This window comes from Camellia sinensis, chromosome 7 (genome assembly GCF_055761805.1).
Source record: "Camellia sinensis isolate YWXY chromosome 7, ASM5576180v1, whole genome shotgun sequence".
Classification (NCBI taxonomy): domain Eukaryota; kingdom Viridiplantae; phylum Streptophyta; class Magnoliopsida; order Ericales; family Theaceae; genus Camellia; species Camellia sinensis.
In genome coordinates this window covers 50350923-50423011 of record NC_138967.1, presented here as the reverse complement: position 1 = coordinate 50423011, position 72089 = coordinate 50350923, and the positions used below count along the sequence as shown (strand labels likewise).

Here is a 72089-nt window from a genome sequence, read left to right as displayed (position 1 = left end):
AAGAGTACTAACTCTACACAAATAAGCCCTTGGCTTGATATACATGTAATACAACAAAAACAACAAAAAAGAGTCTACAGCCTCAAGCCTCCCAAGCTACGTCCTTGGAGGTGGCACAACACCTGTACCTGAAAATGATGTCCCATATAAGGTGAGCCAACGCCCAGTAGAGATATGCTAAACATAATATGAGCAATAACTAAAACATTAGCACTTGATAAATGTTTAACTTAACAAAACTCAACTTATAAACATGGCTCAGAACCTGGCCAAATAACTGAAGTGCGACTACATCTCATGCCAACAATACTACAAACTGCCATTTTACGGAAATTGCGTCCGCGGGATTCGGCACCCATGTATTTTCATTCTCTTATGGCCATTTTACAGACATTTCATCCGCGGGACTCGGTACCCATGTATAGATATATTCAGATTGCCATTTTACGGAAATTGTGTCCGCGGGATTCGACACCCATGTATAATTATATTCAAATGGCCATTTTACGAAAATTTCATCCGCGGGATTCGGCACCCATGTATTCAAATACACAACTTTATTAGTTTCAATTCACCTAATCATTATGCAATGTCTACAACAATCAAGACTATCCTCCACCGATAGCCCAAAGCAGTTATTTCTAAACAGATAATAAATGCCTCAACAGATATATAATTGACATTTTCAAAAGTGAGCGATTTATAAATCCAACTCCACCATTCTATCTCATAATGAGCAAATTTCATTATCCCCAACTCAATTTCATAACAAATGTCATTAATTACACTAATGACCCAAATATACCCAAATATGACATTTTTTCCTTTAAGCTCAATATTGACCCAAAGGTCCAAATATTATCAACAACACCAATATTCTCATTTCTAGGCTCAAATACACATGTATAGGCTCAAAATACAAAACCCCTCTTTTATACATTTTGAAACCCTAACACCCAAAATCACCCAACTCAACATTATATCAAAAAGACCAATAGTTTATGTCAAAGACCATAGGAATGAGTAGTTATCCCTACCTCGAGATGAAGAGCTCAAATGGAGAAGATGACCAAAATCCAAAGTGCTCCAAATCCAAGATTTTTCAAATTAAAAGGAAGCCCTCAATACCCTCTATCTTTCTTACAAAGAGCCTAGGTTAGAAACTCACTAGAAGTAGATCAATCCCTAGAGAGAAGTTGTTTAGAGAGAGAGAGAGAGCTCAGATCTAGGGTTTTTGAAAAAGAAAGAGATGAAAAAGTGAAGTGTAATCCCGCTGCTGTCTACTGATATACGTATGACCCGCTCGAGCGGAGAATAGGATGCTCGAGCGTCAAACACAAAAACTGGACCCGCTCGAGTGTAAAGATTCCCACTCGAGCGCCAAGACACAACTGCGAAACACACCTGCTCGAGCGCAAAGGGAAAGCCGCTCGAGCGTAGGTTTTTCCCTTCCAGAACTTTTACAGACAATGAACTACCCGCTCGAGCGCCAAGACACCCGCTCGAGCGCTACCCACTCAAGCGTAAGGAAATCCGCTTGAGCGTAAAAAACACACCTGCAGAAGTTTTGTAGAGGCACGAAATGCTGAGAGTGTGTAGACCCCGCTGGAGCGCAAGAAGACCCGTTCGAGCGGACAACCAAAAATCAAACTCCGCTCGAGCGCAAAGGGACCCGCTCGAGCGTACCACCAAAAATATAGGCAATAAGGAATGGGACAAAAACTCAACCAACCTGCTCGAAACACGCCCAATACATCCTAAAACTCAAACACACGGAATTAAAGGATAACACAAGATATACAACCACCAACTCCACGGAACCTAAGTCCGGAATACAACAATCAAAGGAAGACAAACCGGGATCGCTATAACCTCCCCCCCTTAAAGAATTTCGTCCCTGAAATTAAGTACAAGTTTTTCAAAAACATGTTTTCTCAATCACCAACATTATTACAATATAAAATTCAACAACTTGACCCATTACCGGTCATTCCATCTCTATTCAAGAGGCAAACTTCCAACATAATCTCCAACATGCATTATCAACATGCGTCACAGAACAAATTCAATGCCAAAATTATATTTGCATTTCTAAAACAAAGTTAACATATGCAATGTTAAAATAAACTTCCATTACAAGGCAAGTTCCACAATATTCCCATAAACCAAAACATTCACAATGTTTTACAACTTAAGACATATTTAATGCTCTTAAAGTTCATCAATATTACAAAATCCCAATACATGGTTAAACATTTACAAACAAGTCCAGATATTTTTCGCGGACATCCGCCTCACGTTCCCAAGTGGCTTCCTCCACTCCGTGATGTTTCCACAAAACCTTTACCAAGGGAATGGTCTTGCCTCGCAAGACTTGATCCCGCCTATCCAAGACCCATACCGGTCTCTTCTCATACGAGGCATCCTCATCTACCTCTAAGTCGGTCCAATCCAACACGTGCGATGGATCCGGCTCATACTTCCGAAGCATACTAACATGAAAATACGTCATGCACTCCGGACAACTGCGGCGGCAAAGCTAAACGGTAAGCAACCTCTCCAATCCTCTCAAGGATCTCAAAAAGACCGATAAATCGAGGGGACAACTTCCCACTCTTCCCAAACCTCATCAAACCCCGCCTAGGTGATATTTTCAAGAAAATATGATCACCCGTCTCAAATGCCAAAGGCCTCCTCCTACGGTCAGCATAACTCTTTTGGCGACTCTGGGCTGTAACAAGCCTCTTACGGATAAGCTCAACTTTCTCCGTCGTTTCCCTCACCAACTCCGGGCCCAACAAAGGTGCATCACCCACCTCGGTCCAACAAACTGGAGACCTACACGGTCGGCCATACAAGGCCTCAAACGGCGCCATACCGATACTAGACTGAAAGCTGTTGTTGTAGGCAAACTCCACCAAGGGCAAGTGCCTCTTCCACGTCCCACTAAAGTCAAGGACACAACCTCGAAGTATATCCTCAAGGATCTGAATAGTACGCTCGGACTGCCCGTCAGTCTGAGGATGGTAAGCTACAAAGGTCAGTTTAGTGCCCAAGGCACTCTGCAAACTCTGCCACAACCTAGCAGTAAAATGAGGATCTCTATCAGAGACGATCGACACTAGGACCCCGTGCAACCTCACTATGTCCCGAATATACAAGTCGGCAAGGTGATCTACCGAATCTCTCACGCGCATAGGAATAAAGTGCGCTGACTTAGTCAACCGGTCTATGACCACCCAAATAGCATCACTACCCCGCTGAGTCCTCGGAAGACCTACAACGAAGTCCATAGTAACATGCTCCCACTTCCACTCAGCAATAGGCAAGGGTTGCAACAAACCCGCTGGTCTCTGATGCTCGGCCTTCACTTGCTGACAAGTAAGGCACTTAGACACGAAAATTGCCACATCCTTCTTCATACCCCGCCACCAAAACTGGCGACCTAGATCACGATACATCTTAGTGCCTCCCGGATGTACCGCAAGGCGTGAATGGTGAAACTCTCGGAGTACTTCTTCTCGGCAAGACTCCGGCACAAACAGACGATCTCGGTATCTCACACTCAAGTCGGGATGCACAGTCAAACCCTTCTCAGCCTTCTCACTGGAGATCTTCTCTCGGAGGGATTCTACCTCAAGGTCACGTCTCTGTGCCTCTAACACTCAAGTCACAAGTGTGGGCTGTGCAACAACAGAAAACAAGGCCGCAGCCTCAATGGATTCGCCCAGAAGCAAATCGAACTTGCCAAGTGCACCTAACATCTCCCACTCCTGGATGGCTATACAAGCAACATCACTAATGGATTTCTTACTAAGGGCATCGGCCACAACATTGGCCTTTCCCGGGTGATAGTGCAACTCGAAGTCATAGTCCTCAATGAACTCCATCCACCTCCTCTGCCTCAAATTCAAGTCCCTCTGTGTAAACAGGTATTTCAAGCTCTTATGATCCGAGAACACCTCGAATTTCTCACCATACAGGTACTGCCTCCAAATCTTCAGGGCAAAGATCACTACTGCTAACTCTGGGTCATGAGTAGGGTAATTCCTCTCGTGAATCTTCAACTGACGTGAGCCATAGGCTACCACTTTCCCTTCTTGCATCAAGACACAACCCAATCCCTCTCGTGAGGCATCACAATAAACCGCATAACCCAAACCTCTCTCCGGAATAATCAACACTGGAGCGGTGGTCAATCTAACTTTCAACTCTTGGAACGACTTTTCACAAGTCTCACGCCATACAAATTTGACTCATTTCCGCGTCAATCTAGTCAATGGTGAAGCTAGTCTAGAGAAATCTTTCACAAACCAGTGATAATACCCAACTAATCCCAGAAAACTGTGGATCTCAAAAACTTTCTTAGGCTATGCCCAATCTTGCACTGCCTCAATCTTGGATGTATCAACAGACACCCCTTCCCTGGAAACCACATGGCCTAAGAACTTGACCTCTCCTAGCCAGAACTACACTTTCCAAATTTGGCATACAGCCTATGGGCTCTAAGCAACTCGAGCACCACTCTCAAGTGTTCCTCGTGCTCCTCCTCTGAAGGCGAATAAATCAGAATGTCGTCCACAAAAACGATTACAAAACGATCTAGGAATTCCCAGAATATCCGGTTCATCAAATTCATAAACACTGCCGGTGCATTGGTGAGCCCGAAAGGCATCACCAGAAACTCATAGTGGCCATACTGCATACGGAATGCCGTTTTCGAAATATCCTCCTCCCTGACCCTCAACTGATGGTAACCCGATCTTAAATCTATCTTGGAGAAACAACGGGACCCTTTTAACAGGTCAAACAAGTTATCTATACGGGCATAGGGTACTTATTCTTAACCGTAGCCCGATTCAACTTCTGATAGTCGATACAAAGTCTCAAGGCACCATCTTTCTTTTTAGCAAAGAAGGTCGGTGCTCCCCACGGTGAAACACTAGGGCAAACAAAACCCTTATTTAGCAACTCCTGGAGTTGAACCTTCAACTCACTCAACTCGGCTGGGGCAAAACGGTAAGGTGCCATAGAAATCAGCGTTGTGCCTGGCACTAAATCAATAGAGAACTCTATCTCTCGATATGGTGGCAAACTAACAAGATCCTCGGGAAAAACATCTGAATACTCGCAAACCACTCTCGGTAACTCAACCCCGGTCTCATCACACTCACTACTCATAAGGCTAGCGAGAAGACCACTAAGCTCACTCCGTCCTCGCGGATCATACACCGGTGGAAATACACTACCAACCCGATCCCCCAAGAAATGGAAACACTCCCCACTCACAGTACAAACTGTGACCCTCTGGCGGTACCAATCAATAACTGCCTGGCATGACGATAACCAGTCCATGCCCAAAATAATATCAAAACCCAACATGGGCATAACTATAAAAGGAAATGGAAGTCGGCGGTCGACGACCTCTATGTGACAACCTCTACATCCGTGTTTGAAAATCAATTCGCCCCCAACAGGCGATATAACACAAATAGGAGATGCTAACTGTGCCAACTCCAATCCCAAAATAGATGCGAATGCAGCAGATATAAAGGAATGAGATGCACTCGTATCAATCAACACATTGGCAACCGAGTTGCAAAACAAAATGATACCTCTCACAACAGATGGAGCCGGCACAAGATCCTGCGTGGTAACAGCATACACGCGCCATGTAGGCCCCTGATCTACCTACTCACCTCTTAGAGCAAAGGACTGATGCACAAACTGAGACGATGAAGCCCCCTGATTGGCCCTCGAGGCCTGAACAGACTGTGCTGGCTGCGAACTTTACGTCTGTCTCAAACCAGACGCACCGGGTGTACCACCCAACTGTGGGTAGAACCTCTTCAGGTGTCCTGCCTGACCACACTGATAACAAGAGGACGACCGGCCTCTGCCCTGACTCTGACTCTGACTCTAAGGTCGAGCTGAAGATGAAACTGCTCCCTGACCTCCTCCCCTCTGTGGGCAAGCTGGAGACTTGTGGCCCAGCTAACCACATTTGAAACAGGTAAAGTCCCCCTGGCTGTCTCTCCCAGAACCTGAACTCGGCACTGGAAAGGTAAATCTCGCTAAAGCACTCTGGGACTGTTGAGGGTTAGAACCCCCCTACCTCCTACCATCCCCCTGGCCTTCCTGACTCCTCTCGGAGCCCCTCATCCTCTTCTTCTCCTCCATCATAGGCTCCATATGGGTCGCAGCATCCACAAGACGCCCATACTCCCGAATCATGGATCCCCCAACCCTCATCTTGAGGCCATGTCTCAACTTCCTATCGAACTCAATACAACGGCGTTCCTCCGACGCCACGAGCTCAGGTGCGAACCTGGACAAACTGGTAAAGGCGGCCTCAAACTCGGCCACTGACAGCTGACAAAACTGGTCCCTCAGCTTTTCCCTGATCGCTGGGGCTAAGTACTTCTCCTGGAAAGCATCCACAAAAGCCTCCCAAGTGCCACCAATACGGCCCTCGTGAACTTCCACCATTGACCCGCATCCCCCTTAAGCTGGAAAGATGCCAAGGTCACCTTTAATACCCCGTCCTCGATGCCAACCATCTCAAATGTCTAGGTCATTTGCTCTAACCACTCATCAGCCTTAAGTGGCTCCTTTGGATCCCCAACAAACTCATCCGGATTAGACCAGAAGAACTCCCTCTTTTGAAAGGAAGGCCCTACATCAACAACCTGGGCCTGAACCTGGGCCTGAACTGGATTCTCAGCTCTTAGAATGCCCATGGATTCCCTCAAAGCATCTGCTATCCCACGGGCTAAAGCACCCATAGCCTGCTGGCCTGCTGGCTCGGCCACATTGGCCTGACCAACACCCTCCTGCTACGCCGGAATATCATCCAGTATAGGCATTTCCTGCCTCCTAAGCCTGCCTCGCCTACCACCATGTCCTTGCCCTGACATCCTAATAAAGGTAATGAAGAACATTAGCACATTCACAAATGTGCCGAAGCTATAACACTCGCGTCCTAATGCAATGGACAACTGTAATTCACTCCACGTAAGCACATAATCACATCAACACCTACAAATTTCATTTCCAGACAATGATAGTCCCGAGGCGTTACTAGAGTTCCGGTTAGAAACAGCATTGATCAAGTGCTTTTCCAACAAGACTCATAGAAACCCAATGATCCAATCAACATCCTAGAAACTAAATCTCATACCCAAATAGTCACATAAACATGTTATCACATAAGCATATAACACTACATCTAAGTCTCTATCAAGCAAGACGAACCCATTGCGGTACTAACCACTTCCCACGTACCCAAAGTATTCAAACCTGGTACGCTCTGATACCAAGTTGTAACGCCCTCAAAAATAAACGCATCATAGCATACATTCACGATAAGTAAAAGAGTTCTCATATTATAACCATCAGAGTATTCTTACAAAAGGTATTACATGTTGACAATAAAAGTAAATGTCATATAGGCTTACAACTTTCCAAGTCAACACATGGTTACAAAAAAAAGAGTACTAACTCTACACAAATAAGCCCTTGGCTTGATATACATGTAGTACAACAAAAACAACAAAAAAGAGTCTACAGCCTCAAGCCTCCCAAGCTACGTCCTTGGAGGTGGCACAACACCTGTACCTGAAAATGATGTCCCATATAGGGTGAGCCAACGCCCAGTAGAGATATGCTAAACATAATATGAGCAATAACTAAAACATTAGCACTTGATAAATGTTTAACTTAACAAAACTTAACATATAAACATAGCTCAAAACCTGGCCAAATAACTGAAGTGGGACTACATCTCATGCCAACAATACTACAAACTGCCATTTTACGGAAATTACATCCGCGGGATTCGGCACCCATGTATTTTCATTCTCTTATGGCCATTTTACAGACATTTCATCTGCGGGACTCGGCACCCATGTATAGATATATTCGGATTGCCATTTTACGGAAATTGCGTCCGCGGGATTCGACACCCATGTATAATTATATTCAAATGACCATTTTACGAAAATTTCATCCGCGGGATTCGGCACCCATGTATTCAAATACACAACTTGATTAGTTTCAATTCACCTAATCATCATGCAATGTCTACAACAATCAAGACTATCCTCCACTGATAGCCTAAAGCAGTTATTTCTAAACAGATAATAAATGCCTCAACAGATATATAATTGACATTTTCAAAAGTGAGCGATTTATAAATCCAACTCCACCATTCTATCTCATAATGAGCAAATTTCATTATCCCCAACTCAATTTCAAAACAAATGTCATTAATTACACTAATGACCCAAATATACCCAAATATGACATTTTTCCCTTTAAGCTCAATACTGACCCAAAGGTTCAAATATTATCAACAACACCAATATTCTCATTTCTAGGCTCAAATACACATGTATAGGCTCAAAATAGAAAACCCCTCTTTTATACATTTTGAAACCATAACACCCAAAATCACCCAACTCAACATTATATCAAAAATACCAATAGTTTATGTCAAAGACCATAGGAATGATTAGTTATCCCTACCTCGAGATGAAGAGCTCAAATGGAGGAGATGACCAAAATCCAAAGTGCTCCAAATCCAAGATTTTTCAGATTAAAAGGACGCCTTCAACACCCTCTATCTTTTTTACAAAGAGCCTAGGTTAGAAACTCACTAGAAGTTGATCAATCCCTAGAGAGAAGTTGTTTAGAGAGCGAGGGAGAGCTCAGATCTAGGGTTTTTGCAAAAGAAGGAGATGAAAAAGTGAAGTGTAATCCCGCTGCTGTCTACTGATATAGGTATGACCTGCTCGAGCGGAGAATAGGACGCTCGAGCGTCGGACACAAAAACTTTACCTGCTCGAGCGTAAAGATTCTCGCTCGAGCGCCAAGACACAACTGCAAAACACACCCGCTCGAGCGCAAAGGGAAAGCCACTCGAGCGTAGATTTTTCCCTTCCATAACTTTTACAGACGATGAACTACTTGCTCGAGCGCCAAGACACCCGTTCGAGCGCTACCTGCTCGAGCGTAAGGAAATCGCTCGAGCGTGAAAAACACACCTGTAGAAGTTTTGCGGAGGCACGAAATACTGAGAGTGTGTAAACCCCGCTCGAGCGCAAGAAGACCCGGTCGAGCGGACAACCAAAAATCAAACTCCGCTCGAGCGCAAAGGGACCCGCTCAAGTGTACCACCAAAAATCTAGGCAACAAGGAATGGGACTAAAGCTCAACCAACCTGCTTGAAACACGCCCAATACATCCTAAAACTCAAACACACGGAATTAAAGGATAACACAAGATATACAACCACCAACTCCACGGAACCTAAGTCCGGAATACAACAATTACAGGAAGAGAAACTGGGATCGCTATAATAATTTGAAAATCTGTATAATAATAGTAAATTATCAAATTATAACAATAATATTCCAATGGTTACATACTATTTTGACAAATTTTAACTAATTTTTCCTTCAATTTTATAGGTGATGTTTAGATATTGGTTTTTGAGTTTTTATTTATTTTTATTTATTTATTTTTATTTTTATTTGATTGTTTATATTTTTGTCTTTTATGACCTTTTTTAATTTTTTTTTTAAAAATAAAATTTACATTCTATCCGACTAGACAAATATAAAAAAATTAAAAAAATATAAATATAATTTACCCCACCAATCGATACCACTGCACACAAAAAAAATTAAAAAAATTTATTAACTACATTAAAAATTGAAAATAAAAATTACATTAAAAAAGAAATACTAAAAATTAAAATTACTAGAAATACTATATATATATATATATTAAAGTTTGAAAAATTAAAATTAGATTAAAAATTGTTTCTCTCTTTCTAGAAATTCCAAAGACTTCCAAGTTATCTTCAGAGCTCTCTCTTGCTCTCTGTCTCCATAAACTTCTTCCATTTCTCTCTCTCTCTCTCTATATATATATATATATATATATCAAGCTTGTCCATCTCTCTTCTTCCACGATTGTGTGTGTTTGGGTTAGAGTTCATTCGACTTGGCTTCGTTTGAATCCATCAAGGGCCAAAAGGGGGCCGAAGTTAGTTCGATCCATCAAGATTTGTTTAAATCTTCATTTAGGTTCATCTCTTTCATCTTAGAAGTTTAACAAAATCACAATCTGAAGAAGATGAAGAGTATGAAATTGAGTGAAGAAGATTAAAAAACTTCAAACCCCAATTGGATAAATTTGTGGTAGTGTTTATTGATGACATCCTAATTTATTTGAGGAGTAAGGAGGAGCATGAGCAGCATATGAGGATAGTACTGTAGATCCTTAGGGAGAAGAGACTGTATGCAAAATTTAAGAAGTTTGAATTCTGGTTGAGCAGTGTATCCTTTTTGGGTCATGTGGTGAGTAAAGATGGGGTATCTGTGGATAGCACAAAGGTGCCAGCAATTGTTGATTGGCCACAACTTACTTCTGTGACAGAGGTACATAGCTTTCTAAGACTTGCTGGTTATTATAGACGGTTTGTGGGAGGATTCTCCCGTATTACTTTTCCACTTACTAACCTCACCAAGAAAGGGGTAAAGTTTGAGTGGAATGATGATTGTGAGCGTAGCTTCCAAGAGTTTAAACAGAGACTGACATCAGCTCCAATGCTTGCCTTATCGGCAGATGGTGGTGGTCTTGTGATTTATAGTGATGCGTCACGACAGGGTTTAGGATGTGTGCTCATGCAACATGGGAAGGTGATTGCTTATGCATCACGACAATTGAAAGTACATGAGAGAAATTATCCTACGCACGACTTGGAGTTAGCAGCAGTGATTTTCGCTATTAAGATTTGGTATCATTATTTGTATGGAGAGTCATGTGAGATTTACACTAATCATAGGAGTTTGAATTATATTTTCACACAGAAGGAACTAAATTTGAGGCAAAGAAGATGACTTGAGTTACTAAAAGATTATGATGTGAATATTTTATATCATCTGGGGAAGGCAAATGTGGTTGCAGATGCCTTGAGTAGGAAGGTCGTAGTTGGAGATGTAGCTGCTTTGTCTATTAAGAGTTGTTTGATGGAAGACATGAGACGTTTGAGGCTTAAGGTTGTTACGCCTGGTGATAAGGCTTATTATAGTCAATTGACAGTTCAGCCGACCTTGAGAGAACGGATTCGTTTAGCTCAGGAGATTGACCCCCAATGTAAGCGTATTAAAGGAGAGATGGCAGAGGGAAAGCATGTAGACTTTGTGGTTAGTGATGATGGGTTGCTTAGATTGCGTAGCCGAATTTGTATTCCTGATGGTGGTGATTTGAGGAAGGAGATTATGGTAGAGGCACATAGTTCTAGTTACAGCATTCATCCTGGAAGCACTAAGATTTATCGGGATCTTTATGAACATTTTTGGTGGAATTGTATGAAGGGAGATATTGCAAAATTTGTGGCCCAATATTTGGTGTGTCAACAGGTTAAAGTAGAACATCAGAAACCAGCGGGGAAACTACAACCCTTACCTATACCAGAGTGGAAGTGGGATCATGTTACCATGGACTTCGTGTGCGGATTACCTTGTACTAGTAGTAATCACGATGCAGTTTGGGTAGTTGTTGATAGATTAACCAAGTCAACACATTTTATTGCAGTTCGAATGAACTATTCTCTAGCTCGATTTGCACAGTTGTATGTGAAGGAGATTGTTAGATTGCATGGTGCACCTATGTCAATAATGTCAGATCGGGACCCTCGTTTTGTGTCTAAGTTTTGGGGTGCATTACAGTCAACTATGGGCACTCGGTTAAATTTTAGTACAGCTTATCACCCTCAGACAAATGGGCAATCAGAGAGGACTATTCAAACCCTAGAGGATATCTTGAGGGCTTGTGCTTTGGAGTGGAGAGATAATTACGATGATTATTTGCCGCTCATGGAGTTTGCGTATAATAATAGTTATCGTTCTAGTTTGGGTGTAGCTCCTTATGAGGCTTTGTATGGGAGGAAGTGTAGGTCTCCTTTGTATTGGTATGAGGTTGGTGAGAGGCAAATGTTGGGACCTGATTTGGTGGAGGATGCTACACAGAAAATTATCACCATCAGAGAGAGATTATTGACTGCTCAGAGTAGACAAAAAAGTTATGCTGATCATCGTGGGAGAGACTTAGAGTTTCATGTAGGGGATATGGTATTTTTGAAAGTATCACCATGGAAAGGAGCCATTAGGTTCGGAAAGAAAGGAAAGTTGAGCCCTAGATACATTGGCCCATTTGAGGTATCGGAGAAGGTTGGTGAGGTTGCGTACTGTGTTGCTCTACCCCCTACGTTGGCCGGAGTACCTAATGTGTTTCATGTGTCTATGCTGAGGATATATGTGCACAGTCCGTCGCATGTGTTAGATTATGAGCCGCTTCAGATTAGAGAGAATTTTTCATATGAGGAGATGCTTGTTCAGATTTTGGATTCTAAAGAGAAAATGTTGCGTACAAAGGTCATTAAATTGGTTAAGGTGCTATGGCGTAATCATCTAGTTGAAAAGGCAACTTGGGAACGCGAGGATGAGATGCGTGAGAAGTACCCACATATATTCTCATGATTTACTCAGGTTAGTTTTGAGGACAAAACTTTTCTTTTAGGGGGGAAGAGAGGGGGAGGGGGGGGAGAATGTGAGAACCCAAATATACAAATCAAGTAAATAATTAAATAATAATAATTTCACAATCTCAAATATTGATGGTGAATCCTAAAGTGCAAATTAATTATTATTGAATGATCTTTTAATTAATTTTAAACCTAAAATAAATTTATGGTGAAAGTCTTTAATTTAAAGACAAGTTTTATTATAAAAAATATATATAGAGAGAGAGAGGAGGGTGTGACTTGAACTCTAGACCGCAAGGTTAATATATAAGACTCTTACCATTTGAGTTGCATATAACTTATATATATACATATATATATATATATATATATATGTTTTGTATATTTATCTATTTATTTGACCTATGTGTGTTCACCACTAGTATAAAATAAAATAAAAACCAACCCTACTCTATTATTTGTTCACCACATAGGGCAACAACACAGCAGCCGCGGGAGAGAGTTTGAGAGAAGGAAAAAAAAGGAAAAGAAGTTGCAATCAAAGAACTTTTGGGTGTGTGGTAAGGTTCTAACTTTCTTCTTTATTTTATATTTGTTATTTATCCTTATTCTATTTTACGATTTAATTTATTGATGGGGAGGTTGTAGGTGTATGTAATTTGTGTATATATATATATTGTTGAGAAATCTGAGGAGTTAAATTCATGTATAAAGAATGGTGTAATTCTTAGTTCAAAAATTCTGTACAGAATCACAAACTTTAAAAATCGAGTAATCATATCAAATGGATGAATTTTGAATTGAAATTTTTACAGTAGATTAATTACATATTAAATTGCATATCTGAATTTTCTCATAATTTTTGAGAGTCGAAATCTATATTAACTGATGCGTTCAAATCTGTCCAGAAAACTGGTTTAAAACAGTAACTTCAGAAGTGTTGTTCTCTTTGGGTATAGATCCGAAAATTTTCAAATTAGTGTCATTAAAACCGGTTACGAGTCTAGTTTTGTAAATTTTTGGCCTTGCTTGATTTCTCATGTATACTAAGAGAACCATTAATTTCTTTAAAGTGCTGCAGAAAACAACCTGTTTAGATATAATTAATTGTAGATAATTATTTTGATAAGAAAATCAAGTAAAACCAATTGGATTTAAAAATTAGGATATATTAGTTGATATCTGGAGGGTTTTGGAATTTTTCGAACAGTGTGGAGTGGGTTTTGTAATTTTCAAAGTTAGCGAATAGATTGGAAAAACTTGTTTCAAACTCTGTTTTATCTTAAACTTACTTTTAGTTAAGTTTTGATCGGAACTCATGTCTTGTGTAATTTTAGACCTTGAACAACATTAACTTAGGTATTATTTAAGAGTAACGGTGAATGGGGTTGAGCTGTGTTAGTGCGTTTTAGTATGGGGTACTTAGTTTATTATTCTCTTTAGTATTTTTAAATTAGTAGTGACGTGTAATCTTCATACATGGTTTAGGGTACTAGTTGGACTTTCATACTCTATTCGAGGATTATATTATTTCGTTTTCAGGTAAGTAGTTTCATGCTACATATTTTTATAAATGTTCCCCTACCCTAAACTATTGGAAAATTTAATTGTTATTTCAGGACTAAACTATTTTGATAAATTATTGTATTATCAATGGAATCAAATTATTTCTGAAACATGTGTGAACTTGGCATACTGTAAACTATTTGTTTTGGTCTCATGTTTATAATGGTGAGCTACCATGTTTTACGAAACTGATGTGTATTGATTATTGGGACCATCTGTGTATTTTAGTCCAAGGAAATTATTCCACCGTGTGTGGTGACTCTGGCCACTAGGGAACAGATCCGAGTTGGGCCGTGATGACTCTAGTGCTCAACAATTGTAAGAAAAAGACCTAGGTTAAGCTAGGTGACCTTGAATCAGATCGTCTTAGAGAAAAGGCCCGGGTTGCCACCCTGAGGATGACTCTTAGTTCGGTATTGGATCCAACAGGGCTTATAGCCTTGAGAACTGTATCGCATGTCACTTGTTATTTCTTGGTACCCAGAAAATTACTAGTGTTCATGTTGTAATCTATTTTAAGTGGAATATGTCATTTATCATGTCCTTGAGAGACATGAGTATTTTAACTGTTGAGTTGTGGAACCTTTTTTTTGAAACAGATTATCTTTACCAAACTGTATGCCAATCTAGTTTCTGTTATATATATCTTATTTTGGAATTGATCCCTGTTTTCAAAACTGTATATACTATCCATGTTGCTACTCACTGAGCTATCAGCTGACTTAGTTGTTTATCATTTCCAGGTGTTAGAGGGACTTAGAGTGGACTTGTGGTGTAGTGGGGACTCAATTGCATGGACCTCTAGGACATTCATTTATTTTGTTTTAGATTGTTATGTCAAGTTTGTGCATATTTCTTTTTATTCTTATTGAGATTCATTTAGGATTATTTTGATATGTGGGCTATTTATATCCGATAAGTTTAAATGGTATTGATTACGGTTGGTTTTGTCGTTTATAATTGTGGCATGTCTCTGGATTGAGTTTTGGTTATTTATTATTAGACTATTGTATAGTTGTTCAATGTGATTATGGATTCGTGTTTAAGGCTTACGTGTGCCTTGGGCTTAGTCCTTGTGGGCCACGGCCGGTCATGCCTGGATTTGGGGTGTGACAACAAGTTTCTACTTTCTTCTTGGAAATTCTCTTATCTCTTGGCGGAGTAAGAAACAAACACTCACTGCTCACTCTAGCATTGAATCTGAGTACCATGCCCTTGCTCACATCACGCAAGAATTACTTTGGCTTCGTTGGTTACATACAGATCTGGGTGTTCATCATTCTGAGGCTACTACTCTCTACTGTGACAATCATAGTGCTATTCAAATAGCCCATAATGATTTCTTTCATAATCACACTAAACACATTGAAATTGATTGTCATTTCATTCGTCAGCATGTTGTTCATGGTACTATTCGAATGCATTTTGTATACTCTTCTGATCAACTTGTTGATATCTTCACAAAGGCACATTCATCAAGATGTTTTCAGAACTTGGTTTCCAAACTCAAGACTCTCTCTACTTTACCACCTAGAGTTTGAGGGGGGATATTTGTATAATATTGTATAACCATTATATTGCTAAAGATTCCATACTTAGTATATAGGATCTCCCCGTTTATTTATAGTATATCATTCCTTTAGGTATAGTATAGCATTTCCTTACTTAGTATCTTCTATATATACAGTCTATGTATCATCATATCATTATTTCAATATATACATATAATTTCTTCTTCTTTCTCTTTTAATCTTTTCTTCAGTTCTGAACCGTTTCCAATCCAAAAGTTTGTCCCGAGAATTTCGTGGTTTGAACTCTTCGTACCACTATCAGCCTTCAAAGTTTGGGCAGGTGATTTGAATTTCATACTTTTAAGTTTCCACTTCTTATAGTCTTCATTATAAGGTTTATGAGATAAACGATTCCAATCATCTTATAGGCCTAGTGTGAGACCCACAAAATGAAATATAAAGAAATATAAAGAATATTAGAGAAAAGTTAGGGATCATGAAAATTTTTTCATGAACATGTTCATGAAAGATTTATGATCTTTGGATTACTTTGATTAGTGTGTGGTGCTTTATTCTAAGTATAATCCAATGGTCACAAAGCTTTCATGATTATTTTCATGAAAGGTTTTTCATGACACCTAGCATTGCTGAGAATATTAATGCCTTTTCTTTTTGTTTTTAAATGCTAAATCTGTAATTATACCACATCATTTTGTGTAATTTTGGAAAATTCTATCAAGCACCTTGTAACGCCCTACTTTTTATTACTCGAAATCATTACCAAATTCATTACTTAATTTAAGTTCAGAGATAACATGCGGAAATTAAACTCATTAGCCCCATGAGTAGAAATAAATAACAATTCTCTCATTCGAATGCAAATTAAATATAACATGAGCATACTGAATAAAATGCCCGAAGGCTTACATCATTAAAGAATCAAGAAGAAGGGTGTAACCCTTTTACATAATGGCATTCCGCCAACACAAAAGAGGCCCCGTGGCCAACAAATAAGAAGATCCAAATCTTGTAGCACATCCTGCTTAACACCTGAAAAAGATTCAACAACGTAGGATGAACATATAGTCCAGTAGGGATCTCAACATGGCCCTCAACAATAACAACTTACAGATAGCTATGATCACGAATGTTCAATCTCATACTAGAATAGTAATGTGGCAGTTTATACAAAAATATACATAAGTATGAACTTTTCTCAAAAACAGCCATTTCATTCAACGCTATAAGCTATTCATCTTTCTTTTCTTTTCATTACCCCTTCTTCCCAAACTTTCATAACAATAACAACTTCTTAGAAAAATAATTTCTCTAAGCCCATTACTTTTCTCCCATTTTCCATACTTACAACAGATTTTCCCTTTTTCAAAACACATTTTCTGTAACGCCCTAAAAATTAACCCATTATATATATCATTGACATTCATTATTTAAAGAAGATAATCTATTAATTCATTCATCAGAGTATTACAAAAATAAAGCATAACATATATCATCGAATAAAATGCCCTACAGGCTTACATCTTTCCAAGCCAACACTTGGATACCAAAAATATGAGTTCTAACTCAATACAATAAAAGCCCTAGGCTTGAATGTTTACATGTACTTATAATTTAAGACAGTTATCTAAAAGTAGTCTTCTTCAATCCAGAAGCCAAACCCTCCCAAGCTAATTCCTTGGAGGTTGTTTATCACCTGAACCTGAAAATGATGTTCCCATAAAGGGTGAGCCACAGCCCAGTAGAAATATACTAAACCACATATAAGCAATGAATAAAGCAGTAGCATTTAACAGATGGTTAACCAAAATAATCAATTACAACATTTTACAGACTCATGACATTATTGCCAAAGATACGTTTTACTTTCCAGTTTTATCAACATGGCTCAGAACCTGGCCAAACTTATAACAGTGAAATCACCTATATCATATTTACAATCTTCCAATATTAACAACAAATGAGACTCAAGCTCAAATCAAACACTTCATACTTCCAGGTTGATACACATTTTAGTGTTGTATCAATAAAACACTTCTATAAATAAGCACACATAAAAGTGATGCTAATGGAGTCCATCCCCTATCTCCTCCCAAACAAAAATCCGGTTTAGAGGTCCATCCCCTATCTTCCCCTAAACCGTGGAGTACATCCCCTATCTCCTCCCACACACAAAACAATGTATGCAAATGCAATGCTCAATCATTACACGTATTTTCTGTATCAATGCCATAGTCAAAACTAATGACTTAACCAATGTGATTAGTTTCAGTTATTCCTAATCCACATGCAATATCTACAACAATCACGACTATCCTCCACCGATAGCCCAAAACAGTTATTTCTAAACTGAAAATAACTATGTCAACAATTCCATAGACAAATGATACCAATTTTCCAATTACGCCATTTAATCAATGAATTCCATGAATTTAACCCTCTTTTCCCAATTCCATGAATTACTTATACAAATAAATTCAATAATACAACTAGGGTTTTTCCCAAAATTCACCAAAGTATCCCCAACATGTTAAAATACCAAAACTTAGGACAAAACCTATAAAATGGAGTAGGAAATCCCTACCTCGAAGAGAGTAACCCGAATGGAGAAGATGGAGATGAATGCCCAAATACAAAAGTGCTCCAAATTGCCAAAAGTTCAGATTAAATGGAAGCCCTCGACTCCCTCTATCTTTTTAATAAAGCAACTAGGGTTGAAACACTCTCTAAACAGATCAAACCTAAGAGAGAAGGTGAGTAGGGAGAGAGAGAGGTCGAACCTGGGGTTTTGAATCAAATGAATATGAAAAAGACTGATCAAATCCCGCTGCTGTGTATTTAAACTGGACAGGCTCGCTCGAGCGAAGACTTGGTCGCTCGAGCGACCAGACACAGAGAAACTACGCTCGAGCCAAGGAAGCCTTGCTCGAGCCAACAACTCAAAAGCTCGCTCGAGCGAAAGAAAGCTCGGTCGAGCGAAGAACTCAAACCCTCAGGTCTGAACCCAGACACACGCTCGAGCGAAGGAACTATAGCTCGAGCGAAGGATGAACTAACTCGCTCGAGCGAAGAAAAACTCGATCGAGCCAAGAATGCACAGCTACAGGTCCAAATCAAACACTACCTCTCGCTCGAGCGAACAACTCCTCGCTCGAGCGAAGAACCAAAAACCTGGACAGCAACTCTTGGTTTCTAAACCCAACCAACCTGAAACAAACCTGCCCAACACATCCTATAATTCCAAATGAGAAAATAAGGAATAACAACAACAACCATTATACAATGACAGAATCTACGGAACCTAAGTCCGGATACAATAATCAAATGGAAAAAGACCGGGGTCGCTATAACCTCCCCCCCTTCAAAGAATTTCGTCCCCGAAATTAAGCATAAGTTTTTTTTATAACAGATTTTTTTTAAACAATTCATTAGTAAACATTTTGACCCAAAATTGGTCATTTCATCTCTTTATCAAGAGGCATTTCATACCAAATATATAACACAAAATATATTTCAATCTGTATCATTATTATGCATTATTCCTTTCAATGCTAACAATCCCATATCATATTTAATTACATGATATACATAACACACTAAGCAATGTAATCAATATATGCAATACTATACTAAACTTCTATAATGAAGCAAGTTTCAAGATACACCCCTTTTCCAAAACATACTCAACGTTTTACAACCTAAGACATATGCAAAGCTCTTAGGTTCAACAATATTACAAAATCTAAATATAAGATTACAACTGAATAAATATGTCCGGGTATTTTTCGCGGACTTCCAATTCACGCTCCCAAGTGGCTTCCTCCACTCCATGATGTTTCCACAAAACTTTTACCAAAGGGATGGTCTTGCCTCGCAAAACTTGATCCCGCCTATCCAATACCCGAACCGGTCTCTCCTCATATGAGACATCCACATCAACCACTAAATCGGTCCAATCCAACACATGTGATGGATCCGGCTCATACTTCCGAAGCATACTCACATGAAACACGTCATGTATTCCAGACAACTGCGGCGGCAAAGCTAAACGATAAGCAACCTCGCCAATCCTCTCAAGGATCTCAAACGGACCAATGAATCGAGGGGACAACTTCCCACTCTTCCCAAACCTCATCAAACCCCGTCTAGGTGATATCTTCAGAAAGACATGATCACCCACCTCAAACACCAAAGGTCTCCTCCTACGGTCGACATACGATTTCTGACGACTCTGTGCTGTAACAAGCCTCTTACGGATAAGCTCAACTTTCTCCGTAGTTTCCCTCACCAACTCTGGACCCAACAGAGGTGCATCACCCACCTCGGCCCAACACACAGGAGATCTACACGGTCGGCCATACAAGGCCTCAAATGGTGCCATACCGATACTAGACTGGAAACTGTTGTTGTAGGCAAACTCCACCAACGGCAAGTGCCTCTCCCACGACCCACTAAAGTCTAGAACACAACCCCGAAGCATATCCTCAAGTATCTGAATAGTACGCTCGGACTGTCCGTCAGTCTGAGGATGATAAGCCGTGCTAAAGGTCAACTTAGTGCCTAAGGCACTCTGCAAACTCTGCCACAACCTGGCAGTAAAACGAGGATCTCTATCTGAGACGATCGTCACTGGGACCCCGTGCAATCTCACTATGTCCCGAATATACAAGTCGGCAAGATGATCTACCGAATCTCTCACGCGCATAGAAATAAAGTGCGCCGACTTAGTCAACCGGTCTACAACCACCCAAATAGCATCACTACCCCGCTGAGTCCTCGGAAGACCTACAACGAAGTCCATAGTGACATGCTCCCACTTCCACTCGGCAATAGGCAAGGGTTGCAACAAACCCGCTGGCCTCTGATGTTCGGCCTTCACTTGCTGACAAGTAAGACACTTAGATACGAAAGCTGCCACATCTCTCTTCATACCCCGCCACCAGAACTGACGACCCAAATCCCGATACATCTTAGTGCCTCCCGGATGCACCGCAAGGCGTGAATGATGAAACTCTCGGAGTACCTCCTCTCGGCAAGACTCCGGCACAAACAGACGGTCTCGGTATCTCACACTCAGGTCGGAATACACCGTCAAACCTTTCTCAACCTTTCCACTGGAAATCTTCTCACGGACAGATTCTACCTCAAGGTCACCTCTCTGAGCCTCTAACACTCGAGTCACAAATGTAGGCTGTGCAACAACAGAAAACAAGGCCGCAGCCTCAACGGATTCGCCCATAAGTAAATCAAACTCTCCAAGTGCACCCAACATCTCCCACTCTCGGATGGCTATGCTAGCTATGTCACCAACAGGTTTCCTGCTAAGGGCATCGGCCACCACATTGGCCTTTCCCGGATGATAATGAAACTCAAAGTCATAATCCTCTATGAACTCCATCCACCTCCTCTGCCTCAAGTTTAAGTCTTTCTGTGTAAATAAATACTTCAAACTCTTATGATCCGAGAACACCTCGAATTTCTCACCATAAAGATAATGCCTCCAAATCTTCAAGGCAAAAATCACAGCTGCTAACTCTAGATCATGTGTAGGGTAATTCTGCTCGTGAATTTTCAACTGACGAGAGCCATAGGCAACTACTTTCCCTTCTTGCATTAATACACAACCCAGACCCTCTCGTGAGGCGTCACAATAGACCGTATAACCCAACCCTCTCTCTGGAATAATCAATACTGGAGCGGTAGTCAATCTAACTTTCAACTCCTGAAACGACTTTTCACAAGTCTCACTCCATACAAATTTGACTCCCTTCCGAGTCAGTTTAGTCAACGGTGATGCTAACCTGGAGAAATCTTTCACAAACCGACGGTAATACCCAGCTAACCCCAGAAAACTGCGGATCTCAAATACACTCTTAGGCTGTGCCCAATCCTGCACTGCCTCTACCTTGGATGTATCAACAGACACTCCTTCACCGGATACCACATGGCCTAAGAATTTGACTTCTTTCAGCCAGAACTCACACTTCCCAAACTTGGCATACAGCCTATGGGCTCTAAGTAACTCAAGCACCACCCTCAAATGTGCCTCGTGCTCCTCCTCGGAAGGCGAATAGATAAGGATGTCGTCCACAAAAACGACTACAAACCGATCCAAGAATTCCCGGAAGATCCGGTTCATCAAATCCATAAAAACTGCCGGTGCATTGGTGAGCCCGAATGGCATCACCAAAAACTCATAATGGCCATACCGCGTACGGAATGTCGTCTTCGGAATATCCTCTTCCCTGACCCTCAACTGGTGGTAACCCGATCTCAAGTCTATCTTAGAGAAACAACGGGAACCCTTCAACTGGTCAAACAAATCATCGATACGAGGCATAGGGTACTTATTCTTAACTGTAGCCCGATTCCATTTCCGATAATCTATACAAAGTCTCAAAGCACCACCTTTCTTTTTAACAAAGAGGGCCGGTGCTCCCCACGGTGAAACACTAGGACGTATGAAGCCCTTATCTAGCAACTCCTGGAGTTGGATCTTCAACTCAACTAACTCGGCTGGGGCAAAACGATAAGGTGCCATGGAAATCGACGCCGTGCCGGGCACTAGGTCAATAGAGAACTCAATCTCCCGATGCGGTGGCAAACCAACAAGATCCTCGGGAAAGACATCCGAGTACTCACAAACCACCCTAGGCAACACAATCTGAGTCTCAACATCCTCATTAATCAAAAGGTTAGCTAGTAGCCCACTAAGCTCACTCCTTCCTCGCCGAACATACCCCGGTGGCAACACATCACCAACCCGGTCCCCCAGAAAATGAAAATACTCTCCGCTCACGGTACAACAAGTGACCCTCTGGCGGTAGCAATCAATAACTGCCCGGTATGACGATAACCAGTCCATACCCAAAATAACATCGAAACCCCTCATAGGCATAACTACAAAGGAAAATGGGATTCTATGATAATCAACCTCTATATCACAACCCCTAACGCCTTGTTTCAAAATCAATTCACCCCCAAGAGGTGACACTACACAAATAGGAGATGCTAGCTGTGCTAACTCCAACTCCAAAACAGATGCAAATGCAGCAGACACAAAGGAATGAGATGCACCCGTATCAATCAAAACATTAGCAACCGAGTTGCAAAACAAGAAGGTACCTCTCACAACTGATGGTGCTGGCACAAGATCCTGCGCGGTAACAGCATACACGCGCCCAGACGACCTTTGATCAACCTGCTCAACCCTAGGAGCATAAGATTGCTGCACCGACTGAGACGATGAAGCCCCTTGATTGGCCTTTGAGGCCTGACCCGACTGAGCTGGCTGCTGACCCTGAATCGGCCTCAAACCAGATGCACCAGATGTGCCACCCAACTGCGGGCAATACCTCTTCATATGCCCTGGCTGACCACACTGATAACACGAGAGTGGCTGACCTCTACCCTGACTCTGGCTCTGAGATCGAGCCGAAGAAGATGCTGCTCTCTGAACTCCTCCCCTCTGAGGACAAACTGGAGACTTGTGGCCCAGCTGGCCACACTTGAAACAGGTAATGTCTCCCTGGCTGCCTTTCCCCGAACTAACACTCGGTACAGGAAAAGTCGATCAAGAAAAGCTACCCTGAGACTGCTGGGGATTAAAACCCTTCTGTCTCCTACCATCATTCTGACCATCCTGACTCCTCTTGGAGCCCTTCTGCCCTTCCTCTTCCTCCTGCATCATGATTTCCATGTGGGCTGCAGCATCAACCATACGCCCATACTCCCGAATCATAGTTCCCCCAACTCTCAGCTTGAGGCCACGCCTCAACTTCTTCTCAAACTCAATACAACGGCGTTCCTCAGACGCCACCAACTCAGGTGCAAACCTGGACAGACTAGTAAATGCAGCCTCAAATTCGGCCACTGAAGAACTCGCCTGCTTAAGCTGACAAAACTGGTCTCGCAGCTTCTCCCTGACTGCTGGAGATAAGAACTTCTCCTGGAAAGCATTCACAAAAGCCTCCCATGTACCTCCTATACGCCCCTTAGTAAACTTCCACCACTGACCTGCATCCCCCTTCAACTGGAAAGATGCCAAGGTCACTTTCAATCCCTCGTCTTCGATGCCAAGCATCTCAAACGTCTTCGTTATCTGTTCGAGCCATTCATCTGCCTTAAGTGGCTCTTTAGGATCACCCACAAATTCATCCGGATTGGACCGGAAGAACTCCCTCTTCAGAAAGGAAGGTCCTGCATCCGCAATACCAACCTGAGCTTGATTCTCAGCTCTAAGAATGCCTACTGACTCCCTGAATGCCCCTGCTATCTCTCGGGCTAGAGCGCCCATAGCCTGCTGGCCTACTGGCTCGGCCACATTGGCCTGGCCAATTCCCTCCTGAACTGCCGGAATCTCTTCTGGCACAGGCACCTCCTGCCTACCCGGCCTACCACGCCTACCGCGTCCTCGTCCTGACATCCTAATAAAGGAAACAAAGACATTAGCACATTAATAAATGTGCCGAAGCTAAACACTCACGTCCTAATGCAATGGACAACAATAATTCATTCCACGTAAGCACATAATCACATAAGCACCTACGAATTTCATTCCCGGATAATGATAGTCCCAAAGGGTTACTATAGTTCCGGTTGGAAGCAGCAGTGATCAAGTGCCTTTCCAACAAGACTACTAGAAACTCAAGGGTCCAATCAACATCCTAGAAACTACATTCCATACCCACATAATCACATAAACATGTTATCACATAAGCATATAACATTACACTAAGTCTCTATCAAACGAGACGAACCCAATGTGATACTAATCACTTCCCACGTACCCAAAGTATTCAAACCCGGTACGCTCTGATACCAAGTTGTAACGCCCTAAAAATTAACCCATTATATATATCATTGACATTCATTATTTAAAGAAGATAATCTATTAATTCATTCATCAGAGTATTACAAAAATAAAGCATAACATATATCATCGAATAAAATGCCCTACAGGCTTACATCTTTCCAAGCCAACACTTGGATACCAAAAATATGAGTTCTAACTCAATACAATAAAAGCCCTAGGCTTGAATGTTTACATGTACTTATAATTTAAGACAGTTATCTAAAAGTAGTCTTCTTCAATCCAGAAGCCAAACCCTCCCAAGCTAATTCCTTGGAGGTTGTTTATCACCTGAACCTGAAAATGATGTTCCCATAAAGGGTGAGCCACAGCCCAGTAGAAATATACTAAACCACATATAAGCAATGAATAAAGCAGTAGCATTTAACAGATGGTTAACCAAAATAATCAATTACAACATTTTACAGACTCATGACATTATTGCCAAAGATACGTTTTACTTTCCAGTTTTATCAACATGGCTCAGAACCTGGCCAAACTTATAACAGTGAAATCACCTATATCATATTTACAATCTTCCAATATTAACAACAAATGAGACTCAAGCTCAAATCAAACACTTCATACTTCCAGGTTGATACACATTTTAGTGTTGTATCAATAAAACACTTCTATAAATAAGCACACATAAAAGTGATGCTAATGGAGTCCATCCCCTATCTCCTCCCAAACAAAAATCCGGTTTAGAGGTCCATCCCCTATCTTCCCCTAAACCGTGGAGTACATCCCCTATCTCCTCCCACACACAAAACAATGTATGCAAATGCAATGCTCAATCATTACACGTATTTTCTGTATCAATGCCATAGTCAAAACTAATGACTTAACCAATGTGATTAGTTTCAGTTATTCCTAATCCACATGCAATATCTACAACAATCACGACTATCCTCCACCGATAGCCCAAAACAGTTATTTCTAAACTGAAAATAACTATGTCAACAATTCCATAGACAAATGATACCAATTTTCCAATTACGCCATTTAATCAATGAATTCCATGAATTTAACCCTCTTTTCCCAATTCCATGAATTACTTATACAAATAAATTCAATAATACAACTAGGGTTTTTCCCAAAATTCACCAAAGTATCCCCAACATGTTAAAATACCAAAACTTAGGACAAAACCTATAAAATGGAGTAGGAAATCCCTACCTCGAAGAGAGTAACCCGAATGGAGAAGATGGAGATGAATGCCCAAATACAAAAGTGCTCCAAATTGCCAAAAGTTCAGATTAAATGGAAGCCCTCGACTCCCTCTATCTTTTTAATAAAGCAACTAGGGTTGAAACACTCTCTAAACAGATCAAACCTAAGAGAGAAGGTGAGTAGGGAGAGAGAGAGGTCGAACCTGGGGTTTTGAATCAAATGAATATGAAAAAGACTGATCAAATCCCGCTGCTGTGTATTTAAACTGGACAGGCTCGCTCGAGCGAAGACTTGGTCGCTCGAGCGACCAGACACAGAGAAACTACGCTCGAGCCAAGGAAGCCTTGCTCGAGCCAACAACTCAAAAGCTCGCTCGAGCGAAAGAAAGCTCGGTCGAGCGAAGAACTCAAACCCTCAGGTCTGAACCCAGACACACGCTCGAGCGAAGGAACTATAGCTCGAGCGAAGGATGAACTAACTCGCTCGAGCGAAGAAAAGCTCGCTCGAGCCAAGAATGCACAGCTACAGGTCCAAATCAAACACTACCTCTCGCTCGAGCGAACAACTCCTCGCTCGAGCGAAGAACCAAAAACCTGGACAGCAACTCTTGGTTTCTAAACCCAACCAACCTGAAACAAACCTGCCCAACACATCCTATAATTCCAAATGATAAAATAAGGAATAACAACAACAACCATTATACAATGATAGAATCTACGGAACCTAAGTCCGGATACAATAATCAAATGGAAAAAGACCGGGGTCGCTATACTTTCAAACACCCAATTTTCCTTCACACTTTCCCAAAATCTCATAATGGCATTTTAGTTTATTCCCAATACATTCATATCTATACATGCATGCCTTTAATAAAAGGGAGATAACAAATCATAAACATGTATATAATCAACAAATGAGGCAACTCGGCCCTCCAAAACAGTAACCATCGCAATCCATGATATACTCAGATACACTGAAGTACATTCCCTAACTTCTCCCAAACAAAGATACTTAGATAATCTGTTAAAGTATATGAACACATATGGAGTACATCCCCTATCTCCTCTCAAACAAAGATACATAAATAATGTGTTAAAGTATATGAACACATATGAAGTACATCCCTTATCTCCTCCCAAACGAAGATACATAAATAATGTGTTAAAGTATATGAACACATATGTGTGGAGTACATCCCTTATCTCCTCACACACACTGGAGTACATCCCCTATCTCCTCCCAAACAAAGATACATAAACAATGAGTTAAGCACTTCATCACATACAATGTTCAATCAACACCGGTGTAATGCAAACACAACAATTCAATACAACATTGTCATCCTCCACCGATGACCAAGGACAAAACCTCTAGATGCATGTATTCAGTACACCTATTAGAAGACTCAACTATCATGAGATCTTAAACCCAACAACAACGCTATTACGATAGGTAAAGGTAAAACCCCAAATGTGGGTATTCAACACTCAATGACAAAACAGTTCAATTTCCATATTCATTTTCCCGAGACTCACATAAAGTTAACATTTCATTTTCCATTTTCAAGATCAACTTTCATAAACTTTTCAAGTCAACATGTTACACCACTTATTCCCAAAAACACTTTTCCCATTCACAAAACCAATTCCATTCTTTTTATTTTACAAAACCAATTCCATGGATAATAAAGCCATAATCCAACTCGGTTCAATACATTCATTTCAAAATAACCCCAAAGCTATAGTTAATCCCTTAAGCATTAACACCTTCACCCAACTCATATTAACAATAGAGGCTTATAAATATTAATCAACTACCCTCCATTTTAATTTACCAAATCAAAACATAATTTAGGGCTTTTTGTTCTTTCCACAATAACATGCTAATTTACACTCCAATTAGCCCAAAGAACTATCAATGATAAAGTAATCTTTCTCAAACAACCAACCCTAGGTTCCTTCACATGGTTTTCAAAGAAATTCAACATGATATGGTTTTCATGTAATACAAAACTACCACATGTCTATCTATAGACAGAGTATTGAAAAAGAATAAGGAGAATCCCTACCTCAAATGGAGAACCCAAGAGGAAGAAGAGCCAAACTCGGAAGTGCTCCAATCCCAAAGTTTTTCGGATCAAAACGAAGCCCTCAACAAGCTTCACACTTTTTACAAAGGCCCAAGGATAGAAGATCACTCCTACTAGATCAAACCCTAGAGAGAAGTTGGAGCTTTAGAGTGAGGTGCTCTCCAATGGAGGTTTTGAAAAGTAAGAGAGAGAAAGAAAGTGTGAAAAGTGATTTAAAATCACCCAGCTGCCATCTGATATATGACTAGTCCGCTCGAGCGCAAAAAGGCCCACTCGAGCGTGACCCGCTCAAGCGTGAAAAACAAACCTGCAATACTTTTGCAGACGCACAAAATGCTGAAAGGGTGCAAACTCCGCTCGAGCGCTAAGGGATCCGCTTGAGCGGAGAACTAAAAATCTGGGCAACAAGAATTGGGACAAAAGCTCAACCAACCTATTCGAAACACGCCCAACACAACCTAAATCTCAAATACCAAGAGTAAAGGATGGAAATGAGAAGAAGACAACAACACATCCGCGGAACCGAGTCCGGAATACAATAAACAATGAAGGGAAAACCGGGATCGCTATAACCTTCTTCCAACTTTCTTAAGAATATAGTTCAAGGTTTCAAATAATCTTACTTAAAAGTTTTTCCATGGGCTCAACAACCTTTATTACAGAAGTAAGCAAGAATGGAAAACATTGTTTATGTCAAAGTGAGTAGAAGCAACACAATAGCTCCGAGAAACAAGATGATTGTCCATGGGCTTTTGAAATAATTACGCCTTAACATCGCAGTCCATATGTTCCGACGTTGTTTACCATACCCGCTTACATTGTTAAATACTTGAGAGTAATAAAAATTGTCACGAGGTGCAACGGCACAAGTAGAAATCTTGTTAAGAATCGACACAACCGCTTCATCACTACCTAGCATGTTTTTGAGAATTCCATAGCGACAAAGCAAGGAGACATCCTGTGATGAGTTAATGAGGCAACACAGGAAAGTTACATAATCACTGATATATTTGAGGCCAATGTCCTCCTCGAGATAATGTTGCTCGTATGCAATTAGATTTCTAAAAACACTTTTTGTCTTCTCATGTATGACGAATCTCGGGACTTCTAATACCCCATTTTTAAATTTTACATTATAAAAGAATGTATCATGCTTAGATTTCTTGAACTTGATCCCAACTTCATGTAGCTCTGTGGCACAATATATGTGTTCCCATATCTTATTCTTGTCTCCAATGACACTTGTTAAAGGTATTGATTTTGAGAGCCAAAAAGATGTAATTTGGTGTGCCAGACCAATAAAATGTTTCACACCACAAGCTAAAATTCCATTATAAGCATATAAAGTCTTTTCAAAACCTGGCGATGCATTATATGAAAAATATTTACCGACAAAACAATAGTATCGAATGGCTAAATCAGTGATATTGTCATGAGGGTCGAGAACTTTGGTCATATCGAACAACTGCACAAGAACGAAGAATGGAAGTTGATTTTCAAATAACAATAAGTCGCGCAATATACTTGGAAGTATCCAATCAATTTTGAAGAGCGGGTCATTTCTATCTCTCATACTTGTTATGGTAAATTTGCGAAACAACTCAACAAGAAAGCAGCTGTCAAGAAGCATCATTTTCACACTACTACAAATATAGATAAAGATCACACTTTTTTGGTGTGATGTATGTTTTTTAATCACACCTTTTAAGTTTTATTAAAGTGTGGTCTTTAGGAGTGTGATTAAAAATGGTCATTTTTAATCACACTTTTTAAGTGTCATTAAAAAATATTTTCATCACATCTTTTAAGTGTGATTAATAATATTTAGATCACACATTTTAAGTGTGATTAAAAACATTTAGATCACACCTTTTAAGTGTGGTTAAAAACATTTAGATCACACCTTTTAAGTGTGATTAAAAACATTTAGATCACACCTTTTAAGTGTGATTAAAAACATTTAGATCACACCTTTTAAATGTGATTAAAAACTTTAGTTCACACCTTTTAAGTGTGATTAAAAACTTTAGATCACACCTTTTAAGTGTGATTAAAAACTTTAGATCACACCTTTTAAGTGTGATTAAAAACATTTAGATCACACTTTTTAAGTGTGATTAAAAACTTTAGTTCATACCTTTTAAGTGTGATTAAAAATATTTAGATCACACCTTTTAAGTGTGATTAAAAACTTTAGATCACACTTTTTAAGTGTGATTAATAACTAATAAAACCTGTGATAAAAAAAAAATTGACATATTTAAAGAATAATCAATATTAGTTTTGCACGCGCATTTGAATAATGTAATACACATACTATATTTTGAGTCACAACCATATATTGAATGAAATAATATCATATATTTCATAAATGAAAGTTAAATGTTTAAAAGTATATACAAAGAAATTAATTAAAAAAAAATTAACTGTGATTACATACATTAAAAAATAAAAAATAAAAAACTTGAAAAAAGTAAGTTCTTGAATTCTTTGACCATATTTTGCATCTCTCCAAGAAATTTCTGACCTGAAAAATAAAAAAACAAATTAATTTAAAAACCGCCAGAAGCATATGAATAAACTTACTAATTAATTTATAAACTTACATTTAGATCACACCAAAAATAATGTAATTTATCCAGTTGTTAAACTGCCCCAATCCTTTCCCCACAGCACCAAAAATAACATAATTATTTTGATTCTCCACACAAATAGTATAAAGCTACAAAAGATATTGATACCCTTGTAGAAGCCAAAATAAATCATCAAGGCATGAATGATTTCAAACTTTCTTAAGCTAAAATAATTTAATAATAAAACAAAAAAGTGATCTAAAACTCAAGATATGCACTTGTAGAAAATGACAATATTATTTGAGAAACAAGACATTTAATAAAAGATTAGATACTAAGCACGACACAACAAAGAGAGTAGGGGTAATATGTATACATCCACTCACTTATAGATCAATATATTGTGCTAGTCTAAAACAATACAGTCTAACACCATTCAAGTTTTTTCGGTGTCACTTATAGATCCACTCACTTCTCTCAAATTATTTCCCAGCAAAATACACATTAAACTCCCCTTGCTATTTTTTTGCTTCTTCAGAATCTTTGCTAATTGAATCTAGGTGTGAAATGATATACATAAAACTATGACAAACTCTAGTTCTATCAAACCTTATGAACAAAGTTTCCTTATATATGCCTAAAACACAAAATTATGAAACACCAAACATAAGCAAAATTAAAGCAATTATAGCAATTATAGTCCATTTCATTCCATATTACACCAAACATAAGCAAAATTATGAAAATCAGATTCCAAAGTAGCAAAACCAAACAATACCAAACAATGTCATTGAAATCTCAAGTTCATTTTATTTGATACAAGACACCAAAAACACTAGTCGAAATTGTAAAATGAAGATCTCTCTTTTATGACCAAACTTGTGGAACAAAAGTGAAAAATAAACAAATAACATAACAGAGCAAAATTAAAGCAATTATAGCAATTATAGTCCATTTCTAAACCTTTTTTTCTCCTATTTTGTCAATTTTTATTTTGGACCTTTTTAATAAAATATTGAATTCCTTTAAACAGATTCAGATTAATAAAATATTAATAAAATATAAAAATGTTGGGAACTTCTTTCTTAAGTACAGCGTTGGAATAGGACTTTTGAAAGAATAGAAAAGTTGTTATTCAATTTTTCAAACCAACACTTTATTTAAACTCTGTTTTATTCCATGAAAAAGCCAACTTCAGTTCAGCAAATGAGTGACAACTGAACCATGTTAATGGCAGGGCAAGTTTCTATATCATAGATTCATATTGAAATAATTGACATACCGAGATAAGATAAACAGCACCACAAGCAAGAAGCATATAGCTTGCTATGTTTTGGAGAAGAATGAACTCATTCCGTTCCCCAGAGTCCTCAGGGTAAGTTCTTGTCATCACTGCAACACTGAAAGTAACAATAGTGACCTATGATTCACAAACAGAACTAAAATTTCACTAAAATGTCCGATTGTTTCATTGAAAGTTTCCATCAATGATTAAATAGTTTCGTGATAATTCAGTTCTTTTTTCTTTTTCCTTTTCTTGGTAGTGATAATTCAGCTCACATATAGCTTCTTAGAGCATCTCCAGCAAGGCTAGTTAAAATAGCTATTTAAAACTTCACTTTACTATTTTAGCTTGTCATTTTTTTAATATGCACTCCAACAAGGCTATCTACTTTAGCTATCTTCTATTAAAACATTCTTATACTTTCACTACCTTCTTTCCAATCTAAAAAAAAAAAAAACTAACTTCTTTTGCAGTACTGGAAATAGGAGCAAACCATATATTCACAATTGAAAAAATTAAGAATAAAGCAGCTGGAAATAGGATGCTCATCACCACTTCATTCATCAATTCCATGGCTGAATCAACACACCCTCAATTTCTTGTGTTCCATTGCTTTTGCAGTGCTGCTCATCACCACCACCATCACCACCATTAGTCCAATTAATGATATGATTAAAACATTATAGATGGGGAATTAAGTTAAATTTACCTTTCTAAAAGCTGCACCTTTTGCTTAGGTTTTGTCCCATGGATAACTTGAAAGGAGGAGCTAACAATCTCTTCTATGTGAGCTGATTGCAGAAGCCTCAAATCTCTCCTCACCTAACATCACATGAATATGATAAACTAAGATTAAAAAGACAATTACATGCATTACATATATTTATGTACCTATTTGCACATATTTGCTTATAGGGAATAACAACCTTTAGAAGGTACTCAAAATATGAGCATCGTCGGTGCTGATTCTTGTTTTTGTATACAATTCTATCAACAATTTCAATCTCTGAACCCATATATTCACCTGTTCAGGAATATATTGCACCAATGTGACCATACACAAAGCTAATTTCCTTTAAAGAAAAGAAAAAGAAAAACAACAACATATATTGATGTCAACTGAAATTGGAATAGGTTCTAGTATGAGATCAGTTCATCTAAATATGAACTATAACACTATTTTTTCTCTTTTTTTCCCTTTTCTTCTAATGTTCTAGCAACAAACTATATATATATATATGAATTTGAGTGTATTTGGGTTCTGCTCTAATGAATGCCAAACAGGGATCTTGAGCAGTGCCTCTCAAGACTCACTGGTTGTTCCTCTTTTTTTATACTAACAAATTCTTTGATTCTTGAATTCATGGATTCTATCAAATTCTCTATAAAATCTCACTCAGTTCTGTTTTTTTTGTTTTATAATTTCCTAGATGCATTTATGTTTTTCTTATAGAAGTCCATATATTTGATTCACGACATCTTATCAAAAGTGAATAGACAAGAGAAATCAAATAGAATCTTGTGTGTGATACAACTTAAGCAACCAAAACATACATAGGTTACCATAAATCTATCCTTCGGTGTGTTCAAATGTCTAAATAAGCCAATGTACCATTTTTTTCATTTCTATAATTGTACCTAACTAGCGTATGCCCGTACCTGAAGGCACGGTGTAAATAATGTTAGAATTATAATGTAATTACAATTTGACGACATAATTAAAAATAATAGACAGCAGCAAGCAATCAACATAATTATGTTGAGGTGTGCTAGATACCATTGCAGTGTTGTTATATTGCATATTGAATCCATATCCCTGGGGTGGACCAGTTTTGCCAACCCGAAACTGGTACAGAAGATGGATAAGTTGCAGCGAATAGATTCTGCATATAAAATATAATTCATTGTAAGATACTTATCAAAAAAGAACAATAAATTGTAAGATGTGGAAAACCATGAACAAAACCAAAAGGAACACAAAAAGTAAGAGGATGAAGCAAATATGTAACTCCATCATCACCTCTGGAAGTTCTGTTCTCCTACTTGGTTTAACTTCCATGGAAGAGGATTGTGAAGTGACATCTGGGGCAGGTTTTGAAAAAGCCTGAGATATTTGTGCAGATGGTATACTCGAAGGACCTTGTGGATTTGAGGCAATAGACAAATTCCATGGCTGCAAAAATAGCATAGTGTATTAGGTAAAATTTAAAACTACTGCAATAACCATAGCGGAGTTGTATAACTGGATGAAAGAAGATAAGCCATGAAGCACACCTGATTGTTTGAAGATCCACTAACTGGTGGAGTGAATGCCTGAGCAGTAGGCTGACTACCAGTAGCAGGAAATAAAGAAGGTTAATGAGGAAGCATGCTGGGCCACTGCCCTCCATCAGCGACTTTGACAAAATAATTTGCACCGTTTGATGGCAATCCCGATGAAAATGTTGTCGATTTGTTTGCTGTTGCAGCTACTGGAGCACCAACCCCAAGGGGGGCATGGATACATGCCCAACAGGTGCTACCACTGGAGTATTAACAGGGGGAAAATTTGTCAAGTTGTCTACCGGCATAGCTGCTGAAGCATTATCACCAAAGAGTGAAATAGACATATCTAAGAGGATCGTTCATTACCCTCAAGAGTTCAATGTTTACTGGGTTGACCCCTGCCAACGCCTGGCGTGAAAACTCGTTGTCACGCAGCCATGCAAATCTATCCCCTGCAAAACCGATAAATAATTAGATGCAAAGTGTTTCCGCAATTAAAACTCAAATTATCCTTTAATTAGAAGTGGTCTGAAACATGGGTGTGAAATCATACTGTAACCAAATAGGAAAAAACCCAAAAAATGTATGTATTCAAACCCAAATCACACCGATTTGACGATTCACCATGTGCATCTTAAAACTACAAAAAGAGTATAACATTTAGTATACTATATATATTGGTCAGCAACGAAACGGGAATAACATATATATGTCCTCTAAATCATCATAATAAATGCTATTCATCTAGAAGTGCACGTGTATAAAGAATTTGAGGATAAGATTCGCCGAAAACAAAAAATAACCAAATTAATAGTTAGTAACATTACTAAATGCATTTAAGGTTAGCAACCAGTATATAAATGTATATACAAATTCAGACGGTTTACTTTTCAGAGACAATTTAATCCACAGATGAGTGAAATCAACATCAATGATTCAATAGTAAGAAAAACATACCAGGAAAAGAAGAAAATACTTGTAGTTCAATGCCCCCACACAATTGACAACCCACACACAATGATGGTCCATTTTCAGCACACACCTCCCACCTGAAAATAATATACAGAAAAAAAGAGAGTAATATATCTGATTTATTTTCTCTGAAACAATTGGAAAAGAAAACAGTCTCAAGAAGAATTGGGTATACGAACTCACAAATAGAACAATGATGGCACCGAGGTGGTTTCGGCTGGTTGCACTTCCGACAATAACGGATCCTTGGATTCACTGGGTTTGCTGACATACCACCCAATTCTGCCTCAGTCAATGGATCGGTCTCACCTCTCTCCTTATCCGACACAGGCCTCCAATTAGGTGGCACACTGCCCGGATCGGTAAAGACAACAGCAAAGTAACTCCACAATAGCATTACTAACTGCACAATTATTATGATTACATGACTCTTTAGCTACCGTTTGCATATAAATATATCAGCTGCCACTTTTTGGTTTTTGGAAATAAAAGTCAAAACTGCATAACCCTGTTCTTGTCCGGGTCTCAATTAATTCAAGAAAAATACAGAAATCAATATATCCCAAACTCTTAATGACATTATAGAGCTAATATATTACTAAAATTGTCAAAGACCTTCAATCAAGTAATTAATACATAATGAAAGACAGTGATATTTTCATATGACTGATGATGAGTGAAAATTGAGAGATAAGTTCCTTCAATCAATCCAATTGTAATTAATAATTTCTAAACATAAAAAATAATAAAACAAACCCATTTCCCTATCCCCATTCCCTGTCACAAAAATCTCTATAGCCCTCTTTGTTTTGTGCTTCTTAAACACAACAGGCTAACACTACTTTAATTAGTTTCAACAACTTAGAAAAAAAAAATCAAAATAAAAAAAAAGAAAAAGTTATTGGAGCCAAAAATTCAATTATGTGTGACCCAATTCATTGGGCCTGATCTATATTTTTCAACCCAAAAGTTAATAATCAAGAAGCAAAACTTAAATATACCTCTCTCCTAATTTTTAAATAATAATTTTTTTTCTTAACATATGTAAATTATTTTTGTCGCATAGATTATAAACAGAAAGTGCATAAAAAGTTACAACAACCTTATAAAGCACACCAAAGAGGACAATAAGTGTGAACCGTATGACACTTTAGAAAGCCTCAGGTGATCAATGTGAACGCGTAGTCATAAAGCAAAGGCTCAAGTGATTTAAGCACATACTTTTGAAAAATTATGAAGGAGTAAGAATTTTTAGACAAAAAAGCTCAAGCAGGTTTGCGTACCCAAAAGTAAAAAAAAAAGGGGGGGGGGGAAAGAATTTTAATTTGAATACACACTTTTTTGTGGAATTACAAGAGGGTGGAGTATAACTAAAAGAGAGGTTGATGGTAAGTTTAAAATAGTGAGAATAACTATTCATACAATGCAAAGAGAAGTGGCAACTTTAAAAGAAAATCATTTAAATGGAAAAGAAATTATTGGACAATGTTAAATTAAAGTGAGTGGTGCATTACACTGTTCTATGAAGGTAGACTCATATTCCAAAATCTGCTATTCAAAAAATATGGAAAAAAAAGAGACCTATGAAACCTGAAAGGCAATGCCAGATAAACAGATTTCCAAATGGGAGTGAGATCAAAATCATTTTACCATCAATTTCACAATTAAACAATTGATGTTGTCTCCATAGTTCAAAAGTAAATGGAAGTAGCATTTTTCTTCTAATATAACAAGCTATCTTCACACAACAGTCTCATTCCATGGTGACAAATCAACAAATAAGGAAGAGTAATGGCAGATTGTTTTAATTAGGTTAGTCTTTTGTGATCAATTTAAGGAAGAGTATAACAATGTATATATTAATTTTAATGCCCTTCCTAGTAGCTACATTCATGTTCAAAAGTATATATTAATTTTAATTAGGTTAGTCTTTTGTGATCAATTTCTTTGTGTATCCTTGCTAATTGTCAAAACCCAACAATGTATATTATTAGAGACTTGAATGTAAACTTTATTTATTAAGAAGGTGACAACAGTTTCGCTTGATTAAAACAATAGGTGATCATTGAGAAGAGATTTTATATGTTTAGATCTTATATATACTAATTCAAAGGGAGTACAAACTATATTTACTCACCCCAAAAGAAGGGGAAAAAAAAATTTTGTCAAGCACACAAACTCTATACTAACAACCCAGGTGGACTTTGACTTTATGTAATTGTTTATGATGAAACTCTCTAGTGGAAATTGATGAGGTACTTAAGAGCAATGCTATATAAATAAACAAAATTTACAAGTTTATTTTACAAACTGATGTGAAAAGTTATCAAGTTATAATTTAATCACTAGAATTACAATGGGTTTGTTTGGTGCAGCTCATCAAAATTGCTTATATATATATATATATTATTCTGGGAGTCTGAGCCACACTGTTTGGTGCATTTTTACTTACATCTTATTAAACATAAGTAGTTTAAATAATTGGAAAAAAATTGATTAGTTGGAAGATTGGTGCTTTTGATTTCTATTTTCTAATTATTAACTTTTAATTTATAATAAGTTACACCAAATACTAGACAATCATATTACTCCAACAATACATATAAACCTAAAAACTAACACAAATAATCAACAAGTCCCATTTTACACACAACAGTTTTATTTTGCATGCTATATAAGTTTGTAAAAAAATTAATATCTACCAAAGTTTTAGTTAATTACTGTTCTCTCTCCATGACCAAGTTTTAGTTAATATCTACCAAGTTGTTCTCTCTCCAGTAACATCATAGAACGGACATTTTTGTTCTATTGATACCAACAACCATGACCCGTCCTATCCAATATTCAAACAACTAATTTATCTTCCCTTCCGAACATTTTCTTGGCAAACAAATTGGAAACATAATATTTTATTTATCAGAACCGCATGTAGAAGGATACCCAGTTCACATCAGCTCAGAAGATCAAAAATCGCTGTTTAAAAACGATTCAAGAAGTCCATAAAAAAAGAAAGCCCCATTTTGGCTATTTTCACCGACTATACTTGGTTCAGATTCAAATTTTAACAACTAAAGGAAAAATCAATGGCATCAAAATTTAGAGAAAAACCATAAAGATTGAAGTTTGTGGAACAAAAAATGTTAAATAGAAAACAGTTTAAGTATAAATCCATTAAACGCATATAAAATTGTCAGAGTTTTCAGTTATATGAATTAAAACCCTAAGAACAACATAGAATTAATTTAAAACCCTAAGAACAACATAGAATTAATAGCAAATTAATTAAAGATGAACAATAACTTAGTTAGTTCAATTATAGGATTGTGATGCACCAGAACATGAGATTTTACGATAAACATCGTAAATTAAGTGGATCAGAAAACTGAAAATTGAGAGAGAGAGAGAGAGAGAGAGAGAGAGAGAGAGACGTACCCATTTGTGAGAGTTTAAGAAGGCCGTGGATTTGGTAGCTGAAGAAGGAAGGGGCGGATGAGAAACGTATGGGTTCGGCGAGAACCACTGTTCCTTTAGCCACGAAGCTGTAGATCAAAGACTGTTGCCCCATCTCTCTCACACTCAAAACCCTAAAACCTAGAGAGACAAATGGGTAGAGAGAAACGGAAGGAGAGATTGGGGATTTTGGGTTTTTCGGGGGGGATTTTGGTTGAAGAGTTTGGGGTTGGGGGGGGAGGGCGGGCGGGAGAACCCGATTGGGGATTTTGGTTGAACAGATTGGCGATTTTGGGGGGAGGGGGAGGGGGGAGCGGGAATGGAAACCGGGCGGGAATGAAAAGGGGGGTGGAAATTTTTTTGGATTTTTTTTTTTATTTTCATTACAAATAAATATTTAAATAATAAAATGATTTTTTTTTTTTTTTTTTGCAACAGAGGATATCATTGTTAAAAAAAATTATTTTTTATTAAAATATTTTTTTTATAGTTAATGAATTTTTATTTTTATATTTTCATTTAGTAAAGTTGCAAATTTATTTGTTTCATATTTATTTTAATGAATAAATTTTTTTTTTTTTTTTTATTTGGTAGAAGTAGGGATAATATTTTCCATTCAAATAAAATTAATTTTTTGTGGTCAATGTGGCATTTGCAGTGATAGTAGTGGTAATAATGGAATGGCATTTGCAGTAGTGGTGAATGTGGTAGAGAAGATGGGTGGTGAGAGAGAGATGAGTGAGAGACAGATAGAGAAGAGAGATAGAGAGAGAGAAAGAGAGACAGACAGATAGACAGAGACAAAGTGATGAGTGAGAGAGAGACAAAGTAGTCGCTAAAAGTGCATTTTCTTGTAGTGGAGAACTCGGTAAATAGAGAAGAGATGAGGGAGAGAGTGAGCAAGGTGAACACAATGGGAGAGAGAGACAAGCAGACAGACAGACACATAGAAAGAAAGAGAGAGAGAGAAGAGCGAAAGATAGACAAACAGACATAGAGAGAGAAAGAGAAAGAGAGAAGAGTGATAAGTGAGAGAGAGACAAAGAGAGAAAGAGATATAGGGAGACAGAGAGAGAAACAGATAGAGAGAGACATATAGAAAAATAAGAGAAACAATAGATGAGCGAGAGATAGACAGAGTGAGAGAGAAAGAGAGCGAAAAAAGATTATCGAGAAAAAGACATAGGAAAAAAAAGAAACAAAGAGAGAAGAAAGATGAGCGAGAGAGACGGATAGAGAGATAGAGAGAAGAGAGATAGAGAGATGAGAGAGATAAAGAGAAGAGAGATGAGCGAGAGACAAAGAGAGAGAGAGAGAAAGAGAAAGAGACAAAGACAAAGACTGGCAGACAGAGAAGAGTGATGAGTGAAAGAGAGAAGAGAGGTAATATTTTGTGGTAGAGAAGAGGAACCGACAGTAGTGGTGAAGGTGGTGGATAAGAGATGATGGTGGTGGTGGTGGTGGTGGTGGTGATGACAAAGGAGATTAGTGGTAAAGTTGTGGTAGTAGTAGAGTAAATGGAGTAGTAGGGGTGAAAGAGAGGTAAAGGTAGTAGTAGTAGTGGTAGTGGTAGTAGTGAAGTGGTGGCGATGGTAGTATTAATGGTAGTCGTAGAGGTGAAATGGCGACCGTAGTAGTAGTGGTGGTAGTGAAATGGCGTTTGCAATAGTGGTGAAGGTGGTAGAGGAGATGAGTGGTGAGAGAGAAAGATAAGTGAGAGGCACACACACACACACAGAGAGAGAGAGAGAGAGAGAGAGAGAGAGAGAGAGAAAATAGATGAAAGAAGAGATAGATGAATGAAAGACACAGAGAGAGAGAGAGACAAATAGACAGACAGAGAGAGGAGAGTGATAAATGAGAGAGAGAAAGAAAATAGGGAGAAAAAAGATGAAAAAATTGGTGAAAAGATATAGACAAATAGAGAGATAGAAAGAGAAAAAAAAAAGAGCGAAAAGAGATAAACGAGAGAAAGACAGAAAGAGATGAGCGAGAGAGAAAAAAAATAGAGAGAGAAGAGAGACAGAGAGAGAAGATAGATGAAAGAGATAGAGAGAAGAGAGATGGACGAGAGACACAGAGAAAAAGAGAGATAGACAGACAGAGAAGAGTGATGAGTAAGAGAGAGAAAGAGAAGAGAGACAAAGACACAGAGAGAAAAAGAGAGACGAACAGACAGAGAAGAGTGATGAGTGAGAGAGAGACAAAGAAGAGAGACAGAGACACATAGAGAAATTGAGAGATAGACAGACAGAGAAGAGTGATGAGTAAGAGAGGAAAAGAGAAGAGTGACAGAGACAGAGAGATAGGAAGATGAAAAAATGGGTGAAAAGAGAAATATTCAAAAGAGTAAGACGACGTCGTTTATAGTGGATCGATAAATCGAGAAGGAGCTCGATAAATAGACAAGATGGGAGTAAGAGAGTGAGCAAGGTAAACATAGTGAGAGAGAAATAGACAAATATACAAGTAGAGAGAGAGAGAGAAGAGTGACGAGTGTGAGAGAGACAAGGAGAGAGAGATAGACAGAAAAAGAGATAGAGAGAGAAAGAGAGAGAGAGAGAGAGAGAGAGAGAGAGATAGAGGAAAAGATAGAAAAAGAGAGAGAAACAACAGATGAGCGAGAGATAGACAAAAAGAGAGATAAATAGAGCGGAAAGAGATGAGCGAGAGAGAGACACCAAAAAAGAGAAAGACAGAGAGAGAAGAGAAATGGACGAGAAAGATAGAAAGATAAGAGAGAGAGAAAATAAATGAGAGAGATAGAGAGAAGAAAGATGAGCGAGAGAGACAGAGAGAGAAAACAGATGAGAGAGATAAAGAGAAGAGAGATAGGCGAGAGACACAGAGAGAAAATGAGAGAGAGAAACAGACAGACAGAGAAAGAAGAGTGATGAGTGAAAGAGATAAAGAGAAGAGAGAGAGATAGAGACAGAGAGACATGAAGATGAAAAAATGAATGAAAAGAGAAATGTTATATCAAAAGAGTAAGAAGACATTGTTTTTTTAAATTTTTTTTTGCGATAGAAAAAAGTACTAGAATTTATTCAAACCATTTTGTGACTGTATATATATAAAGCTGTCTCAAAACAACAATCACTATGCTAGGTTAGAGTTTTCCAAAAACTCTTTTGAGAAAATTATACTTTCTTGTGTTTCCGTGTTATATTGTTTTTACTGATTTTTTTTAATATTTTAAGTTTTTTTTTTTAATTTTTAGACACACCTAACATAAATACACCTAAAAATTTTAAAAATTGTAAAAAAAATCTTTTAAAAATTCACTAAATACCAAAAATATAATAATTCAATACATTTTTTTTTGTATTTTTATGTATTTATTAATTTTTAAAAATATTTTTTCATAAATTTTTTTTTAGATACATCTAAGGTGCATCTAAAAAAAAATTCAAAATTTTAAAAATATTCACTAAAAATTAACAAAAAACACGAAAGTCACTTTTTTGCGACGGCATAATATGCTGTCTCAAAAAAGCAGAGTATTTGCGACGGCACCAAATGCCGTCTCAAAAAAGCAAAGCATTTGCGACGGCACAAATTTGCCGTCTCAAAAAAGTAGAGTATTTGCGACGGCAGAAAATACCGTCGCAAATGCTCTTATTTTTTGAGACGGCAAATTGTGCCGTCGCAAATGCTCTGCTTTTTTGAGACGGTAAATGGTGCCGTCGCAAATACTCTGTTTTTTTGAGACGGCATTTTCTGCCGTCGCAAAATAGTCCCGTCTCATATACCCACTTTTCTTGTAGTGATAGCCTAAGAATTTTTTGATAAGTAATTTCTTATGTTGGTAACTTATTTAATTATTTGTTAATTTTATGACATTTTTACCATCTGAAGCCTGTTTGGTTAACCATTTCGTTTTCAGTTTTCAATTTATCTTTACAAAAATTTTAAAATTTCTCATAAAAATTTATTTGATAATTTTTTTAATCTATAAATGGTTGTCTCAGTTTATAAATTTGAGAAAAAAACATAAATTCAAAAAATAAGTTTATGTTGGTTTTTAAACAGAAATTTAAAAATTTTACTAACAAATTTTTTTTCAATTAATTTTTTTTCTAATTAATTTTTTTTCAATAAATTTTTTTCCAACTAATACTAACCGACGGGACAATTGGTAATGCTACTTTAAACGTTAGGAAGGGAATTGTAATTTCTAAAATGTAAGGGGTGTCAATATAATTTACCCAGTAAGGGCAAAATTAGCATTTAAAAAAAATTAAATTGCTAAGGGGGAATCTGTAATTAAACTTTAAACTTCAGGGAGGGAGATGTAATTTTCAAAACGTGAAGGGGGAACTGTAATAAACATAAACCTTAGGGGGTGTCAGTGTAATTTACCCTATATATATATATATATAATCGCACTTAATTAGAAAGTGACATGAAAAATAAATATTATCACACTCAATCAGATTAAGTGTGATTAAAAATTTGGGAATTGTATATTTTATATAAAAATCAATTTAAAATATTTTATACAATCACACTTATTTAAAAAGTGTGATTAAAAAGTAGTAATGTATATATAATCACATTTTAACTATCTTAAAAAATATATAAATAATCACACTTATTTAAAAAGTGTGATTAAAAAGTAATAGTGTATATATATAATCACACTTTAATTAGAATGTGTGATTAAAAAATATATATAAATAATCACACTTTAATTAGAATGTGTGATTAAAATATATATATATATAACCACACTTATTTAAAAAGTGTGATTAAAAAGTAGTAGTGTATATATAATCACACTTTAATTAGAATGTGTGATTAAAAAATATATATATAACCACACTTATTTAAAAAGTGTGATTAAAAAGTAGTAGTGTATATATAATCACACTTTAATTAGAAAGTGTGATTAAAAAATATATATAAATAATCACACTTTAATTAGAATGTGTGATTAAAAAATATATATATAACTACACTTATTTAAAAAGTGTGATTAAAAAGTAGTAGTGTATATATAATCACATTTTAATTAGAAAGTGTGATTAAAAATATATAAATAATCACACTTATCACACTTTAATTAGAAAGTGTGATTAAAAAATATATAAATAATCACACTTTAATTAGAATGTGTGATTAAAAAAAATATATATAATTACACTTATTTAAAAAGTGTGATTAAAAAGTAATAGTGTATATATAATCACACTTTAATTAGAAGGTGTGATTAAAAAATATATAAATAATCACACTTTAATTAGAATGTGTGATTAAAAAATATATATATAATCACACTTGTTTAAAAAGTGTGATTAAAAAGTAGTAGTGTATATATAATCACACTTTAATTAGAAGGTGTGATTAAAAAATATATAAATAATCACACTTTAATTAGAATGTGTGATTAAAAAATATATATATAATCACACTTGTTTAAAAAGTGTGATTAAAAAGTAGTAGTGTATATATAATCACACTTTAATTAGAAGGTGTGATTAAAAAATATATAAATAATCACACTTTAATTAGAATGTGTGATTAAAAAATATATATATAATCACACTTGTTTAAAAAGTGTGATTAAAAAGTATATAATCACACTTTAATTAGAAGGTGTGATTAAAAATATATATATATAATCACACTTAATTGAAAAGTGACATAAAAAATAAATATTATCACACTCAATCAAATTAAGTGTGATTAAAATATTAATCTAATTTTTTTTATCACACTTCCAATAAAAGTGAGATATTTTTTTTTATCAAAGTGTGATCTTTAACTATTTTTGTAGTAGTGTCACAAACTCATCATTGTTAAGCCATACAGAGTCTGCATAACACCTAAGTGCTTGTTCTTGCAAATCTCTCATGGCTACTATGTATCTATCCACACTAGTCTCATTTCTTCGTTTAAGAAGCAATCGCAGATACCGTAATTTGTGTTCTTCCATCCATTGTAGGTTGTCTTTACCATGGTGACATGGTCCTATAGCCATTATTTCTGGTTCATATAACTTTTCATTTTGCCAACGTAGTCGATCATGCACTTTGTAGATATAACACTCGAAGTCTGTACCAGATAGGTGAGTAAGCTTTTCATCTAAGTGAAGGGAGACAGGATCAACACTTGCATTCGACATCATATCTTGTAAAATTAGTGGAAATCCTGTCTAAACGAATTACAAAATTTGTTATACATATATAAATAAAAAATAAAAAGAAAGAACATAGGATATATTACATGAATGAAGCCAAATTTAAAAGATCACAGATTGGTCTAAAAGTGTTTTCCAAAGAGGTTTTCTCATAAATTTCTAAGCTTACATTATAGACTGACCATGGCTAGTACATTTTTTAGTTATCTTAAAAAAAATGAAACACCCTTGAAATGCTTCAAAGTCTATCTCCTATATCTAATTTTTTGGCAAATTATTTGAAGAATATTTTTTTTTTAGTTGGTGATCTAATTGAAGTGGTGCTATTGGGTTTGGGCTCCTCGGTTCACTTTAGGACCACCTAATTGATTGGAACCTTTCAATTTATAGGATCCGCGGATAAGTTAATTTATTTAAAAAATTAAATTAATTGGATATTGATAATTATATGACCGGATCACATTTGTCTTATAAAATTAGACAACAAAATTTATCTAGTGGAATCATCATTGGAGAGGAACTCAACCCTTGTAAAAATTTCTGTGATAGATAACATTGGATGAAGCAAAATGTTACCTATAATCTTATTCCTCATAACTTTTTCTCACTACAAAACACAAGTAAGCAAGTGGGTTTTATATGCATTTAAAGGCCTAGAGCTTATTACTTTGTATTTAAGAGTGAGAAACTAAAATAAAAATATATAATTATATATAACATTACTCTTAGATAAAACTACCAAAACTACATACATATGCATGTGTTTCTTAAAACGTTTGCAGGCCACCGCCCCTCCTGATCCCCCACTACTTGTACCCTTATCAAGTGTGATATTTAGTTCAAATCTTATTATTGTGTCTAGGGAGTAGGATACTAAATATGATACGATATGAATACGAGTATAGAAGAAAACTTTAAAAAATATGAAATCAGTACGATTATGATATGTTTTTTAAAAAAATAAATAAATTATTTTTTAAAAATTATTAATAGTGAATTACGCATAAAATCAAGAATGTTAAAAAGTCATACTATAATTTTATAATGAAAAATACTAACATTTAAGAATTAGATATTAATTTACGATAGTGGCTTGTTTACTTTTCAATTTTCAATAGATCTTGCACATATTTCATTTCAATATCTAATATGTTTGTATTATAATAATAAAATAATTTACAACTTGTCTCTTCATTTTTCCTTTTGGCACAGGTAAAAATACTGTTTTCAAATTTACTTGCTTATTTATTTGTGGATATTTAATTTTAATTGTACTATTATTATATTTTCTTATTAATACTTACTTTCTATATAATTATATGGGACATGCATGAAAGAATAAAGATATATCAATTTGACAAATTTAATTACTTTAATTCATTATATTCTTCTTATCAAATAACTAAATAAAGTATTAAAAAAATATTCTTATATTTATCGTTACAATTATTTATATTATATTATAATATTGTGCAAGAAATAATACAATTCTAATTTTATAAAAGAAGTATTATGTGATTTAGAGTATCTGATACATATTGTGAATATCCAAAAAATAGATATCTACTACAAATATAATACCGATACATCTCTCTTTTTGAAATATCTGTGAAAAATATCCGTACTTCACAACAATGTCTTATGGAAATTTGATTTCTTTCATTTTTCCCTTCTAGCTACCAATTGTTAAAATATAAATAAATAAGTGGACAAACATACCAGGAAAGAGAGGCGTCCAAATATCAGCTAATTCGCTTACAGACACCTCAAAAACCAAGAGAAGGATGACAGTCAAGAGGACTTTCCAAACAACAACAAACTTTTAAGGCCACACCATTTATAACTCTTTTTATCTACGTACATATGCATATTCATCCATATATATATAAAGGGAGAGTGAACAATATATATATATATATTTTTTTTTGTTGAATTTATCTTATTTTTGTCTGTTGTGAAAGGTTTTCTTTACCGTTGAATTTATTTATCTTCACCTACTAAGACTTCTATTATTACAAGACTCTTGAATAGACCTTTCAACAGCAAAATTATTCTTTTCTTATATTCCAATTCTGCATTCTCACCAAATGAATCAAGATATCTATCTAAACACAATATTTCAATGATTGTGTAGGGCTTTTATGGCGTGAGATTTTGGGTTCAACTTTTATGGAGAGGAGTTTGATATCTTTATGGTGTTTGATTAATTCCTCCCCCATTATGGGATTGTGCGTTGATAAAAAAAAATGGGGGTTATATGTGATTAATAATGATTGTTGGGCTTGGCTTGATGGATTGCTTGTTAGATTTTGTTGATTTTCTATCTATTATGGATTAGTGGTCTGTTTGATAATGTACATATTTCTCATAATGTAATTACTCTCCTATCTATTAAAATAAAAAAATAAAAAATCAAGATATCTCTCTATTATAACAATAAGTAATCTTAGGATAAATTATATTTTGTACCCTGTGTTTAGCCATATTCATCCATATATATATAAAGGGTGAGTGAACAATATATATATATATATATATATTTTTGTTGAATTTATCTTATATTTGTCTCTTATGAAAGGTTTTCTTTACCCTTGTATTTATTTAGAGATTTTTATTGATAAGTCCAATTTAGAAGTGTTTTAACCCAAGAAGTCCATGAAGGAATTTTTTAACCCATTTAGTCCCATGTATGTATAGTTTTATTCCATAAAGTCCATTTTTTTGATTTACACTATTTTCTTGAACACTTATGCCCTTATATTCAATTTTCATACCTTTATAAACATTTTTTGAACGATTAGTAATTTAATGATGTGAACATTTATATTTTTAAATTCACGTTGGTAGGAATGTAAAATTGGCTGTGGGCGGCCCAAAACCCGCCCGCGAGCCGGGGTGAGCCCGGCCCGTTGACCATGTGAATATTCACATTGACATATTAACATTCACATTAATAGGAGTGTAAAATTGGCTCGTGTCCCGTGGCGGCGCGAAACCCTCTCGCGGCCCATGGGCGGCCCGGGGCGGGCCCGATCCGGCCCATTGACAATGTGAATATTTACATTGACATGTTAACATTCACATTGATAAGAGTATAAAATTGGCCTGCGGCCCATGGACGGCCAAAAGCTCACCCCCGACCCGGGGAGGGTCCGGCCCAGCCCATTGACAATGTGAATATTCACATTGATATGTTAACATTCACATAGATAGGAGTGTAAAATTAGCCCGCGCCTCGTGGCTGCCCGAAACCCTCCCACGGCCCCTGGGCGGCCCGGGGCGGGCCCGGCCTGGCCTGTTGACAATGTGAATATTCACATTGACATGTTAACATTCACATTGATAAGAGTATAAAATTGGCCAGCAGCCCAGGGCAGGCCCAACCCAGCCCGGCCCGTTGACAATGTGAATATTCACATTGACATGTTAACATTCACATTAATAGGAGTGTAAAATTGGCCCCCGTCCCGTGGCGACACGAAACCCGCCTGCGGCCCATCGACGGCCCGGGGCGGGCTCGGTCCGGCCCGTTGATAATGTGAATATTCACATTGACATGTTAACATTCACATTGATAAGAGTATAAAATTGGCTTGCGGCCCATGGGCGGCCAAAAGCCCACCCGCGGCCCGGGCCAGACCTAGCCCGGCCCGTTGACAATGTGAATATTCACATTGACATGTTAACATTCATATTGATAAGAGTGTAAAATTGGCCCGTAGCCCGTGGGCGGCCCGAAGCCTGACCAAAACCCGAGGTGGGCTTGGCCCGACCCCTGACAATGTGAATATTTACATTGACATGTTAACATTCACATTGATAGGAGTGTAAAATTAGACCGCGCCCCCTGGCTGCCCGAAACCCGTCCACGGCTCGTGAGCGGCAAGGGCGGGCCTGGCCCGGCCTATTGACAATGTGAATATTCATATTGACATGTTAACATTCACATTGATAAAAGTGTAAAATTGGCCCGTGACCCGTGGGCAGCCCAAAGCTCGACCACGGGCCGGGGCAGGCCCGGCCTGTTGGCAATGTGAATATTCACATTGACATGTTAACATTCACATTGATAGGAGTGTAAAATTGGCACGCAACCCGTGGGCGGCCCGAAGCCAGATCGCAGCCCGAGGCGGGCTTGGCCCGACCCGTGATAATGTGAATATTCACATTGACATGTTAACATTAACATTGATAGGAGTGTAAAATTTGTCCGCTACCCGAAGCTCGCCCGCGGCCCGGGGTAGGCCCGGACCCAAACCCGGGCCGCCTCGGGCAGCCCATGGGACGCGAGTCAATTTTACACTCTTATCAATGTGAATGTTAACATGTCAATGTGAATATTCACATTGTCAACAGGCCAGGCCGGGCCCGCCTCGGGCCGCCGACGGGCCGTGGGTGGGTTTCTGGCAGCCACGGGGCACGGGTTAATGTTATACTCTTATCAATGTGAATGTTAACATGTCAATGTGAATATTCACGTTGTCAATGGGCCAGGCTTCGGGCTGCCAACGGGTCACGGGCCAATTTTACACTGTATTCAATGTTAATGTTAATATGTCAATGTGAATATTCACATTATCAACGGGCCGAGCCGGGTCCGCCCTGGGCAGCGGGCGGGCTTTGGGCCGCCCATGAGCCACGGGCCAATTTTACACTCCTATCAATGTGAATGTTAATATGTCAATGTGAATATTCATATTGTCAACGGGCCGGGCCAGGCTCGTCCCGGGCCACCTACGGGTTTTGGGCCTCCCATGGGACGCGAGTCAATTTTTCACTCTTATCAATGTGAATGTTAACATGTCAATGTGAATATTCACATTGTCAACAGGCCGAGCCGGGCCCGTCCCGGGCCGCGGGCTGGTTTCGGGCAGTAACGGGGCGCGGACTAATTTTATACTCTTATCAATGTGAATGTTAACATGTCAATGTGAATATTCACATTATCAACGGGTCGGGCCGGGCCCGCCCAGGGCAGCCCACGAGCCGCGAGCGGGTTTCACCCCGGCGACACGCCGCGGGCTAATTTTACACCCCTATCAATGTGAATGTTAACATGTCAATGTGAATATTCACATTGTCAACGGGCCGAGCCCAGCTCGGCCCGGCCCGAGCCTGGGCTTCGGGTTGCGCACGAGTCACGGGCTAATTTTACACATTTATCAATGTTAATGTTAATATGCCAATGTGAATATTCACATTATGAACGAGCTGGCCCGGGCCCACCCCGGGCGGCGGGCTGGCTTCGGGCCGCCCATGGGCCACGGGCCAATTTTACACTCCTATCAATGTGAATGTTAACTTGTCAATGTGAATATTCACATTATCAACGGACCGAGCCGGGCCTATTTTTTTGGCATGTGGGCCGGCCTGGCCCGACTCGAATTTTTTCGGGCACCCACGAGGATCGACATGGGCCGGGCCCCTACACATTGACGATATGAACATTCACATTGACAGTGTGAACATTCACATTAGGGGTATTTTGGTAATTATGTCACCCATAGGACTTATTGAAATATAAGAAAATAATGTGAACTAAATAGAACATAAGTAGATGAAAAGGGTATTTTGGTCTTCTTATCTCAAATTGGACCTAATGGAATAGTCAAAAAGAATATGGGTTGGATGGAATAAAACTCTTAGAAAATGGATTTATCAAAAAAGCTCCCATTTATTTATGTTCACCCACTAAGACTTCTATTATTACAAATCTTATTTTTTTTCTCTTCTGGAAGGTTTTCTTCACCCTTGTATTTATTTATGTTCACCCACTAAGACTTCAATTATTACAAGACCATTGAATAGACTTTTCAACATTCTTCTTTTCCAATTCTGGATTCACACCACACCAATCAAGATATATATATACAGAAATATATATATATATATATATATATCCAAACACAATATTTCAATGGTCCGGCCCGGCCTGGCCAGGCCGGATTTCAAAATGACAGTTCAAACTCAAACTCTCGGGTTGGGTTCAGGCTCGGGCCTAATCGGGCCATGTCTACTCCCAAGCCGCGGCCGGATTCAGCTTGCCTATGGGCTACAAGTCATTTTTACACCCTTAACTAGATGTAAGCTGAGTTCAATCAGAATTTATGAGTATTACTGAAGAAAACAACGGTAACTCACAATTTTTAAATAGTGTTTAAATTTTGAATTATATAATAGTGATTTAAGAGGGGGGGAAGAAGAGACAAATATTCACAATAATATAAACTAAAATTTTATTTTTTCTTTATAATTTTCTTTTTGTCTCTCTTTGAAAACGTAAACTGAAATATAAGATTCAAATACATCCTTAATTAAACATGAATATAGAGATTTTCAAGTGGTCGGTATGACCAGCAGCCTCAATTAGAGAAAAGTCTCACAAGCTCCCATCTGTCATGTTTGAATTTTGGCACCAGAACACTTGTGGTATTTTTTAAAACAAGTAAACAAGTCAGATTGTATTTCTTATTATGTTGTCTTCAACCGTAATTTTTGGTTATTCATGATTTTGTTTATTAGGAACTGATAATATTGTTGCAAATTATTATTTTACGAAATTTGTTTTCTGTATAAGTTTTCTACTTAGTACAAATCTATGTTTGTGTTCTTATATTTTCTGAGATTATCATTAAGTACGATACTCTTGTATTATGTAGTTCTAGTCAGAATTCTATCATATTAATTCGAAAGTGGCGATTATTCCGATCTAATATCCCATTATGTGCAGCATTGAATTCAGAGACGTGCTTATATTTATATGTTTACCATTTGGAAAGTTTTGTATCATATTTGTTGCACTTGATGGAGCACTTTGAATACTATCCTCAACCCCACTTACCTGAATCTTGGATGTAGCTTTCTGCCACTTTTTCCTTGATTTCATCCTTCGCTCACAAAGAACTTTTGAACAGTTTTCACAATGCCAAGCATGTTTAATGGAGAGAAGCTCTGGCTTCGTGAAATACACCAAACAGAACTCTACGGACATTGGAGAATCACTATTATCGACTTCATCTGGATCAGACTCACTGCTATTTCCATCTAAGAAACCAGTTTCTACAATTTCATTTGCCGGAAAATTACTCACTTGACAAGGGTTTTACATTGGGCCCTGCATCAATTTCTGGCTCATTAAATAAGTCTCCAAAGCCATCAAAGTCCAACGCATCTGGCTCACAGCCAGCAGCTGACGATGAGACCTCACCTTCTCTCAATATCTCACCACTAGTTGAAGTTTCTTCTTTATGAGGAAGCAACAGAACTTCAGAATCTTGGACCTATAATGGAAGGTCATTTTCAAAAGAATTCCCTAAACCATCTTTGCCTCCAGAATCTTGGACTACTAATCCATCGTTAACTTTGGCAAGCATAACATGATCATCTGATAATGTATCGGGTTCAAGGTAATCCAACCATGTCAAATTGTCCAATGAACCTGCTCTTTCTACTACACAAAGAGAATGGATCTGCCTGCTAGATTCTATGCCATCCTGTAACAAGGCATCGTTTTGAACACCATATTGTTTTCCTGAATCATAAATTACTGCAATATCATTAGGTTTTAAATCCATATCATCGTCATTTGACACAGGATCTGGTTCCAGGTAATCCAACCATGCTAAATTGTCAACTGAAGCCTCTGTTTTATCCATGACATTCTTGAGGAATGTATTCTTTTCAAACTATTTAGCAGTCGAGATTTGATGAAACTGAACTCTTTTCATCTGCCACTGTACTAGGGCCAACAGATTCAAACAGTGTAGAATCGACCAAAGCATCTCCTACTTTTTCTTTGACAGGCACAGTAGATTCTACTAGGCAAGAAGATGAACCACTAGCTGACGGAACTGAAACACTGTCAGATGCTACAGAATCTGCATCCCTATTAAGCTTTGGACGAATCCTTCCACATCGTTTTGGAGGCAGCTTTGGTTTCTTGGCTTGAGAAATAGGTTGGGCCCTTTTACATGGGGGTTTCTTAGTTGGAACTGGAAGTGAGAGATCCAGAAATGGCTCAAACACTGTTGAGGAGTGCCCACATTCCAAACAAGAAACAGTACTGGATAGTTGGCCCCCAAAGATGCTATCAATAAAAGTAGGACCCAGATTTGAGGGAATCCCATTTTCCAAAGAAGTAGTCTATTTTCTTGCACTCAACTCTTCAGTACACAACCCATCGAGTAAACAATGAAGCAACTCATGACTGTCATGCTGTTGATGCCCCCTAAATTGGGAAGCCTTGGCACAAACACACCCGAAAAAGAATTTTGGATTTATCACATTTCTCAAGCCAGTGTCACGCCCTCAAAATAAACCCATAATAACCATAACATTAACATGCATCTATAAAAGAAACTGAATCATTTGAGTTATTCATCAGAGTATTCTTATTGAAAGACATCACATGTAACATCCTGCAACATCAAAATAAATGCCCTAAGGGCTTACATCTTTCCAAGCTAACACTTGGACACAAAAGGATGAGTACTAACTCATTTACAAGTTAAGCCCTAGGCTTGAATGTTTACATGAAATCTCAAAAATAACAAAATAAAACATATAACTAAAGACAAGTCTTCAAAATCCCAAACATCAAATCCTTCCAGGCTAAGTCCGGGGAGGTAGCTTATCACCAGAACCTGAAAATGATGTTCCCATAAAGGGTGAGCCACAGCCCAGTAGAAAAATACTAAACCAAATATAAGCATTGAATAAAGCTATAGCATTCAATAGATGGTTAACTAAGATAACCAATTTTTACCATTAAACAGTCTCATGACACTAATGTCTAAGGCACATTTCACTTTCCATTATTATCAACATGGCTCAGAACCTGGCCAAACTTACAACAGTGAATTATATATCATATTCACATTACTTCCAATATCAACAAAACAAATGAGACTCATGCTCATATCAAAACACTTCATACTTCCCATTTGATACACATTTTAGTGCTGTATCAATAATCATGTAAAAACACTTCAATATAATAAGCACACATAAAAATGGTGCTAATGGAGTCCATCCCCTATCTCCTCCCAAACAAAAATCCGGTTTAGAGGTCCATCCCCTATCTTCCCCTAAACCGTGGAGTACATCCCCTATCTCCTCCCACACAAAACAATGTATGCAAATGCAATGCCCAAACAATACACGTATTTTCTGTATTAATGCAGCAGTCAAAATTAATAACTTAACCAATGTGATTAGTTTCAGTTATTCCTAATCCACATGCAATGTCTACAACAATCACGACTATCCTCCACCGATAGCCCAAAACAATTATTTCTAGACTGGAAATAAATATAACAACAATTCACTAGGCGAGTGGTTTAAATTATCCCACCACACCATTTAATCAATGAATTCCTCAATTTCATGAATTTAACCAAATTCCCTAATTCCCTTAGATTAATTTTACAAATTAATTAATTAATACAACTAGGGTTTTTCCCAAAATTTACCAAAGTATCCCCAAACTATCAAAATACCAAAACTTAGAACAAAACCTATAAAATGGAGTAGGAAATCCCTACCTTGAAGATCACGACTAAAATAGAGAAGATGGAGATGGTGACCCAAAATCCAAAGTGCTCCAAATCCTCTCTTTTTCAGATTAAAAGAAAGATCTCGCGAAGCTCTACCTTTCTTCCAAAGGAACTAGGGTAGAAGACCACAAGGAATAGATCAAATCTTAGAGAGAAGGTGAGAGTAGAGAGAGAAACTCTCAAATGGCGGTTTTTAAAGGTTAAAAAAAGAAAAGGTAGGTCAAAAAGTGATCCAAAAAGTGAAATCACGGACTGATATAATCGACTCTACGCTCGAGCGTAGAAAGCCCCGCTCGAGCGTAAGACACAGAATCATGCTCGAGCGTGAAGAAAGCCGCTCGAGCGTCGATTGCACCCTTCCAGAAGTTTTGCAGGCGCTGGCACCCGCTCGAGCGTCAAACTCACCGCTCGAGCGGAGGAGCAAAAACAAGGGATCACGCTCGAGCGTAAAAACTACCGCTCGAGCGGAAGAACTGCAGAGCAAAGTACTGGGAGATGGAAAATCCCGCTCGAGCGTCAAAATTCCCGCTCGAGCGGAGAAGCAACAACGAAGGGACCGCTCGAGCGTTAAAACTTCCGCTCGAGCGTGAAGGCCAAAATCTGGGCATCACCTATTGGCATCCAAAATCAACCAACCTGTAACAGACCCGCCCAACACAACCTATACCTCAAATACAAAGAGATTAAAGGACAACAACAACCAATAAGTAATGACAGGATCCACAGAACCTAAGTCCGGATACAATAATTTAAAGAGAAAAGACTGGGGTCGCTATAGCCAGCCTCTGGACTAGTTTCAATAAAGAGCTTCTTTAAAGAAATGGTAAGAGGACCTACAGACTCATCCAATTCCAAGAAGTGATTCCATAATCTCTCCATTGCTAAGAGATTCTACATGATTGAATTAAAGAAGCAAGTATGACCAAGATTAACCAAGCCTTTGATCACATAACCACTTTTTCCATCCAAACTACTTACAATGATGTTTTCTGATTTTATCTCACTTATAACACTGACACTCCCAAAATAAACATCCTCAACATCCACTGAGGCCCCTTGAAATGATTGCCCCTTTATCAATTTCACAATATCTGACAGTGGATCTTTCTGTTCACCACTTTCCTCCAATTTTTCAACTGGAATAAGTGTATCGCAAGGGAAGCACCAGCATAGTTGAAGGTTTTCAAATTGGATAGCCAATGGATGACGAGTTTGCCTGGCATGCCGAACTGCATGGGTTTGAGGGGTTGTTGGGAATCCAATCCCCCCACATGAAAGATGACCACATTCCAGACAAACCCAAATTGCTTTAGACTCGGGTTTCTTGTCCACAGAACCTCCCCCTTTCTTCTTCACCTGCTTGCCCCTTCCCCTACTTGCCCGCCTATCAACCACACCTTCTCTGCAATCTTCACACCTAATACGTTCTATAGAACTTATTCTTGAAGAAATTTTAGCTAAATCAATACCCTTATCAAGATGGGAACACACTTTCCTCTCTTTTACGACTGAAAGTCCATCATCAATGCTTGGAATGCTTTGTTGGGCGACAGTTTCAGTTTTCTGAGAAAGGGTAGAAACTCGCTTCTCTGTATAACCACTTCGGGCTTTCTTCTTAACTTTTTTCGCCATGAATTCCTAAATCAATCCAGGAAAACTATAAACACCAAATACCCAAATAGAAATAAAACCAAATCTAAATCCCATTTGGATTGAGGGGTTTGACTGTAAAAGAAAAGAAATGGTGAGAAACAAAAATCTTATCACTTATTTGGATGAATGAGGAGAGGCAAAATGACGTGAAAGGAAGAAATTGAGAGAAAATGAAGTCTTTTAAAACTTATGTTCTTTTTTTCACCAAACTTGGTGCCATTTAGTGACAAATGTAAAAATTTTACAATACCTATCTAAATTAAAAATTAAAAAGAAAAAAGAACACCAATAGACCCCTCTTTCTATCATGTTCATCCAAACATAATGTGAGAAACCGCAATTATTTCTTTTCCTCACTACCATAATCTTTTCCTTTCATTCCTTACCTAACTTACCAAAAGGACTGTTAAGCAAACATCCTAATGATTAGGGAAAAAAAAAAAATTCAAAGCAATCCAATAAAACAATAAAACAATAAACACTAAATAATTAATAATTTAAAAAAACAAACTAACAATTATTAGTAAACCAAACCATTCCTAAAATCCCAATAGTTAATTAATTACAAACCCACATATTAAAACAGAAGGAAAAAAAAAATACAAAAAAGCCTAATCACATCAAACGATCAAAACAAGAGATACACTCTACAACCCAATCCAATTATTCCACCAATACATACAAATATTTGAAAAAAAGTGAAACACATAAAAGATTTGTGTTCGGAAGATACCCAGATGATTAAAAAGAACAAAATATTCACCTCAAAATCTGATATTGCTTGAACAATCTCTGTGGATTCTCAGAAAGAAACTGGCGTTCGAAGATTAGGATCTAAAGAGAAGGGTATTGAGCTGTGTTAGAGTCAGTGTAGTGCGCATTTTAAGGGTTTGGCGCACCCTCATGGTCTCTCTCTACTAGCCCACTCTCTTTCTCTCTCTCAATTGGGGGGAGGAGAGTGAAACAGAGAGGAGGTGGAATTGGAGGTAAAAACACAGTTAAAAAGAGGAACAGGGTTTTATTAAAATGGAAAACCCTGAAATCCCAAACAAAAGCAGACTAATTTGTTTTGTTTTTGTTTTTTTTATTGAAAAAGATTCACTTCATCTAAGGATTTGGCATCAAATACTCTGCCAATTAGGACAGTGTAAAATACCGATCAATTTATTAAAATTGCATCGATTTATCTTAATTTGTACCGATCTATTCATTAATCGCAATTTAAACTTTAAAATTTATAATCCGTCATTGAAACCGTTCTGCTCCGCTATAATTAATACATATATATTTTTAACATATAATGAAATATCAAAGTAAAAATGAGTGTGAAAGAGATTTAAGATATGAAATTTATTACAAATTAATAGTTATATATATGAAAAATATTATGTAAAATTAGTTTGTGTTATATATACGAAAAATATTATGCAAATTAGTGTTATATATTTTGCAAAGGCTTAATAATTAGTTAAAATATTTTTCAATCAGTCAATCCGCCAAAAACCACTCAAACTGCAATTTGCCAATCCGCTCAAAACCGCTCAAATCACAGTTTGCCAATCCGCTATTGAGGCCATAATTTTACGCTCAAATCGCCCGAACTGTACCGTACACACCTCTACTGTCAATGGCTACCATTCATATCACCTTTATTTTTATGAAAATAAATTAAAAATATATTTTTTGTGATTTGTTTAAAATATAAATTATTTATTATAGCAGAAAGCTTAGGAACCTAGATCTTGATCAAAAATGGATTGTGGGGGTAGAGATTGAAATTTTGTATTGTAAGATCCATGTGTAGAATGAACCTGAATCACATATTGATATTTCTGAATAAATTTTGAATATATTATTATGGGTTTATAGTATTCCTCTTATTATAATTTAAAAATTATGTTATGCTCTTTCAAGTTTCTAATTACATAACAAATAACTCTTTTTATTAATGAATTATTAAGTCAAATAATAATTTTTAATAATATTATAAATATATTTTAATTAATAATTCCTGTAATTCTATTGTTGTATAGAAGAGTAGTTATAAATTTTATTTTTTCTATTAATTTTGTTAAATAAAATTTTTTAAGAAGGGGATAATTGTAATTTTCAGAACTAAATGAACAATTTTTATTTTAAGCAACCCCCAAAAATGTATTTATAATTTATCCTATTTATTATATATACCTCCTTTTGTGGTATCTATTTCTTGTAAGTTTAGGATAATACTATACCATATGGAAGTTATAGCATTTCTTAGTTTAATTACAAAAAATATAGTAACTCAATCATACGATAGTCAAAAAAAAAAAAAAAAAAAAAAAAAAAAAAAAAGAGAAAAAAGAAGAAAAGAAAAGAAAAGAAAAGAAAAGAGGTTATAATCAAACACCATATAAGGTATTATAAAATAGTTTTTAGATTATAACTAAAATAATATCATAAGTAACATTATAATGAGTCATAACTAACACCATAATAAATTGTAACCAAAGACCACAAAAATTATAACCAACATGTGGTATATATTCTAAAGGGGCTGTACCATAGAATTTCTTGTAAGTTTAACAGCATATGATTTGGCTTGCCATTCAATGTCAAACTAGTTGGAATGGTTTAGTTTGTTTTGATACTCTTTGCACACACTTCTTTTATTGATGTAATTCAAATGGCTTGTTCATTGTTTTTCACCAATAAAGTTTTTTCTTTTACTGATAAAAAAAAATTCCATATTACTAGACACATAAATAAATTATATTATATTTTTTTAAAATAGAAGACAACTATAAGTATAAACTTAAATTATCAATTTCATAAAATAAAATGCAATTATTCATTCATTCATCGATATCTGATAATGTTAACTTTTTGCACAAAATAATTTTTATTGCAAGTTTTACTAAATAAACGGTTCAGATGATCTTTGTGAGCCTAGAGTGGGATCCATAAAGTAAAATATGAAGAAATATAGAGATTAGTGGTATGAAGAAAAATCATTCTCATATACTCTACCATGTTATTTAATTTTTCAAAAATTTTACAAAATTATTTACTAGAATAATGTGTTATTGACAATTTTATTATTAAGACATCTCAATGCATTTTTGTTTTTAAATGCTAAATCTGTAATTATGCAATATCATTTTATATGTAATTTCTATTTATATGTTATTATACTAATCTTACAATAATTTTATTTTTACTGGCACTTGTCATATCATTAAATTGGTATTGTTTTCATTTTTAAAATTAGTAAAAAAAATTTACAAAATTTATTTATTTGCTTAGTTTTTTATTTATTTATAAAAATAAACATTTAGTAACAAGTCATTGTTTGATATTAAATCATTCTCAGTATATTTTAATTTATTAAATCCTCTTAAAGCAGTTCCAACTGGTTCCTTAAAAGAAGTATGCTAGTTATTGTAGTTAAGTTCATCATTTTTTTAACAAGATTCTTCTAGGTTAGTTATATTTAGAGAGTCGTGAGAGGCTCTTTAAATTAATTTGTGTAATTAAATATGTGAAATAAAGAGTAACATTGGAGCACATAAATGAAAAGTTGGTCAAGTAAAATATAAAGAGTATTCATTTTTCATAATTTTAGTTAGTAAAAAATGAAGAGTAACATTGAAGTTGCTCTTTCATCAATTTTTTGGGAAGGATTGGGTTTCTCTCATGTACAAAATTTGAACTTGATTGTCAATGTTATGGCTTATGGGGTCCATCACAGGTCTCGTTTCGATAGTCCAAACTTTTCATTTTGTAAAATTTTATGTGTCTATCATTAATGAAAAAAAATTAAGGTTATTCAATAATCGTAATATTTTCATTTTATCACATTTTTTTTATGCAAAACTTAACAATAAGTATATTTTTGAAAATAAGCCGTCAAATTTTTTAGGAACAAAAGCAAAAAAAAATATATATATATATATATATATTTTGATTATTGAATCAACTCATTATTTTTCAAGACTAATACGCACGGAGAACTTTACAAAAAAAAACTTATTCGATTCATCAAAAATAACAATCATAGTGAGCCTCACGCATCCTAGATGATCAAGTTCAAATTTTGAACTTGAGAAAGTCCCCGTCCTTTCCACATATACTCTCCCATGTAAATATCTTAGTGCGTCCTTTCCACAAAGACTCGCATGTAAATATCTTGTGCGATTAGTTGAAATGCCCACTATTCGAAATGTTGATATGACATTTATTTTGTTTTTGTTGTTTCAAAGCTTAATAAAATTATGACTTTTATTATACACATCCATTTTGAATAAAATTTATATTTTCAAAATTTGCACAACGAGATATTAAACAAGATTAATATTGAATATAGAATTTTACAAAAATAAAATATTAATTTTTTAATTGTATGAAATGGAGAAATTCTCGATTTCAATCTTGAAAAAATGAGAATTTTTTTAGTTTCACACAATAATGTTCCATACAGTTGCTTGCTAAAAATTTTTTTTTTTATATAATTTTATATTTAATATTAATCTTACTTGAAAAATTTTGACGAGTACGATCTAAAAATATAAATTTTATTAAAATCAAAAATGTAAAATAAAAGTTATAACATTTTAAATTTTAGAACACAAAAACTAAAAACAAAACTCCACATATGTGTAACAACACAATGTAGAGAAATTATTCCATCTTCCTAGAGCAAGTTTAAGTGGTACTCCAAATACATTTTCATCGGCTAAAACAGTGAGTCCTATTGATTTGTTTTTGTTGAGTTTGTAAGAAACAAATGGACAAGTGTCAACTTTTCAATGGTATAGAGCAATGGTATTGTTGGCACCTTAAATCTGTAATTTTATTATTTATTATTTATATAATTGCAGGATATGTGGCACCCTCCTATTCATTCGGAGGTTATGAGAAGTTATGAAATGTGGAAAGATGATGGAGAACATGGAGGTTGAAGTGAAGGTTGAAAGAAGTTATGGAAGATTATGGAGTATGAAATAGAGGAGGTGGAAGAGTGGGTAGTTTTAGGTATTTTTTTTCTTACAAATGTTTGCCTATAAATAGCTATTCATGGCTACATTGTAAAGATTGACAACTCAAATCAAATACAATTGATTTCTATTTTTTCTTATCATTTATATTCCTGCACTTTATTTTCAACACTTCCTTTTCAAAGCATAAGAGTAGAGATAATTAATTGTTACTTTGATTGTTCACTCAATAATCTTTCTCTATCTCCCTTCTTATTCTTTTTTTTTTTTTTCTCCACACTTGGAAATTTTGAAGTCCTCTTCACTAAGGCAAAAGAATCGTCAATACAATCGCTTGATAATTGACGTGGGTTTAATCTGTAAGAGTTTTTCAATCCTTACTAGCACACTTGCATTTATGATATTTTCTTTCGTAGGAAAGATAAGCCAACAATTTTTGGCACGCCCAATGAGACGTCAAGTGTAAGAAATAAAAAATGAATTGGATTTGTCCATTTCATATAGCCTAGATGAAATCTTTTGGCATAAACAACAAATTTTGGATCTTCAAGAAGTGATCCATTTTCTTGATAAAATAAACTTTCATCCCTTACAATATTATTTGGTGGAAGAAAAAAGACACCATTTAATTAGAGAAATTCATCAACTTGATATGAAAATTTGCCAATAGAATGATGAGTTGTCAATTTTCACTACCAAGTCTTTAACTAAGGCTTTAATGGCCAAAATTGGTGAATTTTTTCAGAATTTTTCCATGATTGAAAATAGCAAAAACAAAGAGTTCATTTTATCAATGGCTTGGACGGTCAAGAAACTTATTTTTAAAGAGTCAATTTATAAAAATAACATGTCTAAAAAGCATGTTGTAAGCCAAGCATGGTCGAAAATAATGATGTTCCATATAAGACTCAAGGGGTTGAAAAACCCATTCTTAGAGAGTCAAACCATGGAAATAAGATATCCATGAAGGATTTTCATAAGCCATTAATGGCTAAAATGGAACAACCCATTAGCCCAAGAAATGATGAAACTCACATGGAAGATTTTCGTAATCCATTAATGGATAAAATAGAAAAACAACCCCATTTGTCAATGAATGATGAAAAATAATATTTTCTCAAGCCAAACATGACTAAGAATGATGAACAATTTAATATTCATGAATCTGAATCTTTTGTGTAACATTCCAAATTTACATAATGCAATGCACCAACAACCAAAACCTTAAGGCAAACATAAGTAATTTCCAATATCCACTTCGACCCCAAAATCTCTAACATTTCATTCATAATCATAAGAGATTTACAAAAGGAGAATCTATAGCATGTGAAATAACCAATTAAAAGTAAATAAATGCTCTCAAGGGGTTACAAAGTCCAAGGCTTAAGCTCAGATACACAAAATGGTTGCTCGATCCCACACATATATAGCCCTTGGCTTACAAAAATAATCACAATAAAAACAAGAGCCTTGTGCTCTCAAGATACACTCCACGCCCTTAATTTGGTGGAATCACAACATCTTTTCCTGTACAAAATCCCATAGGGTGAGCATAAAGCCTAGTAGGAAATTCTTAACAAAGTATATGCATTTTATACAATTCTCATGAGGTGAAATGCATCTGCCATGCTATGCTTTTAAAAGAAAATCTCATCTTCATCCTTTTGAAAACCATCATGCACAATGAGATATTGAAAATTCAACAATTCAATAATTTAAATCAAGTTCAAGGGACGGTAAATACGACTCAAGTAATCCCTAGGTTAATGTCTGCAAGTAGGCATAACTAGCACTACCAAATCCCACTTTACCGGTAGCTAACCGGAAAGCACGTGGTACCTCCTCCGCACGTGTTTTTGGTCTTTCACCTTGGACACTCAGGCCAACTTAGTCAATTCCATCTACATCCCCTATCTAGACTTACCAACTTATTTACCCCAAAACAAATCAATGAGATCTTGTTTCACAAATATTTCCTTTCTCAATGCAAAAGTTTTCAAATCTCAATTTAAAATTCGTAACAACCAAATGAATTGAAATGCCAATGCAACATATATCAATGCATTATAATATTCTTCCATTTTTTATTCTCCCACACAATTCTTCCATTGTGACCAAGATTCTCATTTCTCTTTCCAATGCAATTTCACAAGATAAACATATATTCATTTATATCTATGACAAGAGTAGCAACATTTCTACATTTCATGCATTCTCAACAATTTAGTCATTTCATGACTATGCCTACATTTTTGAACAATAAACTTCAAAACCAATTATTTCTCATCTTCCATGGAATTTCTCATTTATATACAACAATGTGAAATTCCCAACCATTCATTCATTTTAACACTATAATAAGTAAAAGCCCATGAGTTCTTAACATCTCTTCCAAAAATCTCAAATTTCTAGGTTTTCACCAAAACTAGACATTTCCTCATCTTTTTGAAAGAATCACTCCGAAACATTTTTACTCAACAATGTAGCTCAAACTCTCAAGAAATTTTTTGAAAACAAAGTGTAAACCCACTTTTAAAATCATCAACACTCTTGAGCCAAAAATCAAATTTTAATACCACCAAAGAGAGTTCCCAAAATCAACATAATGTTGCAAATATATATATATATATATATAACTCTTAGAAAATCCATACCTCAAATTTTGGAGAAGAAAAGATGAGAAACCCCTAAATTTGATGGTGTTGAAATCCAATCTCCACTGCACAAAATAAAGCCCTCGGTTAGCTCTCCAAAATTAATGAAAGATATTGGGTCAAAACTCCAATGGATTGGAAGAAATCAAGAGTTTATGGTTGTAACGCCCTCAAAATTAACCCATTATATATCATTGACATGCATTATTTAAAGAAGACAATTTATTAATTCATTCATCAAAGTATTACCAAATAAAGTATTACATGTATCATCGAATAAAATGCCCTACAGGCTTACATCTTTCCAAGCCAACACTTGGTAACTCAATACAAGAAAAAGCCCAAGGCTTGAATGTTTACATGTACTAATAATTAAAGACAATTAACTAAAAGTAGTCTTCTTCAACCCAGAAGCCAAACCCTCCCAAACTAAGTCCTTGGAGGTAGTTTATCACCTGAACCTGAAAATGATGTTCCCATAAAGGGTGAGCCACAGCCCAGTAGAAATATACTAAACCACATATAAGCAATGAATAAAGCAATAGCATTCAACAGATGGTTAACCAAGATAATCAATTACTTCATTTTACAGTCTCATGACACTATTGTCTAAGATACGTTTTACTTTCCAATTTTATCAACATGGCTCAGAACCTGGCCAAACTTACAACAGTGAATCACATATATAATATTCACATCCTTCCAATATCAACAAACAAATGAGACTCAAGCTCAAATCAAACACTTCATACTTCCAGATTGATACACATTTTAGTGCTGTATCAATAAAACACTTCTATATAAATAAGCACACATAAAAGTGATGCTAATGGAGTCCATCCCCTATCTCCTCCCAAACAAAATCCGGTTTAGAGGTCCATCCCCTATCTTCCCCTAAACCGTGGAGTACATCCCCTATCTCCTCCCACACACAAAACAATGTATGCAAATGCAATGCTCAATCAATACACGTATTTTCTGTATCAATTCCATAGTCAAAATTAATTACTTAACCAATATGATTAGTTTCAGTTATTCCTAATCCACATGCAATGTCTACAACAATCACGACTATCCTCCACCGATAGCCCAAAACAGTTATTTCTAAACTGAAAATAACTATATCAACAATTCAATAGACAAATGATACCAATTACCCAGTTACGCCATTTAATCAATGAATTCCCCAATTCCATGAATTTAACCCTCTTTTCCCAATTCCTTGAATTACTTATACAAATTAATTCAATAATACAACTAGGGTTTTTCCCAAAATTTACCAAAGTATCCCCAACATATTAAAATACCAAAACTTAGAACAAAACCTATAAAATGGAGTAGGAAATCCCTACCTCAAAGAAAACAACTCAAATGGTGCAGAAAGAGATGAGTGCCCAAATACCAAAGTGCTCCAAATCGCCAAATGCTCAGATTAAATGGAAGCCCTTGCCTCACTCTATCTTTTTAATGAAGGATCTAGGGTAGAAACACTCCCTAAATGGATCAAATCTAAGAGAGAAGGTGAGTAGGGAGAGAGAGAAGTCAGACCTAGGGTTTGGAATCAAAAAGAAGATGAAAAGGACTGATCAAAACCCGCTGCTGTAAATAAATACTGGACAGGCTCGCTCGAGCGAAGACTTGGTCGCTCGAGCGACCAGACACAGAGAAACTACGCTCGAGCCAAGGAAGCCTTGCTCGAGCCAACAACCCAAAAGCTCGCTCGAGCGAAAGAAAGCTCGATCGAGCGAAGAACTCAAACCCTCAGGTCTGTAAACAGACACACGCTCGAGCGAAGAAACTATAGCTCGAGCGAAAGATGAACTAACTCGCTCGAGCGAAGAAAAGCTCGCTCGAGCCAAGAATGCAAAGCTACAGGTCCATACAGGACGCCAACTCTCGCTCGAGCGACCCAAACCCCAGCTCAAGCGAAGAACCAAAACGACATCTCGCTCGAGCGACCAACGCCTCGCTCGAGCGAAACACCAAAAACCTGGACAGCAACACTTGGTTTCTAAACCCAACCAACCTGAAACAAACCTGCCCAACACATCCTATAATTCCAAAAGAGAAAATAAAGGACAACAACACCAATTATACAATGACAGAATCTACGGAACCTAAGTCCGGATACAATAATCAAATGGGAAAAGACCGGGGTCGCTATAACCTCCCCCCCTTCAAAGAATTTCGTCCCCGAAATTAAGCTTAAGTTTTTGAAAACAAATTTTTCTCAATTCCCAATGATATTATAAAACAATAATAGACAGCTTGACCCAATGCTGGTCACTTCATCTCTTTATCAAGAGGCATCTCACAACATATATAAAATAACATATATTTCAACTTGTGTTAATATTATGCATTATTCCTTATCATATTCAGTTGCACGATATATACAACACATTTAACAATGCAATCAACATATGCAATGTTACACTAAACTTCTATAATGAAGCAAGTTTCAAAATGCACCCATTTACCAAAACATACTCAATGTTTCACAACTTAAGACATATATAAAGCTCTTAAGTTCAGCCATATTACAAAATCTAAATCCAAGATTACAAAGTAATAAACATGTCCGGGTATTTTTCACGGACTTCCAATTCACGTTCCCAAGTGGCTTCCTCCACTCCATGATGTTTCCACAAAACTTTTACCAAAGGGATGGTCTTGCCTCGCAAAACTTGATCCCGCCTATCCAAGACCTGAACCGGTCTCTCCTCATACGAGACATCCTCATCAACCACTAAATCGGTCCAATCCAACACATGTGATGGATCCGGCTCATACTTCCGAAGCATACTCACATGAAACACGTCATGTACTCCGGACAACTGCGGCGGCAGAGCTAAACGATAAGCAGCCTCGCCAATCCTCTCAAGGATCTCAAACGGACCAATGAACCGAGGGGACAACTTCCCACTTTTCCCAAACCTCATCAAACCCCGTCTAGGTGATATCTTCAGAAAGACATGATCACCCACCTTAAACACCAAAGGCCTCCTCCTACGGTCGGCATACGATTTCTGACGACTCTGTGCTGTAACAAGCCTCTTACGGATAAGCTCAACTTTCTCCGTCGTTTCCCTCACCAACTCCGGACCCAACAGAGGTGCATCACCCACCTCAGCCCAACAAACAGGAGATCTACACGGTCGGCCATATAAGGCCTCAAACGGTGCCATACCGATACTAGACTGGAAACTGTTGTTGTAGGCAAACTCTACCAACGGCAAGTGCCTCTCCCACGATCCACTAAAGTCTAGAACACAACCCCGAAGCATATCCTCAAGTATCTGAATAGTACGCTCGGACTGTCCGTCAGTCTGAGGATGATAAGCCGTGCTAAAGGTCAACTTAGTGCCTAAGGCACCCTGCAAACTCTGCCACAACCTGGCAGTAAAAGGAGGATCTCTATCCGAGACAATCGTCACTGGAACCCCGTGTAACCTTACTATGTCCCGAATGTACAAGTCGGCAAGATGATCTACCGAATCTCTCACGCGCATAGGAATGAAGTGCGCCGACTTAGTCAACCGGTCTACAACCACCCAAATAGCATCACTACCCCGCTGAGTCCTCGGAAGACCCACAACGAAGTCCATAGTGACGTGTTCCCACTTCCACTCAGCAATAGGCAAGGGTTGCAACAAACCCGCTGGCCTCTGATGTTCAGCCTTCACTTGCTGACAAGTAAGGCACTTAGATACGAAAGCTGCCACATCTCTCTTCATACCCCGCCACCAGAACTGACGACCCAAATCCCGGTACATCTTAGTGCCTCCCGGATGCACCGCAAGGCGTGAATGATGAAACTCTCGGAGTACCTCCTCTCGGCAAGACTCCGGCACAAACGGACGGTCTCGGTATCTCACACTCAGGTCGGAAAACACCGTCAAACCCTTCTCAACTTTCCCACCGGAAATCTTCTCACGGAGAGATTCTACCTCAAGGTCACCTCTCTGAGCCTCTAACACTCGAGTTACAAGTGTAGGCTGTGCAACAATAGAAAACAAGGCCGCAGCCTCAACGGATTCGCCCAGAAGTAAATCAAACTCCCCAAGTGCACCCAACATCTCCCATTCTCGGATGGCTATACTAGCTATGTCACCAATAGGTTTCCTGCTAAGGGCATCGGCCACCACATTGGCCTTTCCCGGATGATAATGCAATTCAAAATCATAATCCTCTATGAACTCCATCCACCTCCTCTGCCTCAAGTTCAAATCTTTTTGTGTAAACAAATATTTCAGACTCTTATGATCCGAGAATACCTCGAATTTCTCACCATAAAGATAATGCCTCCAAATCTTCAAGGCAAATATCACAGCTGCTAACTCTAGATCATGCGTAGGGTAATTCTGCTCATGAATCTTCAACTGACGTGAACCATAGGCAACTACTTTCCCTTCTTGCATTAATACACAACCCAGACCCTCTCGTGAGGCGTCACAATAGACTGCATAACCCAACCCTCTCTCTGGAATAATCAATACTGGAGCGGTAGTCAGTCTAACTTTCAACTCCTGAAACGACTTTTCACAAGTCTCACTCCATACAAATTTGACTCCCTTCCGAGTCAGTCTAGTCAACGGTGATGCTAACCTGGAGAAGTCTTTCACAAACCGACGGTAATACCCAGCTAATCCCAGAAAACTGCGGATCTCAAATACACTCTTAGGCTGTGCCCAATCTTGCACTGCCTCCACCTTAGATGTATCAACAGACACTCCTTCCCCGGATACCACGTGGCCTAAGAATTTGACTTCCCTCAGCCAAAACTCACACTTCCCAAACTTGGCATACAACTTATGGACTCTAAGTAACTCAAGCACCACCCTCAAGTGTGACTCATGCTCCTCCTCAGAAGGCGAATAGATAAGGATGTCGTCCACAAAAATGACTACAAACCGATCCAAGAATTCCCGGAAGATCCGGTTCATCAAGTCCATAAAGACTGCCGGTGCGTTGGTGAGCCCGAATGGCATCACCAAAAACTCATAATGGCCATACCGCGTACGGAATGCCGTCTTCGGAATATCCTCTTCCCTGACCCTCAACTGGTGGTAACCCGATCTCAAGTCTATCTTAGAGAAACAACGGGAACCCTTCAACTGGTCAAACAGATCATCTATACGGGGCATAGGGTACTTATTCTTGACCGTAGCCCGATTCAATTTCCGATAATCTATACAAAGTCTCAAAGCACCACCTTTCTTTTTAACAAAGAGGGCCGGTGCTCCCCACGACGAAACACTAGGGCGTATAAAACCCTTGTCTAGTAACTCCTGGAGTTGGATCTTCAACTCAACTAACTCGGCTGGGGAAAAACGATAAGGTGTCATGGAAATCGGCGCCGTGCCGGGCACTAGGTCAATAGAGAACTCAATCTCCCGATGCGGTGGCAAACCTACAAGATCCTCGGGAAAGACATCCGAGTACTCACAAACCACCCTTGGCAACACAATCAGAGTCTCATTATCCTCACTAATCAAAAGGTTAGCAAGTAGCCCACTAAGCTCACTCCTTCCTCGCGGAACATACCCCAGTGGCAACACATCACCAACCCGGTCCCCCAGAAAATGAAAATACTCTCCGCTCACGGTACAACAAGTGACCCTCTGGCGGTAGCAATCAATAACTGCCCGGTATGACGATAACCAGTCCATACCCAAAATAACATCGAAACCCCTCATAGGCATAACTACAAAGGAAAATGGGATTCTATGATAATCAACCTCTATATCACAACCCCTAACACCTTGTTTCAAAATCAATTCACCCCCAAGAGGTGATACTACACATATAGGAGATGCTAACTGTGCTAACTCCAATTCCAAACCAGATGCAAATACAGCAGACACAAAGGAATGAGATGCACCCGTATCAATCAAAAGATTAGCAACCGAGTTGCAAAACAAGAAGGTACCTCTCACAACTGATGGAGCCGGTACAAGATCCTACGCGGTAACAGCGTACACGCGCCCAGACGACCTCTGATCAACCTGCTCACCCCTAGGAGCATAAGATTGCTGCACTGTCTGGGACGATGAAGCCCCCTGATTAGCCTTCGAGGCCTGACCCGACTGAGCTGGCTGCTGACCCTGAATCGGCCTCAAACCAGATGCACCAGGTGTGCCACCCAACTGTGGGCAATACCTCTTCATGTGCCCTGGCTGACCACACTGATAACACGAGAGTGGCTGACCTCTACCCTGACTCTGGCTCTGAGATCGAGCCGAAGAAGATGCAGCTCTCTGAACTCCTCCCCTCTGAGGACAAACTGGAGACTTGTGGCCCAGCTGGCCACACTTGAAACAGGTAATATCTCCCTGACTGCCTTTCCCCGAACTAGCACTCGGTACAGGAAAAGTCGATCTAGAAAAGCTACCCTAAGACTGCTGGGGATTAAAACCCTTCTGTCTCCTACCATCATTCTGACCATCCTGACTCCTCTTGAAGCCCTTCTGCCCTTCCTCCTCCTCCTGCATCATGATTTCCATGTGGGCTGCAGCATCAACCATACGCCCATAATCCCGAATCATAGTTCCCCCAACTCTCAGCTTGAGGCCACGCCTCAACTTCTTCTCAAACTCAATACAACGGCGTTCCTCAGACGCCACCAACTCAGGTGCAAACCTGGACAAACTAGTAAATGCAGCCTCAAACTCGGCCACAGAAGAACTCGACTGCTTAAGCTGACAGAACAGGTCTCGCAGCTTCTCCCTGACTGCCGGAGATAAAAACTTCTCCTGGAAAGCATTCACAAAAGCCTCCCATGTACCTCCTATACGCCCCTTAGTAAACTTCCACCACTGACCTGCATCCCCCTTCAACTGGAAAGATGCCAAGGTCACTCTCAACCCCTCGTCTTCGATGCCAAGCATCTCAAACGTCTTCGTTGTCTGTTCGAGCCATTCATCTGCCTTAAGCGGCTCTTTAGGATCACCCACAAATTCATCCGGATTAGACCGGAAAAACTCCCTCTTCAGAAAGGAAGGTCCTGCATCCGCAATAACAGCCTGAGCTTGATTCTCAGCTCTGAGAATGCCTACTGACTCCCTGAATGCCCCTGCTATCTCTCGGGCTAGAGCGCCCATAGCCTGCTGGCCTACTGGCTCGGCCACATTGGCCTGGCCAATTCCCTCTTGAACTGCCGGAATCTCTTCTGGCACAGGCACCTCCTGCCTACCCGGCCTACCATGCCTACCGCGTCCTCGTCCTCGTCCTGACATCCTAATAAAGGGAAACAAAGACATTAGCACATTAATAAATGTGCCGAAGCTAAACACTCGCGTCCTAAGGCAATGGACAACACTAATTCATTCCACGTAAGCACATAATCACATAAGCACCTACGAATTTCATTCCCGGATAATGATAGTCCTAATGCGTTACTATAGTTCCGGTTGGAAGCAGCAGTGATCAAGTGCCTTTCCAACAAGACTACTAGAAACTCAAGGGTCCAATCAACATCCTAGAAACTACATTCCAAACTCACATAATCACATACACATGTTATCACATAAGCATATAACATTACACTAAGTCTCTATCAAACGAGACGAACCCAATGTGATACTAATCACTTCCCACGTACCCAAAGTATTCAAACCCGGTACGCTCTGATACCAAGTTGTAACGCCCTCAAAATTAACCCATTATATATTATTGACATGCATTATTTAAAGAAGACAATTTATTAATTCACTCATCAGAGTATTACCAAATAAAGTATTACATGTATCATCGAATAAAATGCCCTACAGGCTTACATCTTTCCAAGCCAACACTTGGTAACTCAATACAAGAAAAAGCCCAAGGCTTGAATGTTTACATGTACTAATAATTAAAGACAATTAACTAAAAGTAGTCTTCTTCAACCCAGAAGCCAAACCCTCCCAAACTAAGTCCTTGGAGGTAGTTTATCACCTGAACCTGAAAATGATGTTCCCATAAAGGGTGAGCCACATCCCAATAGAAATATACTAAACCACATATAAGCAATGAATAAAGCAATAGCATTCAACAGATGGTTAACCAAGATAATCAATTACTTCATTTTACAGTCTCATGACACTATTGTCTAAGATACGTTTTACTTTCCAATTTTATCAACATGGCTCAGAACCTGGCCAAACTTACAACAGTGAATCACATATATAATATTCACATCCTTCCAATATCAACAAACAAATGAGACTCAAGCTCAAATCAAACACTTCATACTTCCAGATTGATACACATTTTAGTGCTGTATCAATAAAACACTTCTATATAAATAAGCACACATAAAAGTGATGCTAATGGAGTCCATCCCCTATCTCCTCCCAAACAAAATCCGGTTTAGAGGTCCATCCCCTATCTTCCCCTAAACCGTGGAGTACATCCCCTATCTCCTCCCACACACAAAACAATGTATGCAAATGCAATGCTCAATCAATACACGTATTTTCTGTATCAATTCCATAGTCAAAATTAATGACTTAACCAATATGATTAGTTTCAGTTATTCCTAATCCACATGCAATGTCTACAACAATCACGACTATCCTCCACCGATAGCCCAAAACAGTTATTTCTAAACTGAAAATAACTATATCAACAATTCAATAGACAAATGATACCAATTACCCAGTTACGCCATTTAATCAATGAATTCCCCAATTCCATGAATTTAACCCTCTTTTCCCAATTCCTTGAATTACTTATACAAATTAATTCAATAATACAACTAGGGTTTTTCCCAAAATTTACCAAAGTATCCCCAACATGTTAAAATACCAAAACTTAGAACAAAA

The 72089-nt window shown here is 37.5% G+C and overlaps 4 protein-coding genes across 6 annotated transcripts; 1 reads left to right on the top strand and 3 right to left on the bottom strand.

Moving 5' to 3' along the window:
* Positions 1–12137: 12137 nt before the first annotated feature.
* On the top strand, positions 12138–12548 carry LOC145795792 (uncharacterized). Its single transcript, XM_082880697.1, has one exon. It carries the CDS (start codon positions 12138–12140, stop codon positions 12546–12548), a length of 411 nt encoding a protein of 136 aa, XP_082736823.1.
* A 15901-nt stretch (positions 12549–28449) lies between these two features.
* Positions 28450–32192, bottom strand: LOC145795791 (uncharacterized). Its single transcript, XM_082880695.1, has 3 exons — positions 32082–32192; positions 31617–31754; positions 28450–29226 (listed from the first exon to the last, which is right to left on the bottom strand). Exons 1-3 carry the CDS (start codon positions 32190–32192, stop codon positions 28450–28452), a joined length of 1026 nt encoding a protein of 341 aa, XP_082736821.1.
* On the bottom strand, positions 30191–34223 carry LOC114299451 (uncharacterized). Of its 3 annotated transcripts, XM_082877056.1 has the most exons (7): positions 33894–34219; positions 33640–33792; positions 33397–33502; positions 32546–32643; positions 32329–32441; positions 31617–32242; positions 30191–30288 (listed from the first exon to the last, which is right to left on the bottom strand). In XM_082877056.1, exons 1-4 carry the CDS (start codon positions 34007–34009, stop codon positions 32548–32550), a joined length of 471 nt encoding a protein of 156 aa, XP_082733182.1. In that variant the 5' UTR covers positions 34010–34219; the 3' UTR covers positions 30191–30288; positions 31617–32242; positions 32329–32441; positions 32546–32547. The 3 variants fall into 3 exon arrangements, with proteins under 3 accessions (XP_082733182.1, XP_082733180.1, XP_082733181.1); XM_082877054.1 differs by lacking the exon at positions 32546–32643 and having other exon boundaries at positions 33894–34223; XM_082877055.1 differs by having other exon boundaries at positions 31617–32441.
* A 9850-nt stretch (positions 34224–44073) lies between these two features.
* On the bottom strand, positions 44074–56679 carry LOC114276384 (ubiquitin carboxyl-terminal hydrolase 2). Its single transcript, XM_082880694.1, is given in 6 exon segments — positions 44074–44463; positions 51290–51538; positions 51540–52124; positions 52162–52754; positions 54794–55640; positions 56419–56679. Coding segments are annotated over 5 exon segments (2658 nt in total). The 5' UTR covers positions 55635–55640; positions 56419–56679.
* Between the last annotated feature and the right edge of the window lie 15410 nt (positions 56680–72089).

Coding starts and splice junctions, on each gene's coding strand:
- LOC114299451 (XM_082877054.1), bottom strand. CDS start 34,009: ATGGAGGGCAGTGGCCCAGCATGCTTCCTCATTAACCTTCTTTATTTC. Junction 33,503..33,639: donor GGAGAACAGAACTTCCAGAG/GTGATGATGGAG, acceptor TTTTATATGCAG/AATCTATTCGCTGCAACTTA. Junction 32,243..32,328: donor AAGGTGCAGCTTTTAGAAAG/GTAAATTTAACT, acceptor GGTGATGAGCAG/CACTGCAAAAGCAATGGAAC.
- LOC145795791 (XM_082880695.1), bottom strand. CDS start 32,192: ATGGAATTGATGAATGAAGTGGTGATGAGCATCCTATTTCCAGCTGCT. Junction 31,755..32,081: donor TTTCCAGTACTGCAAAAGAA/GTTAGTTTTTTT, acceptor TGTGAATCATAG/GTCACTATTGTTACTTTCAG. Junction 29,227..31,616: donor GTGCTGTTTATCTTATCTCG/GTATGTCAATTA, acceptor GTTCTTGTGCAG/TTGTTCGATATGACCAAAGT.
- LOC145795792 (XM_082880697.1), top strand. CDS start 12,138: ATGGTATTTTTGAAAGTATCACCATGGAAAGGAGCCATTAGGTTCGGA.